Here is a 72,089-nt window from a genome sequence, read left to right as displayed (position 1 = left end):
GAAAATTGAGAAGCAACGTATAAATGGACAAAAATTTTTATATATGAGGGAAGGGCAGAATTTTACAAGATCTCCTAAGTTAAGATGGCCTCCCAACCTTTTGACAAGCTAGATGAGAAAAAATTTTTTTAATTATCTAAGGCTTTATGGAGAAGCTGAATATGAGCGAGAAAGTTTGATTAAGTAAAAGAGGACAAATTATTGGTAGCTGTTAAAAGACTAGAAATTATCCAAGAAATTAAAGTTTAGAGGGAAAAGGGTATATATATGTGGTAAAAAAAATCAGAATGCCATCATAAAGTCAAGTGGTTGAAACGATTACATTTCCGGTAATATAGGAATAAAAAAGAGAACCTCCAGAAAAAAGCACATATGTTAATGAATGAGACAAAATTTCATGACTTTTTTGTAAATGGCTTGAAGAAATCAAATTCAAGGTTTTTTTTTTTTAACATCTGTCATATATATACGAAAGGATATATGCTCTTGAGTATATTGTCACTAAAAAAGAGTTGTTACTATCTTAATGAATCATCTGTGGGATCAGGAAGGAGTTACCCCAAGAGATCTCTCCACCAACTAAAAAGCAAAATGTTTCAGTTAGTAAGCACTGAGAAACTGTAAACTTCTGTTTTGTGTTCAGTTATGTCCCCCCAAAACAATACATTGAAGTCCTAACCCCTGGTACCTATGAATGTGACCTTATTTGGCAACAGGGTCTTTGCAGATGTAATTGAGTTAAGATGAAGTCATACAGTGGGCCTTAATCCAAAATGACGGGTGTCCTTGTAAAAAGAGAGACATTTGGACCCAGGCACAGACACACAGGGAGAGCACCATGTGAGGACAGAGGAGAGTTTGGAGGGATGCCACTGAGAGCCAATGAATGACAAGGATTGCTGGCAACTATCAGAAGCAAGGAAGAGGCAAAGAAGGATGCTACCCAGAGCCTCAGAACTGTGACAGGATAAATTTCTATTGTTTTAAGCACCCAGGTTGTGACGCCTTGTTACAGCAGCCCTAGGAAATGAATACAACTTTCTTCTTTTTCTTGTCCTTCATGGCGGAGTACCGAAGGTGGGGTCTTGGGAGAGGTCCACCCAGGGTGCAGGGAATAAGGGGGTGCACGGTTTGTAGAGAACTTGTAAACAGTAATTACACTGGACTAAAATTTGTTCTGTTCTTTATCATCACTGTGCATCACTAATTCCAATCCATATCAGTGATCATCAATTATGCCTCCCCACAGATGTGGTCCTGGTATCAGATCTAAACATTTGCTGCACTTCTTGTTGTTAAGATGAGCTTCAGATTAGCACACTTAAATGCTGTCCTTGAACGACAAATGTATTCTATGTGAAAGTTAATTTGGAGAATTCAGTTACACAGTCAGTCTGCACCAGAGACAGGGGTCAGCCACTCACATCCCTTTTGGAGTAAAGCTTCAGAATTGCTCAAGCTCAAAGGATAGCCAAGACCTGGATAGCACTGTGGTTTCTGGAATTTCTTGTGAAATAGGATTTTGATGAATCTCTACCAAAATTATTGTTGCCTTTAAGACTTTTTCTAACTACTTATAGGTCTGTGGCTTAACATGAAAGACACTCTTCTAAAAGAAAATAAATATAAAGTGTGATTAAATCAACTATGATTGGGAATAGATGGACAAATCTTATTATGCTGTGTTTGGAACATGGATAGGTGAAGATCAGTGTTGATGAAGTCATTGACAAATGTGCGAAGTTAAGGTTTGAAAATAGAAACTGTTATGCTATTAATCACTGTGTTAAATCAATATGTAGGCATAAATCTTTTGCCCTTTTTAAAAATATATAGTTTGGGTAATAAAAAGTACTAATTCGTTATGGTGTTAGTTTCTTACCACAAACCAGATGGCTTAAAACAACAGAAATTTATTTTCTCACGTTTCTTGGGACCAGAAATCTGAAATCAAGCTGATGGCAGTGCTGATTGCTCTTGGGGACTCTGAGAGCAAATCTCATGCCTCTCTCCTAGATTCTTGTGGCTGCTGGCAAGCCTTCCAAGGTTTGTCTCCGGCTTCTCACACCTTCCCCCTGTGTCTGTGTTTTTCTTTCTTCTTGTAAGGACACTTGTACTTGGATTTAGGGATCACCCAGTTAATCCAGAATGATCTCATCTTGAGAACATTCACTTAATTACATCTTCAAAGACCCTGGTATCTTTTAGGGAGACACAACTCAATCTAATAAAGTAACATTTTTCCTGTAGTGTACTGCAATACTTATTTTATTATTTTAATTTTTTGGCATGATTTTACATGCAAATCTTTATAAAGAAAAATTTCACTCTCTCTATTGCTATTCTGGCCATTATTTTTATTTGTTTAATGATAAATGATACAATGATATCTGACTTTAGTATGAGTTCACCAAGTACAGAGGTTATTCAGAAGAGGATGCAAGAAGGGAAACTTACAATCACTTTTTAGTTGCTGTAAACGTCAGTGTGCAACTATAGAGATCAGGTGGGCCCTGGAGAGCCGGCAAGTGCTAAGCGGATCCTGGCTGCTCAAGGCAGAGGGATAGCAGGCTTGGGAAGGGTGGCTATGGACAATTAGAATATGACATGAGGGCATTGTGACTGGGAGAGAAGGAGCCAGCTACCCTGTGTTTATTCTTTCATGCATAAAGAAACAATGGAAAACGAAAGAATGAATGAGATACACAATTAGTAAACCATAGCATATCAGCTCTAAATGAGTCTTTAGAGAAGAAGTCATCCAAACTGCCTCATTTTAAAGAGGAAATAGAAGTCCATAGAGGTCTAACGTGTTACCTAAGAAGGCTCATTACATTTGTGTGGGAACCACTATTCCAATGGTGTGGGAAAAGCACTTGTTTAGTAAGTTGTCATCATCTGACCTGGGGACTTCTTTTAACTCTCTACTACATATTTATATGAAATGCAAGCAAATACGCCTCTGCAAGTATTGCCATTATAGTCTCAAATTTATTACAGGAAGATCAAAATAAAGTAAAAATATCAAAAACTGAGTCAAATGATACTTTACTCAGAAATACTCACCTTGTGTATATTTAGTCTCAGATATGTTAAATGGCAACCACTTAGAAATGCATTACAGAATTCCTTTAATAAAATGTAAAATCCAGAGTTAATAGCTATATATATATTTTAATGACACACATTTATTGCCACACATAATTCATTGCATACATTAAGTATGAAATTTCCTGTGGGCAATAATAAATGTGATTTATAAGTCACAAGTTTGTGTGAAGTCTATTTCTTATTCTCTTGACAACAGTTCCAAAAATCATCAAAAATTAGAAATAAAGTCTAAAACAATTGGAGAGTTATTTCTTTGTGGCATAATCTTTGTTTTAGTTCATCCTACAAAATATATTTTAAAATGAAATTAGCTTATTTATATTCCTATCATAAAAATTATACAAAAATTAAAAGATGCAATTTTAAGGCTTTCTTCATTTTAATCATTGGAGTAATATACTCATTTGTGGGGCTTCCCTGGTGGCGCAGTGGTTGAGAGTCCGCCTGCCGATGCAGGGGACACGGGTTCGTGCCCCGGTCTGGGAAGATCCCACATGCCGCGGAGCAGCTGGGCCCGTGAGCCATGGCTGCTGAGCTTGCACGCCTGGAGCCTGTGCTCTGCAACGGGAGAGGTCACAGCAGTGAGAGGCCCACGTACCGCAAAAAAAAAATATATATATATATATACACATATATATATACTCATTTGTTTAAGATTTTGAATAAATAATTTTCTTCTGTATTTTTTAAAATTAAAAACAAACTTTATTAGTACAAAATCAGTGAATGTAAATTGTAAAAATGTTAAAAATAAAAATTAAGAAAATTAAGACACTATATTCCCAACACAAAAAGCACTTTAATAAACATGGCTTTATATTTTTATACATATGAATCTTTTACCACATGATATATAATGTGGTATGATATATAATGTGTAGGGAGTGATCTTCTTTTGTCAGTTAATATTTTTTATTTTTCCATGTAACTAAAACTATCCCATCTGGTATCCAAATCATATTAAATTGCCCCAATTATACCTAAAATGTCTTTATAGCTGGGTTTTCCATGAAGAATCTAAATCAGTTCTGTATATTGTAACTTGTTTTAAGTCTGTAATCTAGAAGAGCTGAGGGCAAAGCCATCAGGTTGCCTGTTTTTGTAAATAAAGTTTTATGGGAATACAGACACTCTCATGTATTTAAGTGTTGTCCATGGCTGTTTTCACTCTATAAAGACAGAATTTAGTAGTTGTGAAAGAGGCCATATGGGCCACAAAGTCTAAAATATTTATTATCTGGCCCTTTACAGAAAAAGATGTGCTCACTCCTGATCTAGAAGAGTCGTATTTTTCACGACACTAAATTGTTGATGTGTCTGGATGTGTTATCCTCCAGAACGTCACACCCTCTGGATTTATCTGGTTACTTCTTATAATATCTTAGTTTATTTTTCTTACTGGCTATTTTTGCCCGTGCACTACAATAGTCTCAGTTACCTTAGTGTCAGTGTGACTGGGCTTTCATACACACTAAAAGGACACATGCAAACAAATGAATGTAGGGAATTCCCTGGTCCTGTCAACTTTTTCTTAGTTTTTTTCTGAAATTCCTTTAACTTGGGATAAGTCTTTTTATTTTCTCAATAGAAAAAAATGATTTCGAATGAAAATGCCTCGGGAGAAAGAAGAATGGAGGAGACAGCACAGCCAAATAGCTGAATATTCAGGCAGGGGATGAGGGGAAGTAGGGAGGATAAAGCATAGTGGGAAACCCAATCAAACAAGGGGTGAATTACAGATAAGGTCCAGGCCGGTGAGCAATAGAAGCAAGAAGCCCACAGGAAGGTTTTGGTTTTCTGAAAGGGTGGAGAGAAGAAAAACTATAAAGAAGGAAAAATGGGAATTTCAATGACAAACCATGTCAGTTGCAGAATTTTGCCTGGAGCCAATTCTGAGCAGTAAATATTGAGTGGGTAAGATGGATTGCAAGCATTTCAAAACTCTTTCATGTTTCCATCTTCCTAATGGGAGGCATTGCATAGTCATATAGATGAATAAGACAGATGTACCACTTGCCTAGTTCAGATTATATTTCTATGACATTGTTAGCTATAAATTCCAAGTATCCTTTAATGGTCTAACTGTATCCTTTACCCTGCAGTATTCATTTTCAGCCAATGACTTACAACAGAATAATTGAACACTATCATAATGTTTACTACTACTCTAGCTTTTTAAGTACTGGGTAATTCTTTTGCAATCTTTGATTTTAGCATGCTGATTGACTCTAGCCCAAGACCAGCTGACTAAGCAAAGCCAGGTTCACTAAATTTCCTACAGCAAAGGAGATCATCACCTTATCTTAAAAGGAGGAAGTAAGGGAAGGAGTTTTTTGGGGTTTTTTTTTAATAAAGTTTTGAGGTTTAGGCCACGTGCGTAAGATGGGTCTTTCAAACAGGGACTGACCCCAGCCCTAACCCTAGCCCTCACCCTAAGACCCATGGCTTGAAAATACATGTTTGGTGAACATAGCAAAGCAAGGTTCTGATGAGCAAGCTGTTGGTACAAGGTGAGCAAATCATTCTGATGGGAGAGCTATTTGCCCAGATGAGCAAGTTGTTTGCCTCAATAAACTGGCTTGCAAGGATTTCCTGAAGCAAATGGTAAAGTTAATTATTAGTTTACAGTCTTATCTTCTGGAGCATGAATTACCTGGAACAATCAGGTCACATTAACATAGGTGGTCTCAGTTCTCAGTCTAAATGCCAAGTTGCGTTGTTTGACTCAGGTGGTCTCAGGCTTCAAGAACTTCAAGTGAAGTGAAATTTTAAGAAACAAAGACATAAATCATTGTCTTAATTGTTTTAATGTATTAATCAGAGAGATTTGTTTTATTATACCAAAATTATGTTGGAAATTTTCCAATTTGCTTTCAGTGATTATTTAATTTATTATGATCATTCACTTTGAATGACATGATTTGTTATTTATAAGAACAAATATTAAGGGTATGGTATTGATGATATGGGGCCTTTTCCCTTAGTGATAATTATAGCTACTTTAGACAACTTTTTTTCATTAAAAGAATATATCAAAACCAGCATGCTCACTGAGGGCTTCTGGACTCTTGTTCTAGTAAAATCTGTGTTTTTCAATAGATATTTAAAAACAATTTTGACAATTAAAGTGATTCTTAAGTTACTTTATATAAAAAAGAGTCAGTTTTTCATTTATACTTTCCCTTACATTTATCAGATATTTATTGGGCATCTATCACTTGTGAGACACTGTATAAATTCTCTAGCAATTTCAAATATGAATTTTTCCAGTGCCCTGACCTCCAGCAGCTGATAGTTTAATAAAATGGATAGCACAGAAAACCATGAGTGAGGTAGATTTTGTGGAAATTAAGAGGAGTCATATAAAGCACTTCCAAATGATAGTGTTAAAATATAATTTCTAAAAAAAGGTTAAAATATGATTCTTATGCCAATATAGAATGACATAAGTCAGAGTTTTATTAACTCATTAATGAGGGAAGCACTAAAATGATAAAGCTGCTCCAAAGAGCATTTTGAGGAACTGGGTCTTTCTTGGCACTTTGAGAAAAGAATGTTAGAATGTGATGGGTAGGTTAGATACAAAATTGGTAAAGGTCTAAATGGCAGTAAAATTGTAACCTTGAGGATTGTGTTTTCTACCAGAATAAAATGTACAAGTAAACATAATTTCACAGAGTCTAAGCCCTTAATTAATAGTAAATAGCAAAGTCAAATGGGGCCTTTCCTGAGATAATTAAATAATCTTTACATGAGCCTATTTTATACATGACATTGAAAGTAGTGTTTTCATGCAGAAATTCCTATATGACATTTCTTGGGGATGTCATTCGAAATCCTGAATCCCAAGAAAAATCACCTGAGATAATAGAAAACAGGAAGAAGTATTCTAATTCTTCTACAAAAATTAAAGCTTCACAATCAATGTAGAGGTATTATTGGATCAAAGGAATCCACTGACACCTACTTGAAAGCAAGAGCAATAAATGATCTTACACAGAGAAGAAGGTTATGGTCGATGTTACTAGGGACCAGGAAAGTTTTAGACAATTTTTCTTAACAGACATAAGAAGAAGGATCAGGGGCTTCCCTGGTGGCGCAGTGGTTGAGAGTCCGCCTGCCGAGGCAGGGGACACGGGTTCGTGCCCCGATCCGGGAAGATCCCACATGCCGCGGAGCAGCTGGGCCAGCGAGCCACGGCCGCTGAGCCTGCGCGTTGGGAGCCTGTACTCCGCAACGGGACAGGCCACAACAGTGAGAGGCCCGCGTACGGGGGAAAAAAAAAAAAAAGAAGGATCAGAAAACACTCTTAGAGAAAACTGTTGACAAGGTGTAATTTAAAGTTGCAAATGCAGATAGGGTGCGGGTAAGGAGAAAAGAAAGGCTTTCTAAGCAGAGGGACCTCTGTGAACAGAAGGTGTGAGGAATCTATAAAACTTTTAAAAATGGGAAATTAAGGTGGGACCAGTTGGTAGAAGGTCTTGAAATTCCGTGATAGGATTTGAGTTTTAATCTGTGAGCAGAGTGATTATATGATTACAAGTGGGTTTTGTGTGGGTAATTAAGGCTGTAGATTGTTGGGAATGGGATGAGTGAAGTTAGGCTGAAGGACGGATGAGGCTGGAGTCAGGCAGAAGGGTTAGGGCGACGTGGGCACAGTTTAGGTTAGATGTAAATCTGGTCTTAGCTAGGTTATGGCAGTAGGATGGAGAATAAGGGGAAAACAGGTATGCTATTTTGATAGTAGATCCCAAAAGGCAGGGCAGATGCTTAGATGTGTGTATGGGAAGGGAAGGGACTGATAGGAAGGGAAGAAGAGTTAAAAAATAACTGTGAGACTGGAATACTCATATAGGAAGCCTAGATTTTCTGCTTTGCCATGATAATAAGCTTGAATATTCATCAAAGAAGGGTTTTCTATAAATTATTTCATTTGAAATAAATTTTGTTTCTGTGTCGAAGTTGCAGAAAAATGAAAAAAGAATTCCAAAATATATTCTGTCTTTTGCACAAGAAGGTCTTTTAGATAATAACCAGCATACAGTGAGGGCAGTGGTCTTTGGAAATAAGCCAGCCCAGATAGCAAGGGTCTGGAGAGAACCTCATCAGCTGAAAACCCAAACTTGGGTTCTTTTCAAGCCAGTCTGTGTCTTGGTCAATATCTCTTGGCCATTGGCATTGTGAACTGGCAGTGAGGAAAGCAAGGGAAAGTGTTTTGGAAATAGAAGGGCTCAGGGGAAGGAATAATTTTCCCCTGACCTTGGACAGCATAAGAAGAAAGAGAACAGATCTATTATAAATCCATGAGAAAATGGAAAATTAAAATCAATACAAACTATTCACTCATCAATTCGTTCAGCCCTATATAATAACTCTTATTCTGAGGATCTTGGATTAGCCCTCTGTTTTATGAAGTTTTCTGGTTCTGTACTAAAGAGAATCCTGACTCAGGACACTTTTGCTCCTTATTTTTCTAAGCTATAGAACGCTAAGAATGCTATACATGTATACGTAATGGGATGTGTATGATGTGTATATTTGGTATATGTGTGTGTATATGTATACAACGCTTAGTTACCTGTGTTTCAGTATTCTATCTTACACAGAAATTATCTTGATATTCAAAGACTCTCCATTAACTAACTCATTTTAATTATTGTCTAAGGTGTAATGTTATCTAAGAACCTTAGAAATTCTGTTCAGGCTGATATACTACAAAACATAATTACTGTTCTAAAAATGTTAGACTCATGCTTCAATCTACTTGAACACATAAGTTTATATTTTTACATTCCGACACATTATGTAGAATGTTAGTTTTCTGGTCAATAAACCAGTATAAGTCATTTAAGATATCAGATGAACTAGTGTCTTCATGTGAAAACAAAGTGGAATTTCGTGCTTGTGTTACATGCTTCACTGATAACCTCAGGGGAAAAGACACATAGTTGTTAGGTGCTATTTGTGTTTTGTCAATCAAAATTATTAAAACAAGTCTGACTTGTCCAAAGATTCACCTTAAATATGGGAACCCGAGTTCCTATTTAAAAGAAGGTTCTGGGGGCTTCCCTGGTGGTGCAGTGGTTGAGAATCCGCCTGCTGATACAGGGGATGCAGGTTCATGCCCCAGTCTGGGAAGATCCCACATGCCGCGGAGCGGCTGGGCCCGTGAGCCATGGCTGCTGAGCCTGCGCGTCCGGAGCCTATGCTCTGCAACAGGAGAGGCCGCAACGGTGAAAGGCCCGCGTACTGCAAAAAATAAAAAAATAAAGAAGGTTCTGGGAATTCCCTGGCAGTCCAATGGTTAGGACTTGGTGCTGTGACTTCCAGGGCCCCCGGTGATCCCTGGTTGGGGAACTAAGATCCTGCAAGCTTTGCAGGGTGGACAAAAAAATTAAAAAATTAAAAAAAAAAAGAGCTTCTGAGCCAGCAGTTTCTGATACAAGTTCATTTTGGGTTTTGTTTTACTTAAAAGGCTAGCATAATAAAATATTAGAAACTCTTTTTATTTTCTCGAAAATTTGGCAAATAATTGATTTATATAAGCACACATTTATTTCTGTAAAACAATCAGAAGAGAAGTTTTTTAACTTAAGAGGTGTTATAATCTAACTTAATAACAGCCTCTGAAGATAGGAGAATATTTGAGTGGTAAAGGTCTTTTCTGGTTACAGACACCCAGGTATCCAAAGAGCTTATAGTTTCAGTCACAGATCTCACAGGTCAGAGAGAACACAGAAACAGAAAGCCTCACCAGTCTAGCTCTCAAAAAGCTTATTCTCTCTGAATTGATCTGTGATCACATGTAAGCAAGAAAAGAGAAAAGACTAACCAACTGGAAACTGCCACCCTTCACCAGCTCAATCAACACAACTCATTAAATGGGCAAACCATTAAACCAGGTTCCTAGTCATCATTCTGATAACAACAATAGCAATCGCAACAATAACTTACCAGCTATGTGCAAACACATAAGTGCACAGACACAAAGAGAGCTTGCAGACTTCCACACAGACCAGAACCAGAACCAAATTTGGCCAAGATTTGAAAGGAAAAGGAAGGGCTTGGCATCAGGTTAAAGAAAAAAGAGAAGAAAGAGTGAAGTTCCAGTACTGCTGGAAAATTACCCTGGAGGCCTAGAAAAGACAAGTCCATGCAGAATACTTCTTGGAAAAACACATTAATTGGTTCTGGCTCGGGAGTCCACTTGGACATGTTCAACCATCTCCGAAACAAAGTCTAATTTTTGGAAAGTTAAAAACATTGTCCTTGTTCAATTATAGAAGGATCACATGACAAAAATTGTATTCTTGTTAGTTAATGAGGGAACCAGCAGGATCACAAGGCTGATTCAAAGAAGAATTCATGGAACAAAGATGTATATAATCAGAAAGTCAAAGGAATGCAGAAACAAATTTTCTAATAGATAAAAAATTGGTTAGTGTCTTATGGGACCATACAAGTATAATAATTGGAGTTGTTATTTGTACCAGACTGAAATCTAAAAGTAGACTTCTAACTTCATAATGTCTATGCTTTGATCAAATAAATAGTGAAGTCTCACACAGGTGCATTTGCCTAAATAATTAATTATGACATGTGGGGACCTTAAAGGCTTTGAATAGACTTTGGATTTTACCCAAAGTGCAGTGTTTTCAGGATAGTGACGATGGAGGTGTGGCTTAGGGTATTGGCAAGGGAAACGGAGAATGCTCTGTGGATTCTAGATATATTTTAAGGAGGAAGATATCCAGGATGATGATCAGATTACTGACATGAGCAACTGGGGGTATTTGGGTGTCATTTACTGAGATAGAACTGGAAGGGGAGCAGATGGAGAGGGGGATGGGAAATTTAATTTGAGAAGCAGTAGGTGGGAGATGTTTGTGAAATAACTAAGAGGTTATTTTAAGTAGACAGTTGGACATTTGGGTCTGGGGCTCAGAGGAGAGGTCAAGATAAGAGATAATTGACAATTTGGGGATGGGAAAGTGAGGGCATGGGTCACCTCAAGGAGGGGAGACTCAGAGTGAGATATGTGCTTGGAATGGAGGTCCTGGCACTCCAAACTTGAGAGGTCAGGGAAGAGAGGAGGAGTCCACAAAGGAGACAAGGTGAGGGGCCATTGAAATCCAAGAACCTGGGGAGTGAAGAGAAGAGAGTGGGTTTTGAGTGTTTATCAAAGAAAACTCTGAGACTTGGTCACTCTTATGGGTTGGATTGTGTCTCCCCAAAAGCATATGTTGAAGTCCTAATCCCTAGTACCTCAGGATATGAGTGTATTTGGAAATAGGGTCTTTGCAGCTATAATTAGTTGAGATGAAGTCATACACGTGCTGAACATTCATGACTTGAGCTAGAATGGCCTTGCTAAGGGTGAGGCAGAGCCATACTGGAGTGGTCAGTGGAGTAAGCCATGGACACGTGGAGACAGCTTGCACAGAGCTATGATCCCCAGACTTCATGGGCTCATAGAAGCTCTAAGAAGTTTTGGAAAACTGTGTACCTCCAGCACATTGGTACATGGACAATGTTCATCATAATTTTAAGTAATTTCAAAATATGTATGTTTAAATATATATATGTTTCAGCATTCTTTTGGGTTCTGTACCCAATTTCAATGTGTGTGTGTGTGTGTGTGTGCATCCCACTGAAACTGAGTAGGATCCTGTGGAGGTCCTGTGCATGCAAGCCTTTCTGTCCCCCATTTCTTGTAGGAAACAGACTCCAACCTCCATGACCTTTCCTGAGTTCCAAAGGGCAGATTCGAACAGTTGCTAATCCAGGAAGGGAAGGGATACAAAGACAAGGGAGGAGAAGCCAAGAAACAATAGTACAGCCTAGGGGCAGGGTCCTGGTTCCTCCTCAAGGGAGACACGCAACAATGTCTTTAAACTCTTTATAGAATTAAAACCCAACAAATGGAAGATGTCAGCATTCTTCATACCAGAGAAGCTCATCAAGATTACCTGAGACCAGATTAGAGGAGCACACACACCCTAATCTTATCAGCAACCCCACCCTTGAACGGTTGCCATAAAACTCCTTATCAAACTCCCTTGGGTTGGGACACATAGTTTTTGAGGGCAGGAGCCTGCTGTGTCCCCCTTTGCCTGACAAAGCAATAAAGCTATTCTTTTCTACTTCACCCAAAACTCTGTCTCTAAGAGTTGATTTGGCACCAGTGCACAGATGCTGAGCTTTCAGCATCACCACCAACAAGAAATTTTCGGACACCAGCAGGGTATCCTACAATTCAACTCAATTCTGACACTCTTTATCTGGAGCTAGCATTAGATTCCACAGGTTGAGGGCTCAGTCCTATAGAGGGCACGCTGCCTTCCCTTCCGACGCCAATTACAAGTTCAGGTTGTCACCTGTATTTCTGTGCTGTAGATTGGGGGTTCCAATGACCCAATCCCCCTCCCTGGGTTTGATTAATTTTGCTAGAGGGGCTCACAGAACTCAGAGAAATATTTTATTACTAGATCACTGGTGTATTAGAAAAGGATATAATTCAGGAACATCTAGATGGAAGAGACACAGAGGCCAAGGTATGTGAGAAAGGGCTCGGAGCTTCTGTGCCCTTTGAGAGCACACCATTCTCCTCAAATCTCCATGTATTTGCTAACTTGGAAGCTTTCTGAACTCCAACCTTTTCAGTTTTATGGAGGCTTCATTACATGTCCATGATTGATTAAATCATTGGCTATTGGTGACCGAACTCAATTTCCAGTTCCTCTCCCCTTCCTGGAGATCAGGGTGTTGGACTAAAGTTCCAACCCTCTAATCACAAGGTTCTTCTGATTATTAGAGCCCATCCTTAGGGAGAGTCCCAAAGCCACCTTACTAACATAATAAAAGACACCTCCATCACTCTTTTACAAATTCCAAGGGTTTTAGGAGCTCTGTGCCAGAAATGGAGATGAAGACAAAGGGTCTATATATAGTCATTATTATAAATCAAAATATCACAGGCATGTTGAAATCTTAAGATAAAACTATTGTATAGTCTTTTAAAATTTACTTAGGAAATCCACATGCAATCACAATTTGATATTCAGAAATTTTACTTAAAATATCCATGAATGAGTTGGAAATTTTATGTCATTCTTTTTCCCTTATAATCTTATTTCCATTTGATTTCTTCTACAGAATTTTATTGTATTATATCTTTATGCTTGGAAATCATTTTCTGAGCAATGTTTGCAGCAAATTATAGACACTGAAATTAAATTTTTAAAAAGTCCCATAACCATAATCTTCTAAGTATTAAATATTTTTCTTCTGGGTTAAATATTTTTTACAATTAATATTTGCATACAGTTAGTCAAGACAATAGGATGCATTATAAAATTTGATAAATTATTGTTAAACATATAAAAGTTACTAGAAATGTGCCTGTTAAAGAGATAAATGGAGGTTTTTCTTCAAGTAATTTAAGTATCCAAGGTTCAATATTATTTTTTGTGAAAATGAGACAGAGTTCTGCATCAATACTTTTCCTGTTTTTTACTTTTATTAATATATTCCCTGAGAAAACTTTTCACAGAATTAAGTAGAAAAGAGCAGAAGCACTTTGGTTCTAGCAGTGCCATTCATTTCTTTAAATGCTTTCTGAGGTTTATGGCAAAAATCAGAGAATATATATCAAAAATCATTTTAAATAGCCTATTGGTTGACAAAATGATGCAGTTTTCCTACAGTTAGGTTGAAAGTAAGAATTAGAAAATGATCTTTTACCCAGTTGCTACAATTATTCACTTTCTCAACATCTATACCAACATTTTGAATTGCCCCTTTGTAAGGCATCGGAAGGGTAGGGTGGTTGATACCTGAAGGCAATGAAATTCATGAAGTTTAAGCTTATTGATCCCTCAGACAAAACTATAATTCAAAAAGATACATGCACCTCTATGTTCATAGCAGCACTATTCACAAGAGCTGAGACATGGAAACAACCTATGTGTCCATCGAGAGATGAATGGCAAAAGAAGATGTGGTAAATATATACAATGGAATACCATTTAGCAATAAAAAAAAGAATGATAATGCTATTTGCAACAATGTGAGTGCAACTAGAGATTATCATACTAAGTGAAGTCAGAAAGAGAAAGAAAAATACCATTTGATATCCCTTATATGTGGAATCTAAAATATGACACAGATGAACCTATCTATGAAATTGAAATAGAATCAGAGACATAGAGAATAGACTGGTGGTTGCCAAGGGGGAGGGGGATGGGGGAGGGTTGGATTGGGAGTTTGGGGTTAGCAGATGCAAACTGGTATATATAGAATGGATAAATAACAAGGTCCTACTGTATAGCACAGGGAACTATATTCAATATCCTGTGATAAACCATAATGGAAAAGAATATGAAAAAGAGTGTATATGTATATATGTATAATTGAGCCACTTTCCTGTATAGCAGTAATTAACACATTGTAATTCAACTATATTTCAATAAAAAAGAAATTATATATAAAAAAATGCACATGCCCTAGCAAATGCTGTGAGTTAGAGTCTCGCTACTTGAAGTGTGGTTTGTGGCTGGGCAACACCAGTGTCACCTGGGCATGCCCTGGGCATTGTCAAATATGTAGACCCTCGAGATAGCCTCATCCCCCAGAGGGCAGACATCATAAGCAAGAAGAACTAAAATCCCGCAGCCTGTGGATTCACAGAGAGATAGACAAGATGAAAAGGCAGAGGGCTATGTACCAGATGAAGGACCAAGATAAAACCCCAGAAAAACAACTAAATGAAGTGGAGATAGGCCACCTTCCAGAAAAAGAATTCAGAATAATGATAATGAAGATGATCCAGGGCCTCGGAAAAAGAATGGAGGCAAAGATAGAGAAGGTGCAAGAAATATTTAACAAAGACCTAGAAGAACTAAAGAACAAACAAACAGAGATGAACAATACAATAACTGAAATGAAAATTACGCCAAAAGAATTCAATAGCAGAATAACTGAGGCAGAAGAATGGATAAGTGACATGGAAGACAGAATGGTGAAATTCACTGCCACAGAACAGAATAAAGAAAAAAGAATGGAAAGAAATGAAGACAGCCTAAAAGACTTCTGGGACAACATTAAACACAAAAACATTCGCATTATAGGGGTCCCAGAAGGAGAAGAGGGAGAGAAACGACCCGAGAAAATATTTGAAGAGATTATAGTCAAAAACTTCCCTAACATGGGAAAGGAAATAGCCACCCAAATGCAGAAAGCACAGCAAGTCCCACACAGGATAAACCCAAGGAGAAACATGTCGAGACACATAGTAATCAAATAGGCAAAAATTAAAGACAAAGAAAAATTATAGAAAACAGCAAGGGAAAAATGAAAAATAACAAACAAGGGATCTCCCATAAGGTTAATAGCTGATTTCTCAGCAGAAACTCTACAAGCCAGAAGAGAGTGGCATGATATACTTAAAGTGATGAAAGGGAAGAACCTACAACAAAGATTACTCTACCCGGCAAGGATCTCATTCAGATTTGATGGAGAAATCAAAAGCTTTACAGACAAGCAAAAGCTAAGAGAATTCAGCACCACCAAACCAGCTCTACAACAAATGCTAAAGGAACGTCTCTAACTGGGAAGCACAAGAGAAGAAGAGGACCTACAAAAACAAACCCAAAACAATTAAGAAAATGGTCATAGGAACATACATATCAATAATTACCTTAAACGTGAATGGATTAAATGCTTCAACCAAAAGACACAGGCTTGCTGAATGGATACAAAAACAAGACCCATATATATGCTGTCTACAAGAGACCCACTTCAGACCTAGGGACACATACAGAAAGAAAGTGAGGGGATGGAAAAAGATATTCCTTGCAAATGGAAATCAAAGGACAGCTGGAGTAGCAATACTCATATCAGATAAAATAGACTTGAAAATAAAGAATGTTACAAGAGACAAGGAAGGACACTACATAATGATCAAAAGATCAATCCAAGAAGAAGATATAACAATTTTATATATATATGCACCCAACATAGGAGCACCTCAATACAAAAGGCAACTGCTAACAGCTCTAAAAGAGGAAATTGACAGTAACACAATAATAGTGGGGGACTTTAACACTTCACTTACATGAATACACAGATCATCCAAAATGAAAATAAATAAGGAAAAAGCTTTAAATGACACAATAGACCAGATAGATTTTATTGATATTTATAGGACATTCCAACCAAAAACAGCAGATTACACTTTCTTCTCAAGTGTGCACAGAACATTCTCCAGAGTAGATCACATCTTGGGTCACAAATCAAGCCTCAGTAAATTTAAGAAAATTGAAATCATATCAAGCATCCTTTCTGACCACAACACTATGAGATTAGAAATGAATTACAGGGAAAGAAACGTATAAAACACAAACACATGTAGCCTAAACAATACGTTACTAAATAACCAAGAGGTCACTGAAGAAATCAAAGAGGAAATCGGAAAATACCTAGAGACAAATGACAATGAAAACCTGATGATCCAAAACCTATGAGATGCTGCAAAAGTAGTTCTAAGAGGGAAGTTTATTGCTATACAAGCCTACCTCAAGAAACAAGAAAAATCTCAAAGAAACAAGCTAACGTTACACCTAAAGGAACTTCAGAAAGAAGAACAAACAAAACCCAAAGTTACCAGAAGGAAAGAGATCATAAAGATCAGAGCAGAAATAAATGAAATAGAAACAAAGAAAACAAGAGCTAAGCTCAATAAAACTAAAAGCTGGTTCTTTCAGAAGATAAACAAAATTGATAAACCATTAACCAAAGTCATCACAAAAAAGAGGGAGAGGACTCAAATCAATAAAATTAGAAACAAAAAGGAGAAGTTACAATAGACACCACAGAAATACAAAGCATCCTAAGAGACTACTACAAGCAACTTTATGCCAATAAAATGGACAACCTGGAAGAAATGGACAAATTCTTAGAAAGATATAACCATCTAAGACTGCACCAGGAAGAAATAGAAAATATGAACAGACCAATCACAAGCACTGAAATTGAAACTCGGATTAAAAATCTTCCAAAGAACAAAAGTCCAGGACCAGATGGCTTCACAGGAAAATTCTATCAAACATTTAGAAAAGAGCTAACACTCATGTTTCTCAAACTCTTCCAAAAAATTGCAGAGGAAGGAACATTTCCAAACTCATTCTATGAGGCCACCAACACCCTGATACCAAAACCAGACAAAGATACTACTAAAAACGAAAATTACAGACCAATATCACTGATGAATATAGATGCAAAAATCCTCAACAAAATACTAGTAAACAGAATCCAACAACACATTAAGAGGATCATACACCATGATCAAGTGGGATTTATCCCAGGGATGCAAGGATTCTTGAATATACGCAAATCAATCAATGTGATACACCATATTAACAAACTGAAGAATAAAAACCATATGATCATCTCAACAGATGCAGAAAAATCTTTTGACAAAATTCAACATGCATTTAGAATAAAAACTCTCCAGGAAATAGGCATAGAGGGAACCTACCTCAACGTAATAAAGGCCATATGCGACAAACCCACAGCAAACATCATTCTCAGTGGTGAAAAACTGAAACTATTTCCTCTAATATCAGGAGCAAGACAAGGTTGTCCACTCGTGCCACTATTATTCAACATAGTTTTGGAAGTCCTAACCACGGCAATCAGAGAAGAAAAAGAAATAAAAGGAATACACACGGGAAAGGAAGAAAAGTGTCTTTACTGACAGTGAAACTGTCACTGTTTGCAGATGACATGATACTATACATAGAAAATCCTAAAGATGCTACCAGAAAACTACTAGAGCTAATCAATGAATTTGGTAAAGTTGCAGGATACAAAATTAATGCACAGAAATCTCTTGCATTCCTATATCCTAATGATGAAAAATCTGAAAGAGAAATTAAGGAAACACTCTCATTTACTATTGCAACAAAAAGAATAAAATACCTAGGAATAAACCTACCTGAGGAGACAAAAGACCTGTATGCAGAAAAATATAAGACACTGATGAAAGAAAATAAAGATGATACCAACAGTTGGAGAGATATACCATGTTCTTGGATTGGAAGAATCAACATTGTGAAAATGACTCTACTACCCAAAGCAATCTACAGATTCAATGCAATCCCTATCTAATTACCAATGACATTTTTTATGGAACTAGAACAAAAAATCTTAAAATTTGTATCAAGACACAAAAGACCCCAAATAGCCAAGGTAGTCTTGAGGGAAAAAAACGGAGCTGGAGGAATCAGACTCCTTGACTTCAGACTATACTATAAAGCTACAGTAATCAAGACAATATGGTACTGGCACAAAAAAAGAAATATAGATCAATGGAACAGGACAGAAAGCCCAGAGATAAACCCATGCACCTATGGTCAACCAATCTATGGCAAAGGAGGCAAGGATATACAATGGAGAAAAGACAGTCTCTTCAATAAGTGGTGCTGGGAAAACTGGACAGCTACATATAAAAGAATGAAATTAGAAGACTCCCCAACACCATACACAGAAATAAACTTGAAATGGATTAGAGACCTAAGTGTTAGAGCGGACAGTATAAAACTCTTAGAGGAAAACATAGGAAGAACACTCTTTGACATAAACCACAACAAGGTCTTTTTTGATCCACCTCCTAGAGTAATGGAAAAAAACAAAAATTAAAAAATGGTACCTAATGAAACTTCAAAGCTTTTGCACAGCAAAGGAAACCATAAACAAGACGAAAAGACAACCCTCAGAATGGGAGAAAATATTTGCAAACGAATCAACAGACAAAGGATTAATCTCCAATCTCTTATATAAACAGCTCATGGAGCTCAATATTAAAAAAACAAACAACCCAATCCAAAAATGGGCATAAGACCTAAATAGACATTTCTCCAAAGAAGAGATAGAGATGGTCAAGAAGCACATGAAAAGCTGCTCAACATCACTAATTATTATAGAAATGCAAATCAAAACTGCAATGAGGTATCACCTCACACCAGTTAGAATGGGCATCATCAGAAAACCTACAAACAACAAATGCTGGAGAGGGTGTGGAGAAAAGGGAACCCTCTTGCACTGTTGGTGGGAATGTATGTTGATACAGCCACTATGGAGAACAGTATGGACGTTCCTTAAAAAACTAAAAATAGAATTACCATATGATCCAGCAATCCTACTACTGGGCACATACTCAGAGAAAACCATAATTCCAAAAGACATGTGCACCCCAATGTTCATTGCAGCACTGTTTACAATAGCCAGGTCATGGAATCAACCTAAATGCCCATCGACAGACTAATGGATAAAGAAGTTGTGGTACATATATACAATGGAATATTAGCCATAAAAGGAACAGAATTGGGTCATTTGTTGAGACGTGGATGGATCTAGAGACTGTCATACAGAGTGATGTAAGTCAGAAAGAGAAAAACAATTATCGTATATTAATGCATATATGTGGAACCTAGGGAAATGGTACAGATGAACCGGTTTGCAGGGCAGAAATTGAGACACACATGCAGAGAACAAACGTATGGACACCAAGGGGGGAAAGCAATGGAGGGGTGTGGGTGGTGGTGGGATGAATTGGAAGATTGGGATTGACATGTATACAGTGATGTGTATAAAATTGATGACTAATAAGAACCTGCTGTATAAAAAAATAAATAAAATTAAATTTAAAAAAATTTAAAAATAAATAAAAGAAATGTGGGTAAAATTCAATTTTTATACTAAATTGTTAGGCTATGTCTTAGAATGAAAAGATAGAAAAAATCTAATTTTTTATTGTTTTGCCTGGAACTCTGAACACAAGAGTATAATGTAATTTTTGAAGTGGAATAAACCTTCCAGATCAACTAACTTAGCAGTTCTCAAATCTTTTGGTCTTAGGACCCTTTTAAACTTAAAAAACTGATGAGAAGCCCAAAGAGCTTTTGTTAACATGAGTTATATCTAGTGATATTTACCCTGTTAGAAATGAAAACTATGAAACTTTTAAAATAGCTGTATATTAATCCATTTAGAAATGACTAATAAGCCCAATTCATGTTCACATAAATAACATAATTTTTGAAAAGCAGTATTTTAAAAATTACTGATAATGGCACTGTTTTACATCTTTGCAAATCTCTTTCATGTCTGGCTTAATAAAATATAGCTGGATTCTCCTAAATGCTTCTACATTCAATCTATTGTGATATGTTGTTGGGTTTTATTTCCCAATTTTCAAAGGATAATTTAATAATTCAGTTCCCAGCTGGTCAAGTAACCAGGATCATTGTGAGTTCACACCCCTTTGAGGAACAGTTGGGGGCATAAATTATAAATGGAAACAAAAAAATTAATGATTTTCTTTCCCTTCTCAGACCATTTTTCTATAAGATTGGCATATAAGAAGGCTACGAACAAATGCATCATGACATTACACTAGCTTCACCCTTCATTCCTACAGCCCGAGTTAATGAAAGGCAAACAAGGCAATTTCTACAAAACACATATATTCTAGGAAAATCTCTCTAGTAAAGTGTGACTAGTATGACGGTGTGTGTGCATGTGAGCACTTCTGGGGTATTTCCATGCCTTTGGGGTGCCATATGGTTCCCCTTTAGAATTAGTAAGATGGGGATCTATCACCTCACATTGGATTTCCTGGTGGTTTTTCCCATACTTAAAAAGAAGTTATGAAACTAATATACTATGATAAATCAACTATACTTCAATAAAAAAAAAAAAGAAGCTGCACCCTATTATTCCTGACAGTGAGATCTTTCAAGTCCAAATGCAAATACACATTTAAAACCTGTTTTTCTTTGGTTTCTTCACTTGAAAATTTTATTTCCCTGAAATATTCTGTTGGCTTTCTCTTTTTCCTTAGGTGTGCTATTTCATTTTTTTAACATGTGAAAGTGGATTATCAGAAAAAACCAGCACAATGGATGTTTTCCTTAATTTGCATTTTTGGTTTTTCTTTGCATACAATATTTCTTTTGTTCTGAATACAAATGATTTTTTTTTTAACATCTCAGCTCGGTGCTTTGTGTCCACCTAGACAAGTGGGATACGGAGGGTGGGAGGGCGAAGCAAGAGGGAGGAGATATGGGGATGTATGTTTATGTATAGCTGATTCACTTTGTTATACAGCAGAAATTAACACACCATTGTAAAGCAATTATACTCCAATACAGACGTTAAAAAAAAAGATATGTTGTTTTAATTAAAGTTTATAGAGAGAATTTGGCTTCATACAGATATGTCAGTTGGAAAGAGAAGGATAGAAAAAGAAAATGTAGACCCTCAGAGACCATCCAGACCTACTGAGTCAAGATCAGCATTTTCACAAGTTCCCCAGAAATTCAGAGGTACTTTGAGGTTTGAGAAATGCTACTCTTGGGTATTCGGTGTTAGGAAGGTAAACCAAATTGAAATCAGTAAGCATTTCTGGTAGATTGTCTAAAGAGATCTCAGAAGAAAGGGACCTGGATTCCGGAGTCTTTAGTATTTGGTGTGTTTTCTTTGCTCATTTAAAATAAATATTCACTTTCAGACCAAATTTTATATTTGTAATTTTTTTTCTTGAAAGGGATTCCCAATACTGTATAACCCCCAGTGCTTCCAAAACTTGTGTCTGTCCCTGGACAAGGACATGTGTTGAGAATAGAGAGCGGAGGGGAAGGTGCAGAAAAGAGAGTAAACAGTGGGGAAAAGCAGCAAGGCTGAGTGTCGGTGAGCAGGGTCTACTTGAGGCCGGCACACCAGTTTAATGGGCTGTGTGATATTTTTTTAGCATCTCCCGGTGACAGACAGAGAGCTTGCTGGTGAGGGCATTCTTCCTGTGTTGGAGGTTTACAGGATGCATGCAAGAGAGGGACGAGAAGGATGAGAAGATTAAAGTCCCGTGACTCATTTTTATCCTCATGATACTCTTACGACATGGGAGGACATGTATATGATCAGCATTTTAGAGCTGAAGAAACCGAGACGTGGGTCAGATAATTTTCTAAAATGCCACACTGTTCCTGACCCCGTTCAACAACCCCCAAGCCCCCCGGATACGCTTAGCTTTGCCTGTTTCCTGGGACTTGGCCACCAGCTCAGTGGAGAGACCCACTGAGCCTCCATTCCTGGTGGGGTGGGCGCGCCGGGGATGCTGGCCTTGGGCATGGCCTCCATGATGCCTCTGAAGGAAGAGCTGCCCCTGCGTCGAAGGTCAGCTTGGCTTAGCCGTGGTCCTGCTTCCTCCCATCATCCCTGGGCTCAGATGAGGCGCTGTACTGTAGGCAACGCAATATGGCTGCTCCAGCAGTTGCCCAGCACAGCCAGGTCACGCCGCTCACGTGTGGGACAGTCATTGTTGCCGCGGGTAAAGTGAGGGATAGGACACAAGTAGGAGCTGAAAAAATAAATTCCTCTCCTCTGGTGGATGGATCTGAGGCTCAGGGTTTCTACATGGCATATTTGGATGGCATCCTGTGCTGGGAACTAGCTGTCTCTGCAGCATACGTACCACCTTCAATTTGTTTCTCATTGTTTCTCCCTTATTCCTACTGCCTTGTGGTGGAAGCTCCCAAGGAAGCCGTAGCACACAGCTCTGCCTCAACTTCTGTTTCCAAAAGTGTCCTGGACCAGGACACTTACCTAGGAGGCAGCAGAGTTTGTAGCAGAAGTCCTCATTTTGAGTACTCTCTATGTGTCATGCACCAAGCTAAGTTCTAGGAAGGTAAAGTAAACCAAGAAAATATGACCCCTTCCTTCGGGGGGTACAGATTCAGGTTTTCCCATCTCCTGGTGCTCTGTTCTTTCTAGACTACAGCATAGTGATTGCAATGGATGATTTGTTTCTAAAAACTGGATGGAATGTTTCACTAGATGCATCCTACTGCAGAAAGTGAACTCCTCCTGTCACACTTTTGTTTTCTGAGCGGATTTTATGTGAGAGTATAATATGCTCTTTCTGTGTATATGAAACAGAAAGAGAGCAGCAAACAATATACCTCACAAAAATAATTTACTTCAAATGGGCTTTTTTTTTTTTTTTTTAGAAAACATGCTCTTTGTTCACTCCTTTGCATCTGACACACCTTGTAGTAATTGAGGTTATTAGCCACTCTACAATGAATGACCACATATGCAGCCTTCTAATTCCCTTGTCTCCTATATGTGTCATTATTTATATTCTATTCATTCATTCATTCACAGAGAAAGGGTTGTAGCACTGAATTTAACAAAATAAAACATTGACTTCTGGTATAATCTTAGTCTCTGGTGAAGAAGCAGCCTGCTTTGAACAATGAAGTTGGACACTTGGGAGGATTCAAAGTTGGCACAGAATGGGTCATGGGGATCATCATATCTTCTTGTCAAGAAGAAACCGAGTCCCAGAGAGGGTAGAGGGATTCTCCGGCATCAGTGATAGAGCTGGGGCTCAAGCAGCATCAGGCCCTTTTACCATCGTGATGTTTGGGAACTCTTTTTTTTTATCAGAAAACACAATTTCTATTTAGGTATGGAAGTATTCATCCAGCTCCTGCAATCCCCTCTTAAGAGTGAACAACTGGAATGAAGCCTACTTCTTAAAGAAAAGGCCATAACCTTGGAGTTACACATTTATGAAGAAAGCATTCCTCTTTGCAATTGCCACACAAGAATTTGGGAACAGCTGTAGTATAAGCAACAGTGTAAAGTGTCTTCTCTCCCACTCCAACGGCAAAGCCAAGACTATGTTTGCTAAATTTTCTAGGTGATTTCCCCTGCTTTACATTTTGTCCAGATTAAAAACGTCCAGAATACCCCACATGCAATTTTGCAGAACTGATAATATTTAACACTGCTAACATCCTGGTAATCATTACTTTGAAAATGTGCACCTAAATGCTGGCCCTGAACAAGGGAAAATGTTTGTCTCACTAGGCTGTTTAGTGGATTTCAAAGTGATTGATCCACTGGGAAAAGTTTATATGAAATTGTTCCGCTCTTTCTTTTTTTAAGTGAATTTTTTGAAATTTGCTACGTAAGAATAATAAAATGAACTCCAATGAGATTAATTTAGTATAATGCTTTCTAGAATTAAATCTCAACTTAAGACCAGTGCTGCAAATATGAGTGAGCAACTAAATTAAATATGTTTTAACTATAGGCTTTGATAGTCTACGAGGAAAACCCATGCTGGAACCAAGAACTCAGGTAGTATATCAATGAAACATCTCTCCTATGATATCAAACTATAAAATGGAAACCTTTGTTGAAGTGTTGATAAAAATCGAAATACTTTGCCTTCTTACTTTTTAAACATATTCTTTCCCTAACCCCTGCAATTTTAAATATTTGCTGTTTTAGTGAGAACATTCAGGGGAATATCTCCATAGTTAGTATGGAGTAGTTAAAAGAGCCCTACACTTTGATTTAAGGGTTCTAATTCCAATTCTATAATAAAACGGCTGCTTGACAGAACCACTTAATCTGTTTCAGTATCTGTCAAATGAGAGGTTTAGTCTACTCAACAATGTCTGTGTTTCCTGTCCCATTCAATGACTCAAGTGAGTATCAATGTGAACATTTAGCCCTTGCTGTGATCTTTACCATCACATATTTGGAGATACTGGCTTAAGTTACTTTGAGAAATAATGTTGTACAAGGAATTAATTTTACAGATACTCATGTGTAACAATCAATAGTGGCCCTTGAATTACTGAAAGCCAATCAGATTTTAAACCATTCAAACACTTCATATTCTCAAAATATGGTAATACATATCTTCCTAGGAGACATTTCTAAGTGAAAGGAAATATTGAATATCTATAATATTTTCCAATTAGTGAAGAAAGACATGTGGCCTCTTGTGGTTTACCACACTCAGGTGAAAAGCTTAGGTGGATAAATTGTTCATTTGGAGTATACTTCATAGTACAGCTTTCTAAATTTGCATGCATTCAGTCAAAGATTTTGCAGTCAAAGAGCAAATATCTTCCTGTCAAATAAAAGATGATACAAATATCACATTTGTCTATTGACCAACTCTGTGAGTTAGACTGAAGTCATATTTATATTCGAACTTCACAGTTATTTTAAAAACTGAGTTTCAGAGAGTTTAATCACCTCTGCCAATTTTACACAGCACTTCAGTTGGATCAGAATCTAAGTCTTTTAGTCAGTTACTCTATTCATTACATCACAGGTTCTCTGAATTGCATAAAAGGAGAAAAATAATCATTTATGGAAGGTAAGAAGTGCCACCGTAAATGGATAAAGGCAGTTACAAAACAAGAGCAGACTGTTTGTCCAAGGGAACCAGGGGGATTTGGAACTATGCAAATAATTTCTCTCACATATAATTGCTCTTGTTTCTCTAGTCCTTATTAAAAAAGGAAGTTAACTGTTGAAAAGACAGGTTGAAAAACTAGCTTTTATAAGCAAAGTTAATGCTTGAATTAGGCAATGGAAGCTAATAAAAGCTCAACTGTTGAGGGAAATGCTTTTCTGCTCCATACCTAGAATGCAGAGCAAGAGACAATGCATCAGTGAAGTGAAGATGCCAGTGGGGACAGTGGTCCTTGATGGAAAGCTCAAAGGGCAACTGAATAAAACCTGAATAAAAATAATTTGATTCAGGGCTTCCCTGGTGGCGCAGTGGTTGAGAGTCTGCCTGCCGATTCAGGGGACACGGGTTCGTGCCCCAGTCCGGGAAGATCCCACATGCCACGGAGCAGCTAGGCCCGTGAGCCATGGCCGCTGAGCCTGCACGTCCAGAGCCTGCACTCCGCAGCAGGAGAGGTCATGACAGCGAGAGGCCCGCGTACCGCAAGAAAAAAAAATTGATTCAAACTTACGTAGATTAGAAAACAGAGAGTTAGATATTTAATTATGTATTCCAAGTCAGAAAAAATATCAATAACTGATTGCAGAACAAATATAGTCTGTTTGCCATATTAGAATTTTTCTAGATAAGAAGAAACAACTTATCTTTGTATGATTAAATGTTCATTAACATTCATTAACAAAAAGCACAGTTGAATCATCAGCGAACTGTTTACTTGAAAAATAAATGCAAAGATTTCATTTCTTTGTTCCACTATTTTGCCTTTTGGGAAATTTCCTTGAGAATGTATTTTTTTCAAATTGTTAATCTGTATTTAACTATAAGAAATGTTAACAAAAGGAGTATAAGGCAGTAATTCTCAACCCTGGATGTCCATTGGGCAATTCAAGTGTACAGACAGGGTGGAGAACTCCAGTTGTAGTTAGAAGGTCATGGACCCTAAAGTCAGAAGAGTTGAGTGTGAAAACCAGTTCTCAAATATATTAATTTAACTTAATGAATGAAAAAACATTAGATTAATCTTACTAATCTATTGTCTATAACATTTGAATTATACTCCTTACCCGGGGGTGGTACAGGTGTGCCACAGCTCACGTAATTTGGGAGACCTCTTTGAGAAAAAGAATATAAAAATAAATTACCTTTGCAAATACTAGAAAACTGTACATCCAAATGAACACAAGGCTAAATGTCAATACCTTCACAGTAAATCTCACTCTGACTATACTATCAAGTTACTGATGGTGTCTTGTTGAAGAGTGGCTATAAGACTGCATTACAGGGGGGGAGCTTCAAGATGGCGGAAGAGTAAGACGTGCAGATCACCTTCCTTCCCACAGATACACCAGAACTACATCTACACGTGGAACATCTCCTACAGAACACCCACTGAACGCTGGCAGAAGACCTCAGACCTCCCAAAAGGCAAGAAACTCCCCACGTACCTGGGTAGGGCAAAAGAAAAATGAAAAAACTAGAGACAAAGAACAGGGATGGGACCTGCACCAGTGCGAGGGAGCTGTGAAGGAGGAAAGGTTTCCACACACTAGGAAGCCCCTTCACGGGCGGAGACTGCGGGTGGTGGAGGGGGGAAGCTTCAGAGCCATGGAGGAGAGCACAGCAACAAGGATGCAGAGGGCAAAGCGAAGAGATTCCCGCACAGAGGATCGGTGCCGACCGGCACTTACCAGCCCGAGAGGCTTGTCTGCTCACCTGCCGGGGCGCGCAGGGCTGGGAGCTGAGGCTCGGGCTTCGGTCAGAGCGCAGGGAGAGGACTTGGGTTGGTGGAGTGAACACAGCCTGCAGGGGGTTATGCACCACGCCTAGCTGGGAGGGGGTCCGGGAAATAGTCTGGACCTGCCGAAGAGGCAAGAGGTCATTGTTTTGGGTGCGCCAGGAGAGGGGGTTCAGGGCACCACCTAAAGGAGCTCCAGAGACTGGCGCGAGCTGCGGCTATCAGCGCGGACCCCAGAGACGGGCACGAGACGCTAAGGCTGCTGCTGCCGCCACCAAGAAGCCTGTGTGCTAGCACAGGTCACTATCCACACACCCCTTCCGCGGAGCCTGTGCAGCCGGCCACTGCCAGGGTCCCGGGATCCAGGGACAACTCCTCCGGGAGAACGCACGGTGCGCCTCAGGCTGGTGCAACGTCACGCTGGCCTCTGCCGCCGCAGGCTCGCCCTGCCCTCCGTGCCCCTCCCTCCCCCCGGCCTGAGTGAGCCAGAGCCCCCGAATCAGCGGCTCCTTTAATCCCGTCCTGTCTAAGTGAAGAACAGACGCCCTCCCGCGACCGACACGGGGCCAAATCCAAAGTTGAGCCCCGGGAGCTGTGCAAACAAAGAAGAGAAAGGGAAATCTCTCCCAGCAGCCTCAGGAGCAGCGGATTAAAGCTCCACAATCAACTTGATGTACCCTGCATCTGTGGAATACCTGAATAGAAAACGAATCATCACAAATTGAGGAGGTGGACTTTGGGAGCAACGATATATGTGTATTTTTCCCTTTTCCTCTTTTTGTGAATGTGTATGTGTACACTTCTTTGTGTGCTTTTGTCTGTATAGCTTTGCTTTTACCATTTGTCCTAAGGTTCTGTCTGTCCGTTTCTTCTTTTTTTTTTTAATGTAGTTTTTAGTGCTTATTATCATTGGTGGATTTGGTTTTTGGTTTGGTTGCTCTCTTCTTTCTTTCTTTCTTTCTTTTTATATTACATTAAACATTTTTTAAAAATAATTATTTTTTATTTTAATAACTTTATTTCATTTCATTTCATTTTCCTTCTTCCTTCCTTCTTTCCTTCCTTCCTTCCTTTCTTTCTTTTCTTTCTTTCTTTCTTTCCTTCTTTCTTTCTTTCTTTCTTTCTTTCTTTCTTTCTTTCTTTCTTTCTTTCTTTCTTTCTTTCTTTCTTTCTTTCTTTCTTTCTCCCTTTTATTCTGAGCTATGTGGATAACAGGGTTTTGGTGCTCCAGCCGGGCGTCAGAGCTGTGCCTCTGAGGTGGGAGAGCCAAGTTCAGAAAACTGGTACAACAGAGACCTCAAAGCTCCACATAATATCAAATGGCAAAAATCTCTGAGAGATCTCCATCTCAACACCAAGACCCAGCTCCACTCAACGACCAGCAAGCTACAGTGCTGGACACCTTATGCCAAACAACTAACAAGACAGGAACACAACTCCATCCATTAGCAAAGAGGCTGCCTACAATTATAATAAGTTCACAGACACCCCAAAACACCCCACCAGGTGCGGACCTGTCCACCAGAAAGCCAAGATCCGGCCTCATCCACCAGAACACAGACACTAGTCCCCTCCACCAGGAAGCCTACACAACCCACCGAACCAACCTTAGCCACTACGGGCAGACACCAAAAACAACGGGAACTACGAATCTGCAGCCTGTGGAAAGGAGACCCCAAACACAGTATGTTAAGCAAAACGAGAAGACAGAGAAACACACAGCAGATGCAGGAACAACATAAAAACCCACCAGACCTAACAAATGAAGAGGAAATAGGCAGTCTACCTGATAAAGAATTCAGAATAATGATAGTAAAGATGATCCAAAATCTTGGAAATAGAATGGAGAAAATACAAGAAACATTTAACAAGGACCTAGAAGAACTAAAGAGCAAACAAACAATGATGAACAACACAATAACTGAAATAAAAAATTCTCTAGAAGGGATCAATAGCAGAATACCTAAGGCAGAAGAACTGACAAGTGATCTGGAAGATAAAATAGTGGAAATAACTATGGCAGAGCAGAATAAAGAAAAAAGAATGAAAAGAACTGAGGACAGTCTCAGAGACCTCTGGGACACCATTAAACACACCAACATTCGACTTATAGGGGTTCCAGAAGAAGAAGAGAAAAAGAAAGGGACTGAGAAAATATTTGAAGCGATTATAGTTGAAAATTTCCCTAATATGGGAAAGGAAATAGTTAGTCAAGTCCAGGAATCACAGAGAGTCCCATACACGATACATGCAAGGAGAAACATGCCAAGACATGTATTAATCAAACTGTCAAAAATTAAATACAAAGAAAAAATATTAAAAGCAGCAAGGGAAAGAACAAATAACATAGAAGGGAACTCCCATAAGGTTAACAGCTGAACTTTCAGCAGAAACTCTGCAAGCCAGAAGGGAGTGGCAGGACATATTTAAAGTGATGAAAGGGAAAACCATACAACCAAGATTACTCTACCCAGCAAGGATCTCATTCAGATTTGAGAGAGAAATTAAAACCTTTACAGACAAGCAAAAGCTAAGAGAATTCAGCACCACCAAACCAGCTTTACAACAAATGCTAAAGGAACTTCTCTAGGCAGGAAACACAAGAGAAGGAAAAGACCTACAAAAACAAACCCAAAACAATTAAGAAAATGGGAATAGGAACATACATATAGATAATTACCTTAAATGTAAATGGATTAAATGCTCCCACCAAAAGACATAGACTGGCTGGATGGGTACAAACACAAGACACGTATATATTCTATCTACAAGAGACCCACTTGAGACCTAGGGACACATACAGACTGAAAGTGAGGAAATGGAAAAAGATATTCCATGCAAATGGAAATCAAAAGAAAGCTGGAGTAGCAATTCTCATATCACACAAAATAGACTTTAAAACAAAGAGTATTAAAACAGAAAAGAAAGACACTACATAATGATCAAGGGATCAATCCAAGAAGAATATATAAAAATTATAAATATTTATGCACCCAACATAGGAGCACTTCAATACATAAGGCACATACTAACAGCCATAAAAGGGGAAATCGACAGTAACACATTCATAGTAAGGGACTTTAACACCCCACTTTCACCAACGGAGAGATCACCCAGGATGAAAATAAATAAGGAAACAGAAGCTTTAAATGACACATTAAACAAGATGGACTTAATTGATAGTTATAGGTAATTCCATACAAAAACAACAGAATACACTTTCTTCTCAAGTGCTCATGGAACATTCTCCAGGATAGACCATATCTTAGGTCACAAATCAAACCTTGGTAAATTTAACAAAATTGAAATCATATCAAGTATCTTTTCTGACTACAATCCTATGAGACTAGATATCAATTACAGGAAAAAAATCTGTAAAAAATACAAACACATGGAGGCTAAACAATACACTACTTAATAACCAAAAGATCACTGAAAAAATCAAGAGGAAATAAAAAAATAGCTAGAAACAAATGACAATGAAAACACACGACCCCAAACCTATGGGATGTAACAAAAGCAGATCTAAGAAGGAAGTTTATAGCAATACAATCCTATCTTAAGAAACAAGAAACATCTCAAATAAACAACCTAACCTTACACCTAAAGCAATTAGAGAAAGAAGAACAAAAAACCCCCAAATTTGGCAGAAGGAAAGAAACCATAAAGATCAGAGCAGAAATAAATGAAAAAGAAATGAAGGAGACAATAGCAAAGATCAATAAAACTAAAAGCAATTCTTTGAGAAGATAAACAAAATTGATAAACCATTAGCCAGACTCATCAAGAAAAAAAGGAAGAAGACTCAAATCAATAGAATTAGAAATGAAAAGGGAGAAGTAACAACTGACACTGCAGAAATACAAAGGATCATGAGAGATTACTGCAAGCAACTCTATGCCAATAAAATGGACAATCTGGAAGAAATGGACAAATTTTTAGAAGAGCACAACCTTCCAAGACTGAACCAGAAAGAAATGGAAAATATGAACAGACCAATCACAAGCACTGAAATTGAAACTAGGATGAAAAATCTTCCAACAAACAAAAGCACAGGACTAGATGGCTTCACAGGCAAATTCTATCAAACATTTAGAGATGAGCTAACAGCTATCCTTCTCAAACTCTTCCAAAAGATAGCAGAGGGAGGAACACTCCCAAACTCATTCTATGAGGCCACCATAACCCTAATACCAAAACCAGAGAAAGATGTCACAGAGAAAGAAAACTACAGGCCAATATCACTGATGAACATAGATGCAAAACTCCTCAACAAAATGCTAGCAAACAGAATCCAACAGCACATTGAAAGGATCATACACTGTGATCAAGTGGGGTTTATCCCAGGAATGCAAGGATTCTTCAATATATGCAAATCAATCAATGTGATACACTATATTAAAAAATTGAAGAATAAAAACCATATGATCATCTCAATAGATGCAGAAAAAGCTTTTGACAAAATTCAACACCCATTTATGATAAAAACCCTCCAGAAAGTAGGCATGAAGGAACGTACCTCAACATAATAAAGGCCATATATGACAAACCCACAGCCAACATCATCCTCAATGGTGAAAAACTGAAACCATTTCCACTAAGATCAGGAACAAGACAAGGTTGCCCACTCTCACCACTATTATTCGACATTGTTTTGGAAATTTTAGCCACAGCAGTCAGAGAAGAAAAATAAGTAAGGAATCTGAATCAGAAAACAAGAAGTAAAGATGTCACTGTTTGCAGATGAAATGATACTATACATAGAGAATCTTAAAGATGCAACCAGAAAACTACTAGGGCTAATCAATGAATTTGGTAAAGTTGCAGGATACAAAATTAATGCACAGAAATCTCTTGCATTCCTATACACTAATGATGAAAAATCTGAAAATGAAATTAAGAAAACACTCCCATTTACCATTGCAACAAAGAATAAAATACCTAGGAATAAACCTACCTGGAGACAAAAGACCTGTATGCAGAAAAATATAAGACACTGATGAAAGAAATCAAAGATGATACCAACAGATGGAGATATATACCATGTACTTGGATTGGAAGAATCAACATTGTGAAAATGAGTATACTACCCAAAGCAATCTACAGATTCAATGTAATCCCTATTAAAGTACCACTGACATTTTTCACAGAACTAGAACAAAAAATTTCACAATTTGTATGGAAACACAAAAGACCTTGAATAGCCAAAGCAATCTTGAGAAAGAAATTCGGAGCTGGAGGAATCAGGCTCCCTAATTTCAGACTATATTACAAAGCTAGAGTAATCAAGATAGTATGGTACTGGCACAGAAACAGAAACATAGATCAATGGAATAGGATAGAAAGCCCAGAGATAAACCCATGCACCTATGGTCAACTAATCTATGACAAATGAGGCAAGGATATACAATGGAGAAAAGACAGTCTCTTCAACAAATGTTGCTGGGAAAACTGGACAGCTACATGTAAAAGAATGAAATTAGAACACTCCCTAACACCGTACACAAAGATAAACTCAAAATGGATTCGAGACCTAAATGTAAGAGCAGACACTATAAAACTCTTAGAGGAAAACATAGGAAGAACACTCTTTGACATAAATCACAACAAGATCTTTTTTGATCCACCTCCTATAGTAATGGAAATAAAACCAAAAATAAACAAATGGGACCTAATTAAACTTCAAAGCTTTTGCACAGCAAAGGAAACCATAAACAAGACCAAAAGACAACCCTCAGAATGGGAGAAAATATTTGCAAATGAATCAACGGACAAAGGATTAATATCCAAAATATATAAACAGCTCATGAAGCTCAATATTAAAGAAACAACCAACCCAATCCAAAAATGGGCAGACGACCTAAATAGACATTTCTCCAAAGAAGATATACAGATTGCCTACAAACACATAAAAGAATGCTCAACATCATTAATCATTAGAGAAATGCAAATCAAAACTACAATGAGATATCATCTCACACCTGTCAGAATGGCCATTATCAAAAAATCTACAAACAATAAATGCTGGAGAGGGTGTGGAGGAAAGGGAACCGTCTTGCACTGTTGGTGGGAATGTAAATTGATACAGCCACTATGGAGAACAGTATGGAGGTTCCTTAAAAAACTAAAAATAGGACTACCATACAACCCAGCAATCCCAGTACTGGGCATATACCCTGAGAAAACCATAATTCAAAAAGAGTCGTGTACCACAATATTCATTGCAGCTCTATTTACAGTAGCCAGGACATGGAAGTAACCTAAGTGTCCATTGACAAGTGAATGGATAAAGAAGATGTGGCACATATATACCAGGAATATTACTCAGCCATAAAAAGAAACGAAATTGAATTATTTGTCGTGAGGTGGATGGACCTAGAGTCTGTCATATAGAGTGAAGTAAGTCAGAAAGAGAAAAACAAATACCGTATGCTAACACATATATATGGAATCTAAAAAAAAAAAAAAAAAAAGGTCATGAAGAACCTAGGGGCAAGATGGGAATGAAGACGAAGACCTACTAGAGAATGGACTTGACATGGGGAGAGGGATGGGCAAGCTGGGACAAAGTGAGAGAGTGGCATGGACATATATACACTACCAAATGTAAAATAGATCGCTAGTGGGAAGCAGCCGCATAGCACAGGGAGATCAGCTCGGTGGTTCGTGACCACCTAGAGGGGTGGTATAGGGAGGGTTTGAGGGAGGGAGATGCAAGAGGCAAGAGATATGGGGATATATGTATATCATAGCTGATTCACTTTGTCATAAAGCAGAAACTAACACACTATTGTAAAGCAATTTTACTCCAATAAAGATGTTAAAAAAAAAAAAAAAGATTGGATTACAGCTTTACAGAGCTTTGTGGGGTATTGCTGTGACAGTAGAAGACCAGAAGGAGGAGGTGTTGGTCGTGACATTTGTAGAGGAGATGGAGTTTATTGTACAGTTTATAGGCTAGAGGAGAATTGACTCTTGCTGAACATATGGTGTCTCCATCATTAGTACATATATGTTGAATGTTTTTTCCCTAATATTTTATAATCAAGAGATAATCACCTACTGTTAGCTTTTCTATTGTTGTTCCAGTAGCTTCCTTTAGGGGTAAAAGATGTCATCCTTGAAATCACTCTCAGAGTTAGGAATGTACAACTTAGATCTGGAACAAGGAAAGTTTCTAGATTACATAGAAATGATATATTTATAAATATAACATGAAAATCCCCTCTGACACTACTTATGTAATGTTCCCTTTCTATATCGTGGAGATGTTTCTATTCACATGGCTACATCAGCCACATATATCTTTTTTTCTCATTTTATATATACCTTGGTTGCACATTCATTTCATGTGCTGATGAAACCCAAGTATCAGTCTGTAGTCCTCTCTCCTGAGTGCAGGATATATACAAATGCCTATCAGACCTCACATTTCACCTCATACCTCATCAATTCACAACTGCAAGCATAGTAACTCCCTAGTCCCCTAGTGGGACCTCATCTTAGTGAAGGACATACTATCCACACAGCCATCTGAGCAGGAAACCTTAGAATCAGCTAGACTCCTTCCTCTTCCTCACCACTGATGTTGGATCAGTCACTGTGTCCTATGGACTCTGACCCTGTATCCATATGTATCCCTTTCTCTGTTCTCCACTGTCTCTAATTTTGATCAGGACCTCATCGTCTTGCACTAAACTACTGTGATATCTGATGAACAGGTCCACCCTCCCTCAAATGCATGATCAGAGTATCCTTTGCACATTGCAAATTTGATCATGTTTGCAATCCTTCAGTAACTTCCTGTTTTTGAAGATAAATTCCTCAGGAGGATGCCACATTCGGATGTGATCTGTGATCTACCCTGACCCCTCTACCCCTTTCCCCCACCTCTGCATTTCTCTTTGGTCCAATATGGAGGAGCCTCTTATAGTTCTTTAAATGCAAGCTTTCTCGTTTCTGTGCCTTTGGCCATGCTGCTTTCCTGGCTTCTTTGGCTGCTTCCTCTGCATACAACACATGTGCACCCTTCTGGGCTCAGCATAGGTATCACGTCTTCGTAGAAGCTTCCCTGGCCTCTCTCCACATCCAGGCTGAGATAGCGGCTTCTTTGCTGGGAATGGGAGAAGAGAGAAGATACAGCAAATTTAAATGACTCATATGAAAGAGAAGAGAAAAATGAGGCAGGATACTAGGATCATATAGTTTCAACTCAGTATAGGATACCTGTGACAGGGCGTGGTAAAACCTATCTGAACTCTCACTTAGCCTCCTCAGCTTCCTGCCTAGCTTAGGAAAGAATGACAAATATCAGTGTTTTGAATTAGATTCTTGTTCTCATTTAGTTTTATCTATTTCCTCAACACAGTTTTTAAGATTTTCATGATTGTCATATCATTTAGAGATTGGGCCAATCTCTAAACCTAGTGAGCTACTCTTAAAATCAAAGAATAAAGACAAAACCATGTTTTGAACTTTAATACATTTTGTAAAATTGATATTATTTTTTCCTTAATTGTTTGGTAGAATTCATGAATGAAATTATCTGGAGTTTACTTTGGGAAGGTTTTTGAATACAAATACATGTCTTTAATTATTGTAGGGCTACTTAGATTTTCTGTTTCCTCTTACACCAGTTTTGGTAATTTGTGTCTTTCAAGGAATTTGCCCTTTAATCTAAATTGTTGAATTTATTGATATAACATGATTCATAAACTTTATTATTCCTTTAATGTCTATGGATCATTACTGATGTTCTTTCTTTCTTTCTTGGTATTGATAATTTGTGCCTTCTCTGTCTTTATCTTAATCAGTTAAGGTTGGGTGTTATCAATTTTGTTATCATTTCAAGGAACCAAATTTTGATTTCATGATTTTCTTTATTTATCAGTTTTCTACTTCACTGATATCCACTCTTACCAGTACTGTTTCCTTCCTTCTGCTTATTTTGGGTTTAGACTTCATTCCCTAGATTCCTAAGGTGAAAGCAGTAACTGTTGATTTTAATCCTTTCCTCTTTTCCATATAGACAAGTAGAGATATATAATTTCCCCCAAACACTACATCCCACAAATTTTGATAGTGATATTTTTATTGTCATTCACTTAAGAATATGTTCTAATTTCTTCTTTGAGCAAGGGGTTAAGACAAAGATTTCTTAATTTCCAAATATTTGGGAATTTTCTGACATCTATTTTTCAATCATTTTTAATTTAATTTCTTTGTTGTCAGAGAATGTACCCTTCAAAATTTCAGTTCTTTAAATTTTTTTGTAATTTGTTTTGTGACATGGCATATGGTCTATATCAATGAATTCTCCATGATCACTTGGGGAAAAATGTGTATTGTGTTAGTTAAGTTATTGATAGTGCTGTTCAAGTCTTCTGTATCTACACAGAGCATTTTGTATATTTATTCTATCATTGAGGAAAGAGTATTGATATCTAAAACTTTAGCTGTGGAATTTCCTATTTCTCCATTCTGTTCCATTAGTTTCTTTCTTCTTGTATTTTGAATTTCTGTGATTAGTTGTATACACATTTATGATTTTAATGTCTTCTTGTTGACCATGTTTTTATTATAGAATGTCCCTCTTTACCTCTAAAAATATTATTTTGTCCTGAAGCCTTATTTGATAGTAATATAGCCAGCCCAACATTTATCTGAATATTTAAGAGGTATACATTCTTCCATCCTTTTCTCTCTTATAAACAGCATATTGTTTTTTTAAAAAATTCAGTCTGATAATCCTTTCCTTTTAATTAGAGTCTAGTGTTATTTGATGCAATTACCAAATAATTGATTGTGTTTAAATATGCCATCTTGTATTCACTATGTTTTTGTCCCATTAGATCTTTTTTCTTTTTTTCTTCCTTTCTTGCATGCTTTTGGATTAAATATTTTTAAAGATACCATTTTATGTCCTCTACTGGTTTTTCAGCTATGCCTCTTCTCTTTTCTTTCTCCTTTAAATTGGTTGCGCTTCAGTTTACAATATTCATTCTTTACTGACATATATATATATATATATATATATATATATACATACTGTATACAAGTATACTTGTAACAGCATACTTCCATTTTTCTCTGGAATTAAGCCACAAGAGAAAATAATTTATATTTATTTACATATTTACTTTTTTTGGAACTCTCCATTCTTTGTGTAGACTGAATTTCCATCTGGAAACATTTTTCGTTTAGTCTGAAGAAATTCTCTTAATATATCTTGTAGTGCTTGCCTGATGATGACAGATTCTTTCTGTATTTGTATGCCTAAAGATGTCTTTATTTTTCCTTCATGTTTGGAGGATATTTACAAGATTTTAAGTTTAGTTTTTCCTTTCAGTACTTTAAAGATGTCAGTCTAATGCAGTCTGGCATACATTGTTTCTAATGAGGTTAGTGGTTGCTCTTTTTATGTTTTTTCTTTCTGACTCCTTTAAAATTTTTTCTCTTTGTGCCTTTATCTATTTTGGAAAAAGTTTTTTCCAAAACAGCTATCATACTTCAAAACAATCAAAGTTTTTTGAGATCTATCTCATTTTGCTAAAAATAAACAATTTACATTTATATTGACTGACTTTTCTTTTGGTTCTGCACCACATTTTGCTTCTTCTTCACAATGTTTAGTAATGTTTTGTTATATACTGGATACTATGGATGCTATGTTGCTAAAGAGCTGGCTTTTACATTCTTCCTTAATAGAATATTGAATTTTGTTCCAGCAGATAGGTAATTCATTTACTTAAGCTGAACTTATTTATGGATAATTTTTACGCTTTGTTAGGGACACTTCAGAGTAGTTTTACTGTGGAACTAGATTAGCATGACCTTCCCTGCATCTCCATTGAATGTCAGGGATATTTAATGAGTTGTCTCCACTCTGGTCAGTACTCAATTGTCTCCCAAACTAGATAAGTTCTAATAGTTTTTCAACTCAAACTTCCCCAGTAATTTTTCTTTATTTGATAGCTTTTTTTACCCTGCCTTATGGATTCTGCGTTATGCATACACACTTTTGTATTGCACCAAAGAGTAAGGGGAACCACGTGCAGAATTCTGGAACTTCATTTCTGTATGACTCCCTTCTCTTCATTCCTGCCCCACAATTTCCAGCCACCCTTGCAGCCCAGAGCTATGACATCTGCCTTCTCTGCCCAGTGAGACATCTGCACCCTGCTGGGGCTCCCTGCCCCACCCCCACCCTACCATTTGCAGAATGCCTCCAGGTAGAAGCTTGTATAATTGTGACCTTAAGGCTCCCCTGCTCCCCTTGGGGATCAGAGATCTGTGTTGCCTATAGTCTAACATCTAAAAATAATCATTTCCTATATTTTGTTCAGTTTTATAGTTGTCTCTGGTGAGAGGATTAGTCTGGTACAAGTTACTTTGTTATGGCCACAAGCAGAAGACCTCTAACATGTTTTGAAATATCACTTGTGAGGTTGTAGCTCAGCCAGCTTTGCAAGTTTTAAAAATACATTTGTCTTATGAATATTCCATGAAGAACATGTTTTTTTTTTTTTTCTATTTCAGCAATGTTGACTAGACTTTCTGTTGACTAGACTTTCCCAAGTCCTGAGAAGTAAAGTTTTCACTGTATAAACCTGAGATACCTTCCCAAGGTTTGCTATTTCAAAACTGAAATGGCAAGAAGAAAGAAAAGATCAAAAGTATACAAGCAATTTTATACTCTGTGCATCTCAGTGCAATCTTAATGCTGTTTTATAAAAGGCAGAGGGAGATATATTTTTTGAGTTTGGAATGGTTGCCAAGTTGTAAAGAGCAGTAGACTAAATATCAAACGATATTGAGTCTTCTCTTGGTTTTATCACTTTCTAATCATGTGATCTTGGGTAAAGGTGACAGTTTCCTCATCTGTGAAATTATATCTGGTTTGTCTGCTTCATGAGATTAACGTGTGGTTTAGATGTAGTTAAATAGATCGAAAAGGACATTGCAGATGGTAAAACACTGTATAAATAAAGTGTATTGCTTCTCATACTTTCAGAAAGATGAGATAAATTTATGAGTAAAGAGGGTAATTTCAAGTGCAAAACTTCCTTTTTTTAAAAAATTTATTTATTTAATTTATTTATTTTTGGCTGCATTGGGTCTTCATTGCTGCATGCGGGCTTTCTCTAGTTGCGGCGAGCGGGGCTACTCTTCGTTGTGGTGCGCCGGCTTCTCGTTGCGGTGGCTTCTCTTGTTGCAGAGCACAGGCTCTAGGTGCGCGGGCTTCAGCAATTGTGGCGCTTCGGCTCAGTAATTGCGGCTTGCGGGCTCTAAAGCGCAGGCTCAGTAGTTGTGGTGCATGGGCTTAGTTGCTCCGAGGCATGTGGGATCTTCCCGGACCTGGGCTCGAACCCGTGTCCTCTGCATTGGCAGGTGGATTCTTAACCACTGTGCCACCAGGGAAGCCCTCAAGTGCAAAACTTTCAAAGCAAGGAGGAGGTCAATAATGGAATGAAAATAAGAACTTAGAGAGGATAACTAATTTATTTTTTATTTCTAATAATTTAATTGAAAATCACGTGTTCTTAGAAGGAAAGCAAATTTCACTCAACTTAGTCAAAATAAGTTTAAATGTGATATTGTAACCTAAATTGAGCTCACCGCTCGAAAGCCAATAAAGAGGCCGGGTTGGTGGAAAGGAAAGCTTGCTTTATTGCAGATGCCAGCAGTGTGTGGAGGGGGATGAGGAGGGCAGATGCCTGTCCAAAGGTTTACTCAGCCCCACACTGACAATCAGGGGGCAAGAGCTTTTATGGACAGAGGAAGGGGGCTACATGCAGAAACAGCAGTCAGCTCTGACAGTCATTATGAGATTGGTCATGTGGTGGTCTGATCAGCATCATCTTGATTGTTTTAAATACAGTTAGTCTTTAGTTCCAGGGTCAGTTTGTTCCCATTTCTTTGAGGCCAGTTCTCAGAACTGTGGCAGCTTATGTCATGTCTACAGCCTGGTCCTCATGTAGTTAACTTCTTCCACCCGGTGGGGGTCTCAGTATCTATAAGACAGCTCACAGGATAGGGCTCAGAATATTATCTATAGCCCTTGAGGAGGAACTAAAGGTCCTTGACTCTGCTTAATGACTAAACTATTATTATTTAGTCTTCTTGTTATCTTTTGTTTCTGCATTTTCTCATTTAATCATTTTCTGATTAAACTTGTTCTTTGGCTAAACTTTTTCCACAGACAAAAGGCAGGCTGAAGACATGGGGCCAAGGGCCATAGGGTCCTGCTCCATTTCAATATGATCAATTGTTTTTGGTATTTTAATCCCATATCCTATCTTAGTTTTAATTATGGGGGTGTATTCTGGAAATAGCTATTACACTGATAAAATTTCATTGAAGAAAGACTATCTCAATACCTATGATTTGATCCAGTAGTTCTGACATAACCATTAATGCTATGTCATCAAATTTTGACCCAAATTCAAAGGGGTGTATTGATGTTCTTAAATAGTGTTTTCCAAAAAGAAAATCATACCTTTGAGAACTTCAAAGATTAAGATTTATCCCCTAGTGTCAAAAATAAACTATTTTCATTTTTTTTTGAGCCAAACGGTTACTGCAGAACATCATCAGGGACAGCACTCTTCCTTCCCCAGTTCATGGGCTTATTTACATCAAAATGAACTTGCTTCTCTCAGTAATCTTATAATCATGGAATCACAAGACCTGAGATCCAGAAGACACCACAGACCTGATCTGAGCCAAGATTCCATTTTACAGAATTACACACTCTGATGGTGACCAACTCCAGGGAGTCCATGTGTAATGCAGACAGGAAAGTACTGCATACAACATGGAAAAATATATCAATGCCATGTCCATCCACAACTATAGAGCATATCACTTTGTTTTCTGGAGTTAATCTATTGATATTTTTGAATGTGTTTGTCATCAGTAGTAAAAAGCACTGCACTCAGTATTTTAGAAAGTTACAAAGGAAGGGAACAACAAAGATTCTTCCCTCAAGTGTCTTATGCTGAGAAGAGCAAGAAAGCCCAGTGCAAGGACATTGCATTATCATTTCTATATATATGAGTTTCGGTCGCTGAATTGAACTTAGTTTCATGAGGGCTTACCATGTACCAGGTTGCAATGAGTACAAGAATGTAAAAGAGGCAAGAGGGAAGAGATATGGGGATATGTGTATATGTATAGCTGATTCACTTTGTTATAAAACAGAAACTAACATACCATTGTAAGGCAATTATACTCCAATAAAGATGTTAAAAAAAAAAGAATGTAAAAGAAGAATGTAAAAATGCCCTCTTGTCCCTTAAAGTTTGGCAGTCATGAAAGATATACAAACAAAGGTGCGCATTATTAGAAGCAGGTCCTAGATTGATAAATACTGTAATATGACAGAAAGGAAATAGTAGGAAATGAAGCTAAAGGAGGAAGGCGTGGTAGTAGGGATGAAAAAAAGTGCAGAGATTTGTGAGATATTGGTAACTAAATGGATGTGGTAGGTAAGGGAGTGGAAGGCACCTAAGATAACAGTGGTTTGTTTGCTTGGGTAAATCGTTATGAGACGTTTCCACTAAACAACAGAGAGAGTACCAAAGAGATGGAGAATGTGTGGCATTGGAAACGGAAACGAGTTTCACTTTTCAACATGTTGACTTCAAGATGTCTGCGAAAAATCCTGGTAGAAATGCCAGGAAGACCTTTAGATATATATATAAGCTTAGCCAATAGAAGATATCTAGACTAGAGAAAGTGATTTGGGGGTCTATAATGTTTAAGGCGTAATGCAAACAGTGGGCATAAATGAGGTTACCTGGGAAAAGAGTATAGAGAGAATATTAGTCCAAGTAAAGAATCCTGGAGACTGAAATATAAGGGGCCAGTTGAAGTAAGAGGCTTTTAAGAAGAAGGCTGAGAGAGGGCAGTCAGAAAGATAGAAGTCAGCCATGTCCTTCTGCCTGCATGACTGACAGAACCCTGTGTGCTGTAGAATCACCCCTCCCTTATCCCAGGGAAAGTGGATGTTGATTAGACTAAATCAATTGTGGAAATCCCCCTTGCCATTGATATGCATGTGAGGCAGTTCTGGTTAGGAAGAAATAAAGGGAGTCTGAGGGCCACTATTATTTTCTTGCTCCTAAAAAAAGGAACTTGGCTCATAGGTTTGCCTGGTTTCAGCTTCTCAAGGAAAACCTCTGAGGATGTAGCAACCATCTTGGGATTCTGAAGTAACAGGTGTGAAAGTAAATGCCAACAACTCACTAAGGGCATCAGAGGGGAAAGAGAGAGGTGCCCAATCTGCAAGCAAACGTGGAACTGTGTGCCTCTGCCTAGTTTTTATGTGACAAACTATACCTGCTATGGACTAAATTATGGCCCTTCTCCAAATTCATTTGTTGAAGCTCTAAGTTTCAATGTGAGGTATTTGGAGATAAGACCTTTAGGAGGAAATTAAGGTTAAAAGAGTTAAGGGTGGGGCCCGAATTCCATAGACTGTTGGTCTTATAAGAGGAGGAGAGAGAGATCTCTTGTTTACTCTCTGTGCATGCACAGAGGAAACTCCATGTGAGAATATAGCGAGAAGGTGGCCATATGCAAGACAGGAAAAGAAACTTCACCAGGAACTGAATTGGCTGGCACCCTGATCTGGGACTGCTAGTCTCCAGAACTTTGAGAAAATAAATTTCTGTTATAAGTGACCCAATCTATAACATTTTGCTATGGCAGCCTGAGCTGACTAATACAAGATCCTATATATTGTTGAGAGAGAAAAGACAAAATAAGGAAGGAAGGAGGGAGGGAAGGAAGAGAGGGAAGTCAAGTCAAATTAGGAGAGAGTGATGTGGAAAACAGGGAAGATAGGTTATTTCCAAAGGATGAAATGGTTGAGAATCTCTAAAGATTTACAAAGAGCAAGTCAATAAGTCTTGGAATAATTTCCGAAAATCATTGGTGACCCCAACCATTCAAATGATGTAGGCAATATTGAGATGATGCTAGAACAAAGAATGAATAGGATTTGAGCAAGGGAAATCAAATATTGACAACATTTTCAAAAAGTTTGGTTGAAAAGGAAGATAAGGAGGTATCTAAAGAGATACAAGGACAAGGAAGAGTTAATCTTTAGAATGGGAAAATTTATAGGCAGAGGGTCAAGTGTCAGGAAAGAGGAAGAGGTTGAAGATACAGAAAAGAGAGTATTATTTATGGAGAAAGCCTCTGAGAAGATGGGAAGTGGGGCTTCCCTGGTGGCGCAGTGGTTGAGAGTCCGCCTGCCGATGCGGGGGACACGGGTTCGTGCCCCGGTCCAGGAAGATCTCACATGCCGTGGAGCGGCTGGGCCGGTGAGTCATTGCCTCTGAGACTGCGCGTCCGGAGCCTGTGCTCCGCAACGGGAGAGGCCACAACAGTGAGAGGCCCGCGTACCGCAAAAAAAAAAAAAAAAAAAAAGATGGGAAGTGGTAGACTTCAGAAAAAAGATGAAGATTTTGACTTGAAGTAGAAAAGACACATTATCTCAGGTCATGGAGAGAAGAAGTGAGGAATGTGGTTATACAAATTAGAGGAAGAAATGGGCAGCTAGAAGCCAGAGAGGTGATATTATCCTTTGCCCTTAAGTGGGAGAGAATTTTGTTTGTAGAGAATGAAGGGGGTGGGTGTTGGCATGGAAGCAGGAGTGGCCACATTCTACATCCTTGGACATGCTCAAGCAGCTGCCTCTTGGCTGACTGAAGAGTGGAATTAGCCCAAGAATGTGACCCTGTTAAGTCATGCATCTCTTCGCATCCAAGTGAATGAGAGGCCATTGGAGTTGCTTCTATAATTAGGTTAAAGTACATGCCACAGGGCCTTATCAAGATTTGCAGTGATCCCAGGAGATATGCTACTGCATAAGCAAGATAAAAAAAAAGTAAAGGATGAATTAATGCGTTAAGGATAAAAAGGCAATTTTTGCAAAATTAAAAAAGACATTGTATCTCTAGGGTTTGATATCTTGTGACTTGAATGTATCAGCCTAGTACCTATGGAGTGATGAGCAATGTTTTTTTATTTTTAAATTAAATACATGGATAGTCGTTTGAGCATGATGTGTATGTTCCCAGGCTTCTGGCTCATGTAGACCATTTGCATCTGAGAAGCCAGATCTTGTCAGTCTTGTTAGCACTCTTAGGAAAGATGGGGAATATAGTGGTCCTTAAAAGGAATCTTGGGCCACTTGATCGAAATATTAAAAAGTGAACATAAGAACTAGACATGATATTATTAACTATTATTTTCTACTGATTTATTAAACAGCAGCAACTACCCAGCTTGGGCCTCTCTTTTTGTACCCCTTGTACTTATTTGGTTATCTATTGCTGTGTAAAGATTCACATCAAAGCGACAAAAATTGCTTTATTATTTTCTCTCATTGTTCTGGGCGTTGACTAGGTTCAGTTAGGCAGTGTTTGCTTGGGGGTGGGGTTTCTCACGCTATTGCAGCAGATGGTGTTTGGGGCTAGAGTCACCTTGTGACTCACCTAGTCACATGTCAGGAGGTTGATGCTGGCTACTGGCTGGGACCTCAAAAGGAGCTTTAGCCAGAAAGTTAGACCTGACCTCCGTGTGGTCTTGCCACTTCCTCATAGCATGGTGACTAAGTTCCAGAACAATGTCTCAGGAGCTCCAGGTGAAATCCATATAGACTTTCATGTCCTAACCTCGGAAGTTCCATAGCATCAGTTCTGCTGTTGTCAGATTCAAGGGGAGAAACAAAGCCCCTACACCTCTGTAAGAGGAGTTACAGCATCACACAGGAAGAAGAAATGTGGGATGGGAGCTTTTGTTGCAGTCATTTTGGAAAGTACAATCTGCATACTGCTTGACTGACAGAGCGGCACTCTGTCTAGATCACAGTCTTAAGGCAAATGCCTTGCATCTCTTCCAACCCTACTCTGCCCTTTGGAAATTTTGTCTTTGTGCGCTTACTAAGGGTGTCTTCGAGGGCCATAAATGACACCTATGTATGCCATCTCACTAGTTAAATCTGGGATTATTCCTTGTCAGAGACTTCTTTTAAAGTAGAATTTAATTTTTAGAGCAGTTTCAGGTTCACTGCAAAATTGAGTGGAGGTAGAGAGATTTCTCATATACCTTCTGCCCTCACACAAGTATAGTCTCCCCTCTTTATCAAATTCTGCATCAGAGTGGTACTTTTGTTACAATTGATGGACATACATTGATGCACCATAATCACCCAAAATTCATAGTTTACATTAGGGTTCACTCTTGGTATTGCACATTCTATGGGTTTGAACTAATGTATCAGATGTATCCACCATTATAATACCATACAGAACAGTTTCACTGCCTTAAAAATCCTAGTTTTGGGGCTTCCCTGGTGGCGCAGTGGTTGAGAGTCCGCCTGCCGATGCAGGGGACGCGAGTTCGTGCTCCGGTCCGGGAGGATCCCACATCCCGCGGAGTGGCTGGGCCCATGAGCCATGGCCGCTGAGCCTACGTGTCCGGAGCCTGTGCTCCGCAGCGGGAGAGGCCACAGTAGTGAGAGGCCCATGTACCGCAAAAAATAAAAATAAAAATAAATAAATCCTAGTTTTGCCTATTCATCCATCCCTCCCTCCAACCCTTGGCAACCACTAAGACTTTTTAACTAAAGCCCATTGGTTCTTCTATACTGTACACTGTTATCAGAATTATATTTTCTATAAAAAATTCTGAACACTTATTCTCCTGATGAACAATCTCCAATGGATTTTTCCACTGTGTATACATTAAGCTGAAATGCTTCATTTTTTTGGATCCCGTGTTACAATAGTTAAATTAAAGGAAAATTAGTGGATTGACAAATAGTGGTCACTCAAAAACTAGGTTTGGGGATTACAAATATAGCAAAATGGTATTTTTCTTCATCTCCCATCTTTCCACTTCTGGCTGACCTCTTTCTTGGAATATATTACACACCTAGTTCCCTTCTCAAGCCCTGGCCCAAATGAGCTAAATTAGCAGAAAGATGTCTTTGGCAAAACTAGAAAAAAGAGAGACACTTCAAGCACAGTAACACCCTAGAGTTGTGCTAAAAGTTTTGTCTTCTAGATCCTTCATCTTGAAGTTCAGACAAGAAAAGACCATCCTTTTTAACATTGCCTCCAAAATCAGGTCCTACCCCAGATTCACCAAGACTGGAAATCCGATGATTTCAAATAACTAGCAGTCTTGACTGAAGACAGAGAGTAGGAACAACTAAGATCCTTTGGAGAAGACAAAGGAGTTGATAGTCCTAGAACAGGGGTCCATAAACTATAACCAGTGGTCCAAATCTGGCCTGCCACTTGCTTTTGAAATAAAGTTTTATCAGAACACAGCCACACCATTCATTTACCTATTGTCTATGGGTGCTTTCATTCTTTAACAGCAGCATTGAGTAGCTGTAAAAAAGAATGTTTGACCTGTGAAACTTAAGATATTTACCATCTGGCCTTTTCTAGAAAATGTTTGCTGGCCTCTGATCTAGAAAGCCATGGTGAAGAGAAAAGGTACCAGAAGCTAAAGAGGGGAGACTGGCTTGGGACCCCCTGAGATGGACGCATTACAGGATGAAGTGTTGTCAAGGGGAAACACATGCACTGTTTAGCATCATTTTCTGGATTCTGGATAGTGTTATGGTGGGACGACACATTCTGGAAAGGGAATATATGTATATGTACTTCCAATAATGACCAAAAAATTACAAAAAATAAGTAAGGCATTCCATCATTTTACAGTTTTATCTCCCACCTCATCCCATCACACCCTCTGTACATCCCTCATTGTAGCCTTTTTCCTAGAATGGGATCTGAGCCCTCAAGCTGCTGGGACTTGGTGCAAGTTCCTTCTTAGGTCTGTAACGCTCTTCCACTTTGTTGAAGACCTTGGAGCTTCAACTCAATGGTCAACACTCAAAAGGTTTTCCCCAATAATCACATCCCTACCACCCCCAATGAGTCTGAGCTTCCTTTGCATCACTTGGTACAACTCAGTTTGTACCAGATTATTAGGACATGTCCTCATCTCTTCAACAAGATATCAGCAACTGGAAGGCAGAAATATGGCGTTTTGTTTGTCTTCATTTTTCAGTTTGATCTTACCAACTCTTCCAATCCCTGTCTTCTCATTAGTACAGTGCTTTATAGACTTTAAATATTTATTGACTTGAACATGAGAATTTTGAAAATAAAACTTTGTAGTTCTATTCCCCTTCTGGTAGAAATCTAAAGAAAGAATACTTTGGCTCAAGATTATTTTGTGTAGCTGTTCTTGAAAAGCAAAAATTCTTCTCTGAAAAATACTTCAGAGACCTAAAGTCTGTCGTCTAATAAAGAAATGAACCTCTTTTACCAAGGACCGCCAACACGGGCCACGTCCGCACCAAAACCGTGAAGAAGGCGGCCCGGGTCATCATTGAGAAGTACTACACGCGCCTGGGCAACGACTTGCACACCAACAAGCACATGTGAGAGGAGATCGCCATCATTCCCAGCAAGAAGCTCCACAACAAGATCGCAGGCTATGTCACACATCTGATGAAGCGGATTCAGAGTGGTCCAGTGAGACGTATCTCCATCAAGCTGCAGGAGGAGGCGAGGGAGAGGAGAGATAATTACGTGCCTGAGGTCTCAGCCCGGGATCAGGAAATCACTGAAGTAGATCCTGACACTAAGGAAATGCTGAAGCTCTTGGTCTTTGGCAGTCTGTCCAACCTGCCAGTCACTCAGCCTACAGGAGGGATGAATTTCAAAACACCACGTGGAGTCGTTTGAATCTTTCTGCTGTGCTGTAATATTTTCAGTAAGCCTCAGACAACAACAACAAAAGAAATGGAACTCATGTTCTTAAAGCAACGGGATAAATGGAGATTATGTCTGGAGGGAGAAGCCAGTGGAGAAGTAGAAGCTATTGCCCACCCCGCCTTCTAAACCAAGAGGTCAGACCATGACTGACATCTGCTTTGTGATTCTCCCCTTCAGCTGAGATTAAGCCAGATGGAATGCTGAGTAAAGGAAGCTTGAATCTATCCTAGCAAGTACATTTTGTGCTAAGGGGGAGAGAGTACTAATTTTGTACTTGAAAAAAAAAGGATCCCATTCAAGTATAAACTAATTTCCTCTCTTCAATGGTGGTTGCCATCATTCCCAAACTGAGGTCATCATCATAGTCTCTCTGGGACTTTGACTGGCACAGAAGAAAGTGACTTAATCGACTGTATTAAAATGTTTTTAGAAAACATCATTTTAGACCTGGACAAATGATAGAAACTTTAAATCCAAGACTATTTTTCTTAATAAGACTAACAGAAACTAAGTTAAGGAGAATTATATCACAAAATGTGTTTCTACTCTCTTTGTTGTTCTAAATGCTGGACAGTTTATTATTATTCCTAGAGGTTAGTCTAATATTGAATAAGTCAGTAAGGGCTAAAATTATAGCACTCAGAAGGATGGATATTAGAAGGATAGTCTTGACAAAAGTAGTTTCAGTAGCAACAGCAAGGGCACTTTGCACTGTTCTTTTTTTTTTTTTTTTAAATGAGTAAATAGATTTTTCTTTAGAAAGCTTTAATATTTAATGTAAATTTACTTACAATGCTTGGGAGAATGTTTCTTTAATAAAACACATTTTGTTCTTAGGAGTCTACTATTTCAACATTGTTTATTCCCCTCATTGATTGAATCTTAGAATATCCTCTATTATTATTCTAACTAAGAAGAATAATGCTTATTCTGATGTAAAGAAAGAGGAAAAGAACATATTATTTGCAAAAATAAGGCCCTGAATGGTACAGTTGAAGAACATCATATTGGTGTATAAATCAGTGTTCCTGGTTTAACTCAGTGAAGGTAAAGCTTAACATCTGGGTCACAGCCAAATATCCTTTAAGAGCCATAAAGTACAGACATTAAATTTCCCTTTACTCATTTATAAACCTACTGCCTAATGTTAAGCAATTTTCATTGAATTGATGTTCTTCCTCTCAACTTATCTTACTTAATCATATTTATTAGGGAAGATTAGCACATCAAAAGCACATTTGAAAATAATCCCATGATTAACCTTAGGGCAAAAAGTTAATGCAATGTATATTGCCAAGTTCATTAACTATCTTCTTGATGGACTAACAGCTGTGTAATGAAGACATTAGCCATCAATTAAATGAACAGTGATCTTGAGACCAGAGTTTTCAGCAGGGAATAGTCAGCTATGTTATGGGCACTGAGAGGCAACAACTGAATGGGCGTTATTTCCAAGCATTCCTTAATTTTATGCCTTATGAGATAGTATTTGTGAAAAGCCTATGAAAACTGGTCAATTTGGAAAGTCAAAACACATTTAAATGGTTTGGGAGGATTTTAATAAAAACTGAGTTTTAGAATAGCATTTAACATATCATATAATTACAGATTCACATTCAAAAGTTGTTATTTAAGGTATAAACAGAGGTGCATAATAAGACTTATAAATTATTGAGCTTGCAATTTTCCTTACTTATTTATTGAAAGATACCATTAAATAGAAATGCAATTTTATAGAGACAGCTAAAACTCATACAATTAGTGTTTCTTGAGGAAGTAGACAGACAGTTTTTTGGGGACAAGAGTCTACTAACATATGAAAGTAAGAAAGAAATGCTTGCGAATCTTATGTTTAAGTAAAGTGTATTATAACATGGTTACTCTAGGGCTGGGGTAACCACTGTTAAAAGGTATAAAAGCAAAAATAAACAAATGGAACCTATTTAAGCTTAAAAGCTTTTGCACAGCAAAGGAAACTTTGACAAAATGAAAAAACAACATACTGAATGGGAGAAAATATTTGCAAATGGTATGACTGATAAGGGACTAATGTCCAATATATATAAAAAGCTCATATAAGCCAACATCAACAAACAAACAAACAAACAAAACCCTAACTAACCAGATTAAAAAATTAAAAAAAGAACTGAATAGACATTTTTCCAAGGAGGAAATGCAGATGGCCAACAGGCACATGAAAAGATGCTCAACATCACTAATCATCAGGAAAATGCAAATTAAAACCACAGTAAGACTCACCTCACACCTGTCAGAATGGCCATCATCAAAAAGAACACAAATAACAAATGTTGCTGAGGGTGTGGATAAAAGGGAGCACTTGTGCACTGTTGGTGGGAATGTAAATTAGTGCAGCCACTGTGGAGAACAGTATGGAGGTTCCTCAAAAAACTAAAAATAGAACTACCATATGACCTAGCAATTCCACTCCTGGGTATATATCTGAAAAAAACAAAAACACCAATTCAAAAAGATACAGCACCCCAATGTTCATAGCAACATTATTTACAATTGCCAAGATATGGAAGAAACCTTTGTCTATCAACCGGTGAATAGATAAAGAAGATGTGGTGTGTATATATACAATAGAATAGTACTCAGCCATAAAAAAGAACAAAGTTTTGCCATTTGCAGCAACAAGAATGGACTTGGAAGGCATTATGCTAAGTGAAATAAGTCAGACAGAGAAAGACAAATACAAAAAGAACAAAGTTTTGCCATTTACAGCAACAAGAATGGACTTGGAAGGCATTATGCTAAGTGAAATAAGTCAGACAGAGAAAGACAAATACCATGTGATATCACTTATATATGGAATCTAAAAAATACAACAAACTAGTGAATACAACAAAAAAGAAGCAGACTCACAGATACAGAGAAAAAACCAGTGGTTACCAGTGGGGAAAGGGAAGAGGAAAGACAAGGGTGGGGGAGTAAGAGGTGCAAGCTATTAGATATAAAATACTGTACAACATGGGGAATATAACCAATATTTTATAATAACTACAAATGGAGTATAACCTTTAAAAATTGTGAATCACTATATTGTATGCCTGTCACATACAATATTGTACAGCACCTATACTTTAATAAAAAAAGGTAATATATCAAAGTATCTCTCTCTCTTCTTGTAGAGTTTGCAGAGAATCAGGGAGGAAGTTGTTCAAATGGTGATATTCATTAAGAGCATATTCCTAGAGGTTATAGACAGTTGCCACAAAGGCAGCAAAAGACCCTTCTGGTCATTGTGCTTAGACTAACCCAAGAGTTGGTCCACGTGAAGCACTTAGCACAGAACCAGGCACTCAGGCTAAGTGCTTGAGATGCTTAGCTATTATCATTATTATCCCAATAAAATTAATGGCATAAAAACTGCAGGTTGTCCGTTCCCACCTTAAGGTATGGTCCCCTTAATGATGTTGATTTACTACAGCATTAACGTATTATGAGAAGGAAAATCAAGGGTGTAACATTAATATTCTCCCTTGACTAAGCAGAAAATAAAATTTTGTTTAGCTGTTTATTAACATTAAGAAGTTTCATTAAAGCTGAGGGCATTTTATCCGGGAGAAATCCAAAGTGTGATTGGAGTCAAACTTTGACTGAGAAATTGTCTCTACTGTTCTAGAGATTTTTAAAAAATATTCTAAAATTGTTACTCTCCCATGAAACCTTGGGTAGATATAAAGACATTTGTGTCCATCAACCACTACTATTGTTTTTTTAACATCTTTATTGGAGTATAATTGCTTTACAATGTTGTGTTGGTTTCTGCTGTATAACAAAGTGAATCAGCTGTATGTATACCTATACCCCCATATCCCCTCCCTCTTGCGTCTCCCTCCCTCCCACCCTCCCTATGCCACCCCTCTAGGTGGTCACAAAGCACCAAGCTGATCTCCCTGTGCTATGCAGCTGCTTCCCACTAGCTATCTACCTTACGTTTGGTAGTGTATATATGTCCATGCCACTCTCTCACTTTGTCCCAGCTTACCCTTCCCCCTCCCCATATCCTCAAGTCCATTCTCTATGTCTGTGTCTTTATTCCTGTCCTGCCCCTAGATTCTTCAGAACCTTTTTTTTTTTAGATTCTATATATATATGTTAGCATATGGTATTTTTTTCTCTTTCTGACTGACTTCACTCTGTATGACAGACTCTAGGTCCATCCACCCCACTACAAATAACTCAATTTCGTTTCTTTTTATGGCTGAGTAATATTCCATTGTATATATGTGCCACATCTTCTTTATCCATTCATCTGTTGATGGACACTTAGGTTGGTTCCACGTCCTGGCTATTGTAAATAGTGCTGCAATGAACATTGTGGTACATGACTCTTTTTGAATTATGGTTTTCTCAGGGCATATGCTCAGTAGTGGGACTCCTGGGTCATATCATCAACCACTATTATTGAGAGCTGGCTTTGAACATGGTAGAACTGAGCTAGGTGTTAATTTCTTCACAAAGAGTTAGTGAGTCATTTCTCTTTTCTGGATGATGTAGAGACTGCAGAGAATAAAGAAGCCAAGTTCCTTTCTATCCAGGAGCTTACATTCCCATAGGGAGTGGAAGGTTAAGTAGAGACAATGTACAAATAATAATAAACAATGGCAATATACAATAAACAAAAAACAATGAAATGAAACGAAGACAGTAAACTCAGAGTGACTGTAGGGTTATGTGAGATGGGTGGAGTTGGCAAGTACCTTGGTGATGACAGGCCAGTGATGACATTTGAGCTGAGACCTGAATGCTGAGAAGGGGGCCAGTGGCCATGTTAAGATCTTTGGAAAGAACATTCCAGGCAGAGGGGTCAGTATGATAAACAGCCTCCAAAGATGGCTTCTGTCAATCCCTTCCCTTTCTATACGGGCATGCCACTCCTACTATCCAGAGGCAGTCTTTTTTTCCTTCACTGGCAGATGCAGAGACATGCCTGCTCCAAGCCTATCTTTTAAGCCCAGTAGCTTCTGCTTTCCTTCTTTGAAGCCAGCTGCCTTTTAAAAAGTTCAACTGCTCTGAAACTGCCATGCTGTCAAGAAGCCCAAGTTATAAAGAGAGGCTTCACTGAGCACCATCTGGGTGAAGACTTCATCAGCTTTCCAGGCCAACCCAATTGAATGCCACCAAGTGAGTGAACACAAATGACAGAAAAGAAGAACCACTCAGCTGAGGCCAGTCAACACACAGAATCGTAAAAAAGATTAACGTGTTGTTTTAAGTCACTACTTCTGGGGATAGTCTGTTATGCATGGATGGATAATGAAAGCAATCAGAACAGAACAACTTAAGGAATAAGGTTTTTCTTTGTAGGGTGACTAAATTCCCGAAACGCAGAGCAGTGGGTGATAAAATCTCCCCAAGTTCTGAAGAGAGATACTAGAAACATCCCCTACAGGACTTGCTAGGAGGTGCACGTGGCGCTCATACAAGGAGGGTGTATAAGAAAAGGCTAGAGTCATCGAGTGCAGCATGCTTTGAAGTGTGTTTGCAGGGAAGAAAATGCAGCAGCGCTTCCCTATGTTTCTCCATGGGTAGAAGGGAATTAGTCCTGGTCCTTCCTCTAAGTCATTGGCAAGAGGCAGCAGCTGAACATTTTTTGGAGGTGGGGGGACGGGGGATGGGGGTGTTTGCAAGAAGGGAAAACTGGAATTCTAGTCTAGTCCAATCAAGTCCGTCTCTCAGGACTTGCTTACAGAAGCTCAGACACCAGCCTCCCAGCAAAGAAAAGCGAGGGGCACTTGGAGAATCTGGGATTTGAGTGGCAAGAAGTCGGTTCCCCAGGTTTGGGCTGGAAAAGTCTGAAGATAGGAAGCTGGCTGGGGAAACCGGCCATGGTAGAGCCAAAGGAGAGGGCAGCAGGGCGACACTGGCGGCTCCAGGGCTTGGCAGCGCCCCAGTGTGGGACAGTGCCCACCAGCCCTGTAGGCTCTGCAGAAGGCAGCACGGCCTGGAAGGACCCCGACCCACAGGCTTCCTGACTTCAAGGGAGAGGATTCCAAGGGTGTGCATAGGATGGGGCAGCTGGGGATGTAGGTCTGAATAACCGCTCCAAGAATGCATGGCTCACATCAGGGAACAGCGCTCTACCAAGGCCCCTGTGGTTGGCAGCGGTGCTGCTGTCTCTGAAGAATGTATGGTGAGCCTTGCAGGGAAGAGCTAACACTTGGGTGTCAGCCCGGACTGAGGGCATTTGAAAGCCAGAGACAAATCAAGTTAAGACAACACAGGTCTGTTAACCAGCCGTCGCATCTTTCCCACAAATCCCGCTCCTTGGGAACCTGTGCTGTTTCCCGAGCAGAGGGCTAGCTTCACACTGGGGGTGGGAACACATTTTTTATTTAGAAAATGAGCAAAAAGCTAAGAGCACTGTTGGGCATCGTTTTCACGGGAAGGGAAGAGCAGTTCAACAGAGTATTTTTCAGCCCAGTGGCGGGAGAAGAATAAAGCTCTTTTCTGACTGGACCCTCTGTCCCAAGTTTAGCCCATTCAGTTACAAGTTCAAGGGACCTTAAAGAGAAATAGGGTTACTGGGGATCTGAAAGAAGGCATCTGTGGCGGGGAAATGATGAACAGAAATCAAGGGGGACGATGGTGTGAAATGAGGCTGGAGAGGGGAAGAGGATAGGGGTTGGGTCCTGTGTTCCTTGGTGGCCCTGGAGACGTGCCTGGATTTCATTCTGAGTGTTCTGAGTGTTTCGGAAAGCCACTGGAGGATTCTAGGCAGGAAAGTAAGAGGAAGTTATTTTTCAGAAAACTGGCTGCTCTCTGGGGAATTGGGTGGGAAGAGGCCATCGGAGGTATGGAGGGGAGAGATGAGAGACATCCAGAAGAATGTTCCACCACAGAGAGTGTCACCCTTCAAAGCTTTTTGATACCTGGGAGAGGTAAGTGAGAGGTATATTTGGTTTTGTTATTTGATGAATTAAAGGCCATCTAGACAGGTGGGGATTAGCCCGGTGTTATTTTTCAGTGCTTTGGACTGAATACATAAGCAGCTCTCAGAACCTATTGTGCCTATGAATCACGTGGGAGGTGGTTAATATACAAATTCCTGGGTCTCATTTGAGCTCTTCTCACTCAGCAGGGCCAGCACGGGGCCCTGGAACCTGCATTGTTAACAGCATCAGGTTCTCATGCTGGTGGTTCAGGGATCCTGAAAAAGCCTGAACCCTTGCTCTGAAAGGGTCTCCACTTCCCTGCAATTTTGGTTTTCTCAGATGTCCAGTGAGCTCTGCACCCCGCATGTCAACACTTATTAAACATTTTATTTCACTGCATTCTATTTTTTCACCTCTTTTTTTTTTTCACCCCTGGAGCTTTAAACACTTTGAAGACTAGCTTTTTTCCCTCCTCTTTCTTTGTCTCTCTTTTTAATTTCCCTCCCCACAGAACATAATTCCAGGTGCATAAGTACTTTTAAACTGTTTCTAAAGCAATGCCCTGCTCACAGTGTAAAAGCATTTAAAGGACAATGTATCAATTACAAGCAGAACAATTAAGAGACAGAAGTGGTTTAGTGATATAAATAAAGGACCCATCTTCTTTAGGAAATAAAAGAAACACAGTCTCCAACCTTTCCCTCCCATAACCAAAGGCGTTTTAGGAGAATCGAGTTCTGAGTCAGGCAATAAATGGTAAATGAAGGACACCTTGCTTTTTTATCTACAACAAAATGGAATGCGCTCCAGGTATCTGGATAACCTTGATGCAGCAGGAAATGTATGATTCAATCGTACGTGGGCATAATAATGCATATTGGTACAGACTAAAGTTCGTAAATGTTCCAAACTGTCCCAGACAAGATCATCCAGAGGCAGATGGGGGGAGACATTATCTCCTTGATGCTGACGAAGGCATGGAATCATTCAGGTCATTGATGGAGACAGAAGCAAAACGTGGATGTTATAAGAAGTCTACCCTTTTCTTCCAAGGAAACAGCTTTGGTTTTTGTTTTTTTTTCCATAAAAAGAAGTCCAAATGACTCTTGAAGAACAGAATATTTTTCTAACAAAATTTGTGTAGAAAAAAAATCAAGAATTAGTTCTATCTAGTCAAAGCACTTGATAAAAAAAGAAACGTGGACCTCAGAAAAGCACCACGTATGAGTGAAAAATAAATTTTTCTTCTCTTAATGATTGTTTTCCTAAGCCCAAAGACACTGTTAGTCAATGCAGACAAGTTCTCAAAGAAAATGTATTCACCCCAAACTGAGGCCACATTGACATAAGACAACTCATCAAAATATGGTGCTTGCCACACCTGGAGAGCAGGTGGGGTACATTATAAAAGCACCTGATCTTTTGTTGGGTATAAAAGTACCCTATCTTTTGTTCCACACCCCTGGGCCTCAGACAGGGAGATATGTGAACTGCATGTCCTAAGCTGAAAAGAATTCAACATACCTTGTGTCATTGCTTATTTGATTGCTACACACAGCATACAAGTGGAAATCAAATTGGTGTTCTGTCATTTCTGTTTCAGTAAAGCTAGAATAACATTCATCTGAAACACAACTAAAACAAGAACTAAACAAGAACTAAACAACTAAATAAGAACGAAAACAAGTCATCTATCAGTTGCAGGCCAAAAACTGGATGGCTAATTAATACACATCTGGAAGATATTAGCAAGTTTTATGTGGGGAAAAGTAGTTCCCTAAATATCAATAATAACATCTTCTTAATGTGACTGAATTCCAAAGTAGAATATGGAATCTTTTGACGTTTATACCTACAGAAAAGGAGATCACTACTTCTTCCCTTTCTTGAGGAAGACATTTCTTTCAGGTAAAAATGAATGTCTGATAAAAAGTATTATTAATGTGAAAATATCACTTCCTCAGGTGTTATGTCATAACACAGTGTTAAGAAAAGCAGGGATCATGTACCACAATGTTCATTGCAGCTCTATTTACAATAGCCAGGACATGGAAACAACCTAAGTGTCCATCAACAGATGAATGGATAAAGAAGATGTGGCACATATATACAATGGAATATTACTCAGCCATAAGAAGAAACGAAATTGAGTTATTTGTAGTGCGGTGGATGGACCTAGAGTCTGTCATACAGAGTGAAGTAAGTAAGAAAGAGAAAAACAAATACCAATGCTAACACATATATATGGAATCTTAAAAAAAAAAAAAAAAAAGGTTCTGAAGAGCCTAGGGGCAGGACAGGAATAAAGCCACAGATGTAGAGAATGGACTTGAGGACATGGGGAGGGGGAAGGGTAAGCTGGGATGAAGTGAGAGAGTGGCATGGACATATATGCACTACCATATGTAAAATAGATAGCTAGTGGGAAGCAGCTGCATAGCACAGGGAGATCAGCTTGGTGCTTTGTGACCATCTAGAGGGGTGGGATAGGGAGAGTGGGAGGGAGATGCAAGAGGAAAGAGATATGGGGATATATGTATACGTATAGCTGATTTACTTTGTTATAAAGCAGAAACTAACACACCATTGTAAAGCAATTATACTCCAATAAAGATATTAAAAAAAAAAAAACAGAAAAGGAGGGAAATATTTGACGAGCTAATCAAGTGGAAAAAAACCCCAAACTTCTTAATAATTGTTTATAATAGTTAGTTTGGTGCCTCAGTGGAAATAGCCTAAAAGGCTGCATTATTTCAATGGCATTAAAATCCAAGATAACACAGAATAGTTTGAGATGATTGATCTATTATCTCAAAGTAATGTCTCCGCCAGAATCTGCTTGACAGTTTTTTTTCTTTCATTTTGTTTTAATATAATTCTTGTTTTTTCTTTTTTTTTATTGGAGTAAAATTGCTTTACAATGTTGTGTTAGTTTCTGCTGTACAATGAAGTGAATCAGTTATATGTATACCTATATCCCCTCTCTCTTGGTCCTCCCTCCCACATCCCTGCCCCGTCTCACCCATCTAGGTCATCACAGAGCACCAAGCTGAGCTCCCTGTGCTATACAGCAGGTTCCCACTAGCTATCTATTTTACACATGGTTGCTAGATAGTTTTTACAAACTCCTCGAAAAGTGTCCAATTTGAAAAAAGAAATTGACGTGTCTGGACGATGTACAGAAGTATTTTGTCATTCAGTTCTTTTCTCAGAGGAAAATCTTTGGGACCAGAATGGTTTTTATTATTATGGTATCAGATTGATCAAGCCACTGGACCACAGGTTTTCAATTGAAAAAGGAATTTGTTTGACCTGGTTAATTAATATGATAGGCTCTAGACTATAGCGGGGCAAGCCAGGATCTAATCTCAGAAAAGGACCTTTCAGGGAACACACTTCATTGCCTTCATTTCTGTGGAATGCTTGCAAAGCAGCATGCAGACTTCAGCAAGGAGGAAATTCTTTAACCTGGTCATTTACATCATTTACCTTGCGGGGGGGGGGGCAGGGTATCACAGTTTGTCCCTCCCTGTTTCCCTTAGTGCACATGAAATTCCCTTGAAATATTTACCTTTTTCAAAATAATATCTCCATTTGCCCTTCAGCTTAAAAGTCGTAGAAACAACCTGACAGACAATAGAAAGCAACTACACAAAGACTGAGACTTTTAAAAATGGCACAAGCAAAATATGCTCTTTCTTTGATATCCCATGGTTTGAAATGATACGTGGTATCTGATGAGTGGTTGGAAATTTTCTGTCATCTAAAAAAGTTCAAGGACTTATCTGGCCAGGGAAACCAATGGGTAAAAAAGAGAAGCAACTGTTTAATTTTGTTTGTTTTTGTAGCTAAATAAAGTGATTGTCCTAGATATGCTCAAATTTACCATCTGGCTCTCATTCCATATTCTCTTGTTTTAAAAAATCACTAGATCCAGGACTGCCTATCAGGCTATTCTGATTAAGAAGATATGGGAGGACAGATGGTAGAAGTATGTGGTGGAGAAAGTGATGGGGGACAGTGAACTACTTAAAATGAATGCTCTGCTGGTGTAGAGGCTGTCACATTATTGGATGGAAACTCTAAGTTGAATGTCATGTCTAGAAAAATTCCTGTGCAAAAATTATCACTAACAGAGGGTAAAAATGTTTGACGAAAATGTGTGTACGTTAATATAAAAAATCTAATTATGTGTAGATCATTATTATTATTATTGCTTGTTGTAGTTAGTACTTCTTGAGAATGTATGCATTGGAGATTGCACTAATTTCTTACATGCACTATCTTATTCACCCTTCAAACAACCCTAAGAATCAAGTATTACTGCTACTTCATGTTTTCAGACCAAGAAACTGAGACTTCTAGAGTTCTACAACTTGCCCAAGGTCCATCAACTAATAAGCGGCTGAATGGGAGACACAAAACCAGTCTGATTTTGAAGTTCTTACCTACTAAGCACACTGCTTTCTGTAACTTTGAGTAATTGGGAATGCTGCCAGTTTGTATTTATCTGCTTTAATCCTCCATTCAACTTGTTTTCCCAATGTCAATCCTCTCCTTCCATTCTTCCTTTGATATATGACTTCAACTTGTCTGTGATTGAGGGAGTTTCCAAGTGATAACACATCCAATACAATATCAAATTCTAGATGTCATCTCACCAGTCCTCTACATTTTCCTTCCCTATGCTACCTCCTTACTTGCTGTTTAAAACAGCAGTTATCATTTTCTAGCCCGTCTCAGTTCTAACATACATGATTAAGTTTGCCATTATCCTCAGGTCTTTTAGGACATTAATATTTGACTGACTTCACTCATCCATTGACAGTTCATGTTGTGAATTCTTTTTCAGTTCTCAGATATATTAGATTGTAACTTGCTAAGTTGAATTTCAGTTACTCTGTGGTTTTCTCCTCAATTTATTCCTCTGTCATTGCAGCAACTCCCAATTTAGAATCAGATTTCATTACTGTGGTGTTTTCACATTCTTCTCGGTTGCCAACAAAGATGTTAAACCAGACCAGACCTTCAAAGTGACCCCTTGGTTCCCGTTTGTATGCTCTTTCAGGGAGCCCATCCAGGAAGAGCTTAGAGTGAATATAAACTGTGAAACTGGATTGCAAGAAGCTTCTAAACTTGTTATCAAGGGTCAAAATAATTCCCCATGCAGTAATCAAATGGAAAACAGCTTGGACTAGAGCATGAAGTAAGAAATAGAAAACCTAAGGAAAAGGATGAAATAATTTTAGATCTTGTTGCTAGAGATGACATAGGAGCAATGTCTATAGTGGACAGAATATGGTAACTAGTTTTAAAAATCTTTCTCCAATACCAAGAAATAGTTAATGTCGCATTACTTTCACAGCACAAGTCTTGTTTTCACCTCTTTAAAATCATGATACCAGAGGTGAATGTTATTGCCATTTACTTCAGAAGAATAATGAGGGACACAGTGACTGAACAAAGCCACACTCTCTTTGGCTTCAGACCAAGGTCCACTAATATACACTAGGTCTTGACAGGTGTCTGAAATTTGATGATGCAACTAGTGACTTGTACATAATAAGCATGCAATAAATATTTGTTTAATAAAATTCTTTATAATCAAATCAGAAACTCTGTCATGAAGATTTGAGATGTGTTTCTCTAGGATAGACCATACCTTGATCTTCCCTCACCTCCCCCTGATGTCTGTGGGGCATTTGATTCCTATTTATCGTACCTGAAATGAAGACTTGCTGTCCTAGTTGGCTGAGCTGCCATAACAAAATACTAGAGACTTGGTGGCTTAAACAACAGACATTTATTTACTCCCAGTTCTGGAGGCTGGAAGTCCTAGAACCAAGTTCTATCAGGGCTGGTTTCCGGTGAGAGCTCTCTCCCTGATTTGGAGTTGGCCACCTTCCCTCTGTGACCTCACATGGCGTTTCCTCTGTATGTGTGTGGAGAGAGATCCCTGGTGTCTCTTCCTCTTCTTATAAGGACACCAATTCTATTGGATTAGGGCCCCACACTTATGGCCTCATTTAACCTTAATAACTTCCCTAAAGACCCAATCTCCAAATTTCACACTGGAGGTTAAAGCCTCAACATATGAATTTGGGGGGATGTAATTCAAGCCATAACACCTGCTGATGCTTCCCGTCACCTCCAAAGTTGAGATATAATCTGCTGTACATGTGTTACTACTCACCTGTTGCTAATGCTCCAGTCACAACCCTGCTCTTCCTCCAGGGTTAAGAGATAGAGTCTCCATGTACTTAACACTCTTTACCACCTCATTGCAAGGCCAGGCTTCAGAAGACAGTGAGGTAGTTCTTAGCCTCATGAGCCTGGGTGACACCCTTGCCTGAGCCAGTGCTGCCTGAATGTTTACTTAAGAGAGAGTAGTCCCTTGAGGAGAACCATGCAGACCCCCTGGCTACTGTAGGGGGTTGTGTACTGTCCCCTAAAATTCTTGTCCATCCAGAGGAAATAGGGTTCTTGCAGGTGGAATCAAGTTAAGATGAGGTCATACTGGACTAGGGTGGGCCCTGAGTCCCATGAGTGGTGCCGTCATTAGGAGAGGGAGACACAGACACACAGAGAGTAAAGACAGCCTTGTGAAGATGGAGGCGGCAAGTACAGTGACGCTGCTACAAGCCACGGAATGCCAAGGATTGCTGGCAGCCCACTGCAGAAAATTCACGATTTGTTTCTTTCCCTCCACACGTTCCCATCCAATTCATCAGCAGCTCTCACTGAGGGTCTTTCTAGGATGTGTCCTGGATCTGACAACTTGTTGCTGTTTCTATTCTTGTTGACCTCATCTAAGCCATTGACAGCTTTCACGTAAGCTCTTGTGATAGTTTCTTAATTTGTTTCTCTGCTTTCACTTTTGATGACTTATGAACCATCCTGTGCACAGTGGCCAGTGCAATTTTTAAAAGTTTAAATCTCATCTCATCAGTTTCCTTCTTAAGACCCTACGAAGGCTTCCCGTAGTAATCAGGATGAAATCCAATCTCTTTTCCTGCTCACGATGCCCACTTTCTATGAGCTGCCAGCTTACATTGCCACTATCACCTAACACCCTCCCTGCTCATCCACTACATTCCAGCCACATCTGCCTCCTTCCATGCCAGGACTCATATTTCCTCTGCCTGGAGTGTTCTTCCTCCCAGATCTTCCCTTGCCTGTTTCCTATTGCCAGCATACTTGCTTAATTTAAATATTGCCTTCTTAGAGAAACCTCCTCCAGTCACACAATTTAAAATGTGAGATATAGAGCTTTCCTGGTGGCGCAGTGGTTGAGAGTCCGCCTGCCGATGTGGGAGACGAGGGTTCGTGCCCCGGTCCGGGAAGATCCCACATGCCGCAGAGCGGCTGGGCCCGTGAGCCATGGCCGCTGAGCCTGTGCGTCCGGAGCCTGTGCTCTGCAACGGGAGAGGCCACAACAGTGAGAGGCCCACATACCGCAAAAAAAAAAAAAAAGTGATATATACATATATATTATATACACACACACACACACACACACACACACACACAATGGAATATGGCTCAACCATAAAAAAGAATGAAATATTGCCATTTGCAGCAACATGGATGGACCTAAAGATTATCCTACTAAGTGAAGTAAGCCTGACAGAGAAAGATAAATATCATATGATATCACATATATGTGGAATCTAAAAAAAATGATACAAATGAACTTATTTCCAAAACAGAAATAGACTCACAGACATAGGAAACAGACTTATGGTTACTGAAGGGGAAAGGTGGGGAAGGGACAAATTAGGAATTTGGGATTAACAGATACACACCACTATGTATAAAATGGGTAAACAATAAGGATTTACTGTATAGCACAAGGAACTATATTCATATCTTGTAATAACCTATAATGGAAAAGAATCTGAAAAAGATTATATACATAACTGAATCTCTTTGCTGTACACCTGAAACTAACACAATATTGTAAAGCAATTATAGTTCAAGAAAAAAAAAAGGAGTCACCATCTTGATCCATCCCATCAGGTCTCTCAAGAGCACTTTGTCACCATCCGACATTTTTTGTGTGTGTATTTGTTTGCTTGTTTTCCTGCTTTACCTGTAATGTAAGATCCACAAGAGCAGGTAATGTTTCTGTTCATACAAACAGTATGAACATGGTGTGACACAGAGTAGTTGCTGAGTAAAAATATGAGTGAATAAATGTAGGGTGGAAGAAATTGTCACAATTGTATTCATGGAGGTTGCCAAGGATCATTCAAACTTCCATTCACAGCTGAATGATTACAGAAAGCATGGGCTATGTAGGCTAGTAACACATAAAAGTATTGCAGGGCTTCTCTGGTGGCGCAGTGGTTGAGAGTCCGCCTGCTGATGCAGGAGACATGGGTTCGTGCCCCGGTCCAGGAGGATCCCACGTGCTGCGGAGCGGCTGGGCCCGTAAGCCATGGCCGCTGAGCCTGCGCGTCCGGAGCCTGTGCCCTGCAACGAGAGAGGCCACAACAGTGAGAGGCCCACATACCGCACAAAAAAAAAAAAAAAAAATTGCAGTAAATGGTAATGAGACCCACCTTTCTTTTGTTGAGAAGATCTCCTATAGCCAGCCCTCGGCTTTGCCGACAACCATTACATTATCCAGTTTTGCAACATGCTTAGTCTTACATCATCCTGAATATTTCACTTATTCAACCCTAATAAGTTATCAGCATTGCCAAGTTATATATTTTTGCCTGCCTCAAGGGCAAAAAGATAATTAAAATTATGTAAAATACACAAGTAATAGATTCCATGGGATTGGGCAAAAAAACTTTCTTTGACTGGTCAATGATGCCTGAAATTCCTTTACTGAGGCAAAGTTTTACATTCTAAATCAGAGATAAAGTTTCAAGATAAAAGACCTGGGAAGAGGCTTAGTGGGCAAGCACTTATTTGGTACCTGAAAAGGGGGATGGGGGAAAACGCCTTTAAACGCAAAAGTTGAAGAACGTCAGTTTTTGCCTGTGGCTTCTGGCAGGCGGATTCTTAACCGTTACACAACCAGGGAAGCCCCCGTTTGCAATTTTTATTCTGGTAGAGAGGTGCAAATGTGGGTCATGAGAGCTCTATAATTCTGAATTGTTGGCACATAAACATATAATACTCTGTTACGCATCATAACTGCCTGTGAATCCCTTCCTTCCCTTGTTTTGGTCAAATTTCATTCTTCCTTTGCCCATATAGAGTCTTTTCATCATTTTCTCCAGATCTTGATATTCCGCGTTGCCCTATAAAATTTTTCAGGCTGTTTCTTATGTGTGAATAACATATTTCTCTTAGGCTTTTCTCAGCAAAATCCTTCCCTTGCAAATTTGTTTTCAGAATTATGTTTCATCAGATCTTTTGAATCTGATCCCCTAGTAAAATTCTCCCCCTTGGAGGAGAAGACACGCGAGGTGGGTCAGGGAAGAAGAGAAATGAGACAGAACGTCAGTAACATCTCATCCGTAAAGCTCGCCTTCCTCTGGATTCATGTTTCTGACTTATTTGGTCTATTTCCTATTGTGTCCTTCAACCGCAGTCCCAGTGGACAAAGGCTGTCCCTTCCTTTATGTTCTCAAAAGCACCCTATAAATAACAAGAACACCTGTTTTCTGTTTTGCTGTCATTTTCTAATGTTATCTGAATTGCATACCTTACGCATATTTTTTCGCAGTGATAAATATCCACAACGTCTTGATATGACATCTGTTTTCAATGAGGGACCCAGAGCTGATGTTAGTTCAAGTGTTCAGAGCACACAGCACAAAGCCCAAGACATGGCTCTAAAGGTAGGAGCTGTGCATCCTTACTCTGTACTTGAAATTGAAATTCAGACCATATTTTATCTGAGAACCTCTATTTTATAGTAAGAAAAGGAAAAAAGACAAGGTGAGGGTTGTATTGGAACTCAAAAATAAAAATAGATGTTCATAGAAATGAATAAGATAAGGGATACAGATTCACTTTGTAAAATATATTCATGTACAAATATAAAATAATAATGTTATACTGACAGTTGATTTTTTTTCACCTTCAGACTAGATGATTGTTTTAATCTTTCAGAGAAAATTTCTTTGAATTTCCTACCATGTAAAAGGGGGAGGAGGGTGGTAAAAGGCAGTAAAACTAAGCAAACTTAGCTTTCTCCTTCTATGATTGTGATTGGTGGTTGTCGTAGCTTGCTAAAGAAAATGGGTGGAGAATTTACTCACTTATTTTCATAATATGTTTGAGTATTATTTTATTATCTTTATTTCCTCAAGTTATGAATAAGCCAGTCATGATTGTATATGTCCAGTCTATGTCCTGCTCTCAGAAAGTATCTTCTCCTTGACATGTCACTAATAATCAATGCTATTAGTTAAAATTTATTATTCAATATAAATTAAATTCTTTAATTTATATTGTCAAAAGTTACTGAATATTGGAATAGTTTAAAAAAATTTTTTTTTATCTTGGTTAAATCTTAACATCTCTGAGAAGATGGAGAAGCAGACGTGTTATACCCACTTTAGGGATGGGCAAACTGAGGGCCAGGGAAATTTACACCTAGGATTACAATCAGTGGTGTGTTGTTAGATGTTTAAACACCAGCTCTCCTGGGGAGAGGGGAGGGAACCCCAAGTCCCTGAATTGTATCATTTACCAGTTCTTGTGATGTAAATACTCCCACCGTGGCTGACCCAAGCTACCCATGTGAGGTCACTGACATGAGGTTGGAAGAGATGGACATAATTGGTTCTTGCAACAGTAGCTCAGAACCCTAATGCTTCATGGCAACTGACTGCAGCATCTTTAAGAGTGCTTTTCACTCTTCTAGGTTATTTTGAGTGAAATTAAAATAACCAAGAGCCAGCCTAAGCAAAAAACCCAAAAAACAACAAAAAAGGAAGAACGCATAGGATGTGTGTGGTGTAAGGTGGTGTCTCGTGGAACACAAAGAAGAGCTGACCCACTGGACCTCTTGATGTATGAGGACCATGGTAGCTCTGAGGGCCTCTGCAGTGGAATGGGGGGGGGGGTCTTCCCTCTGGAGTGCTGCCGTTTATTTCCCTCAATTACTGATAACTCCTAATTCTCTCGTCTGCGATCAAAGTCCAAACTCCGAGGGGAGATCGTCCAGTTGGTCCAACTTGGGTCCATCGTCCAGAGCCAGGGGAATCCACGGCACAGATGCTGCTGCTGGGGCCTCACCATCATGATACATGCAGTTTCTAGAGAAGCACTTCAAGCTCCTCTGCATTTAGGAATTAGGTACCTGGTGTGTGCTATTGCTGGGTCATCCAGCAGCCAAGCACCCCTTTTCCAGACAATACAGTGTCAACATGTCCATATTTGAGGTCACGCTTCTCAGGCTCCTGCGTTCTTAGCCTAAATTGTAAATATAATCACCACCAGCATCCCCTGTATACAACCATCGGGGAAGAGGAGAAAAGAGAAAGAGAACTTCTGTTTTAAAATGGGGAAGGAAATAAAAAAGAGAGACTTTCAGTTAAACGTGTAGATTTGATTACAAATGTACAAACAATTCTGCCCTTGCAAAACCTCATTAAGATAATTAGAGAGCTTTTGAAAAGGAAAAAAAGCTCATAGGATAAAAAGAATACAAGTAAAGAGAATACCAACATAATTTTGGAAGCTGGAAAGGAAACCAGCGAGTGGTAACTGAATTAGCAATGCAGAGGAAATTGAAATAAAAATCGGAGAGGCAAAGCCAAGTCAAGTTTTATCACAGAAGTCCAGGAATGGACATTTTTGGAAATGGAAAACACCATAGGCCTCCAAAAATGGGGTGTTCAGCGTGGGGTTGAAGACGACAGATTGTCTCCAAGTATTTATAAGCAGTTACCATCCTCCTCTGCACATCCCCTTCCCGTTCCGTCCTGATTCCAGCTCTTTTTACCTGGCAGAAGACTTGAGAATTCGTCTATGAAGAATCTGAAACAGGAAATCCAGGCTCGGGAATTCCTGGCTGAGGATGGGGACACTGAAAACAAGGGCATTAAGTGAAACGCTAGACACTTTACGTGGACAGTTAGACCTCCCGACCCCTTTTCGCTACTGGGCTCCAGAATTCTTGCCGCTAGATGGATATCTCTGAGAAAGGAAGCAGCTCCTCGCAGCTGAGAATCAGCTAGCTGCTGGGGTGGTGAGGGGCCGGGCTGTGGCCGGAACAGTCACACAGGAACTCCCACACAGCAAGACCCCTTGCTTGGGGTTTCCTGCAATTGCCGCCGTGAAATTCTTCAGTTTTAATTCAATCAAATGCGTGCCGCGTCAGCGGAGCCTAAGGGACGAGGACGTATGCACCATGGGCTCGGAAGCAGGTGCAGATCCACCTTCCAACAGGTTTCCCTCCTGCCTCCCCAGAAGCAGTTCTCCTGGGCCCCTGGGCCCCACTCAGCCTGTCTCTCCATGGCCCTAACCTGTGAGTACCGCTGCCCTCTGCCCGGGACGGAATCCCGTGGGTCAGCTGGGGAAGGCAGCCCTCCAGCCCATCAGGGCCCTGGGCACAGGTAGGGGAGGGTCAAGTTCAGGCAAGATCCCCTGGCAGGCAGTGCCAAAGAGCGTTTGGTGAGTGGCCTTGCAGAATCCCTTCCTCCTTATTCAGGTGCCACCAGCACAGAAGTGCAATCCGTTGGAAGGGGTGGGGAGGGCAGGGCATGGGGGCATGTCTGCTGCAGGCTGTGCCTTCTTGTCTTTTTTTTTCCCCCACACTTTTGTTTATTTACTTTTCAATAAGTTTAAATCCTTGACGTGTACAACATCACACGGATTCTGTGTCCAGTGGCCTAAGCAGGAAGGTTGCTTCGGAATTTGGCACAAACCATGCCACTGTTTCCATGAGCGTGAGTTACCTTTCCGCAGATTACTCTGGTTTTGTTAGGTTTTCCACCAGGAATTACTGTGTTCTTTGCTTTGTACACATAAGCACATCTCTTGCCTAGATAGAATTTGGTTTCATCTCGAGCATATACACCTTCAATTTGCAGGAGATCTGTGTGTTCCCTCTGGTTCCGTAGACCCCACTTATAGCCAGCAAAAATGGCCTTGGACCACAGCTGTCCAGACATATTTGTCATTTTAGAAGTCCTCCACAGGGTCCAAGATGGCTGAAAGAGTGTGCCTTATTTTCTTATTTAGCTATTTAAGAAAATGAAGAGTCCTAAAGCTAGAACCATAAATAACGCCATCAGGATTCTCTTCTATGTTCATTAAAATGTGGAAGAAACAGACAAAGCCAGTTTGTTCTTATGTGAGTGCCCACAGTAAGGGAAGTTCAGAACTGCAGAACAGAAATCAGACTTGCATGATCAGACATGGGAAACTGCTGGAATGGATGGTTAGACAGACATTCTCTTGGTTTCAGTTGGGTTTGAAATAAGCTATTGAGTACAGTTAAGAAAACTTTTAGTGTAGACACTGAACATGCACAAACAACTTCTATGGATTATCTAATTTGGAGAGACAGAGGGAGAGACACCACATGGTGGTTGGTCTGCCTGATATTGTACCAAAGAACACATGCTCTTAAGTGAGAATTAAATGGGAGGTAACCCTGATGTTGATCCCAGGCGCCTCTGGTTTCATGATCATGTCACAGTACTGAAAATAATTCTTGTTTGCATATATGCTGTTCATACAAATTGGCCCTTAAATGCAAGCCAGTAATTTCATTTGGTGTGGAAATGATGAAACAAATCCATGGTGATGTGTGAAGAGATCAGGCTGCTTTGGACTTGGGAGAGAAGGAAGGTCTGCCTTTGTTTGGCAGATGGGTAATTTTCTACACATGATTTTTGCCAGATAGGCTGATTTTAGAATCTAACCTGGATACAGTGCAACTCTACTGGGATTAAAATTTATATTCTTAAAATAATCAGTATGTTAACACTTGAATTAGTAAAAGCAAACATGTTTTCAAATACATTAGAAACTATAAAAGATTAAACATAATTTGGATAAAATTAACCAACAACTGAAGCAATCTATCCTCAAAATCATATGAACACCCTCTTTTCTTCCCAAATCTCAATATAGGTGCAAGGGTATTTATCAAGTATTGAGGAAATTAAGTTATAGCTACTATAAAATAAATGTTGAGGCATCTAATCGTAGTAGGTCAGGAGTAATGTTCCAGAAAATATAAAATCTCACAAGAAGACATTCAGAGTCAGAATTTTCCAGGGCTAAATAAACACTGTCCAGGAGGTAGACCAGGAAATTTTCTACTTCTTATCACCCAACAGATAATGCATAGACTTGGTGAGCACACAATGGTAGCAAAGGGAGTTGAACTGTTCTGCAGGCTATATTATCCAGGTTGTGGTAGATTGGACACTCTGGCTATAGAAATTATCCTCCTAGGAGGTCCTGATTGAAGACACGGGAAACTTAGTACAAAATCCTAACAGAAAGCATGCAAGCTATTCTGTATGGACTAGATGCCAAAGGATCCATAGCAATTTGTTGTTTGAAAGAATGTATTCCATATAATTATAAAAGTCACAACTAACCATCTGTTTCCATATCCTAGCATTGTGTTGGTCAACAGTGGAAAAACGAACATCTTGTTGTTTTTGATGAGCTCCATTTAGGTTTATCTGAACATATGAAACACTAATGATAATTTAATTCAGCATTTATTGTGTGTCTAGAATGTGAGCAGCATGGTAATAGACAGTGGGAGAAAGACTTGGGGAAAAAAGTTCCGATTCTCAAAGAGTTTGCAGGCAGCAAAGGAGACAAAGAATGTAAAGTGTGGTCATAGAAGGTGCAATGGGGTTATTTACTTAAAACATTGATTGAATGTCTACTAAATGGCTGGTACTATGCTTAAAGCTGCAGATACAGACATAAGAGACACAGTCCCTGCTCTCAAGGAGGTGGTAATACGGTTGCAGGGGGCAGTGGGAAGAGACAGGGTTACTGACAGTTACAATATGCTATTCTAAGTGCAATCACAGAGGACAACCCGGGGGGCCGCAGGGAAGATGATCATACACTATCCTCCTTTGGGAGCATCAGGGAAGGCTCCCCAAAGAGTTGACAACTGGGCTGAGCTTTTTAGGACTGAGCGTTTATTCACTGTTTCATTGGACACATGTGGATTGACTTCCACCCTCTTCTGGGCACTGTTCTAGGCATATGGGATCTATAGCAACAACACAGCTGAGGTCTCTGGCTTCATGGAGTGTATTTTCCAGGTGGGGGGCGTCTGGGGTGGAGGGAATAAGTGAGTAGATATACAAGGTCATATTAGCTGCTAAATGTTCTATGGGGACAAAACTGAGAAATGTATTTTAACACTGAATCATCTTAATAGTCAAAAAACCTAGATACTTAAATTCTAATACTTTTATTATTATGCTGAGTTACAAACACATCTTCTAAATACAGCAATAATCTGTTACTATTTGGTTTATCTAACTCATCTAATTAGATTAGCCATTAAGAAAGGGGTAAAATGGGAGAAGGATATACCAAAAAGATGAAGAAAAAAATAATAGAGCAAAATGTCTCATTGGCAAGTCGTAGACATGAAAGAGTATGATGCACTCAAGGAATTGCAAACATACTTAATGTGACCAGTGTGCAGGGTATGAAGCAGCAAGAGGTGGAATTGGAAAGGTGAGCAGGGATCAGATCATAGAGCCCAGCCTGCCAGATTGAGGAACTTGGACTTCTTTCTCAAGGAAGATTCTAATCATATCACCAAGATCATCAAATGTTTATTTTAGAAGGATAAATTTTTCAGTGGAGTGGAGAATAGTTGGTGGAAGGGCAAAGTTGGAGATGGGGGTTAATTAAAAGGCTGCTGCAATAGTTGAGGGGAGAAATGATGAGGGTCTGAGCTAAGGCAGAGTCAGTGTAGTTGGACGTGAACTAATTTAACAGAGGCAGAATCCTTAGCATCTGGTAATTGATAGGATACGGCAGCTCTGTCAGATGCTTCCATGAGAATAGTCCCCAAGGTGGAAACCTTAGGAGGGACATATTTAATCAGGAAGATGATGAGTTTGGTCTTGAACCTGGAGCATTGGAGATATCCGAGGGACAATTAAGTGGGTATCTCCAAGAGGCAGCTGAATCTATGAGTTCAGGGCTCAGCAGAGTGGTTGGAACTGGGAAGCATTGAATTGGGAGCTGTTTGGGTGACTGAAGAAGCTACTGGAGTGTCTGAGAGCATTGAGGTGGCCCCTCAGGTGAGAAGCAGGAACGTGTGTGAAGAGAAGAGAATATTTACACATGTGCAGGGAGAGAAAAGAGGCCACCCCCTTCCCCGCCCCCAAAAACAAACCCAAAGAATGAGAAGGAGTTGCAGGGGTGAAGAGAGAATGGTGTCCTGGAAAGCCAAGGGGGTTGTAAGCAGGGGGAGGTGGGCAACTGTCAATCATAACAGAAGGTTGTGATATGGAGACTGAAAACTGTCTGCAATTTAGCGACAATGAAGTGAGTGGCCACCTTTACCAGAGAAGTTGTAATAGAATAAGTGTGTGATAGGTAGGGTGAGGGCTGTGTATAAGGATGAGGAAGTAGAAATTATATAAGATTAAAGAGTCAATGAGGGATTCAAAATGGAGATGGTGATTGGAAAGAACTCTTCCAAGAATGTTGACTCTGAAAAGACAAATGAGTGGATTTAGAGAGAGAATTCAGAAGGCTTCTCCCCTTTATCAGTGTGAGAGGATTTGGGTTATTATTTTAAGCTGGAGCTAATGAAGGGGAAAGAGAGAGACAGAGAGACAGAAATGTTGGAGAAAAAGGGACCCTGGCTCCCAGAGGTCGGGGACTGTGTATCCAGAGCAGAGATGGCGTGGCTTTCAATTGAAGAAAACAAGTGTTCTATGAAAATGGAGTTAAGGAGTTGTGATGGTTAATTTTATGTGTCAACTTGATGGGGCTAAAGGATGCCCAGAGAGCTGGTACAGTGGGTGTGGCTGTGAGAGTGTCTTTGGAAGAGATGAACATTTGAATCAGTAGACTGAGGAAAGAAGATGGTCCTCACCAATGCTGGCAGGCATCATCTAAGTTGCTGAGGCCTCAACTAGAACAAATAGCCGAGGAAAGAAGACTTTGCTCTCTTTGCTTGAACTGAGACATCCTTCTTCTCCTGCCCTCAGGCATCGTTGTTCCTGGTTCTCAGGCCTTCTGACTTGGGCTGGGGCTTACGCTGG

The 72,089-nt window shown here is 39.1% G+C and overlaps 2 pseudogenes; one reads left to right on the top strand and one right to left on the bottom strand.

Annotated features, from left to right (window-relative positions):
- The first annotated feature begins 22,282 nt into the window (after positions 1–22,282).
- On the top strand, positions 22,283–47,990 carry LOC115853251 (small ribosomal subunit protein eS17-like; annotated as a pseudogene).
- A 19,713-nt stretch (positions 47,991–67,703) lies between these two features.
- Positions 67,704–67,994, bottom strand: LOC115853148 (large ribosomal subunit protein eL33 pseudogene; annotated as a pseudogene).
- Between the last annotated feature and the right edge of the window lie 4,095 nt (positions 67,995–72,089).

This window comes from Globicephala melas, chromosome 3, assembly GCF_963455315.2.
Source record: "Globicephala melas chromosome 3, mGloMel1.2, whole genome shotgun sequence".
In the NCBI taxonomy this organism is placed as follows: domain Eukaryota; kingdom Metazoa; phylum Chordata; class Mammalia; order Artiodactyla; family Delphinidae; genus Globicephala; species Globicephala melas.
The sequence above is the reverse complement of the archived record's forward strand: the minus strand, read 5'-3'. Positions and strand labels throughout refer to the sequence as shown.